Below are 72,089 nucleotides of genomic sequence, written 5' to 3'. Positions count from 1 at the left end.
GCATTTAGATTTTCAGGGTGGTGGGGGGGGTCTACCGCCACCTCAGGCTAGGCTTGGAGGGTTAATCCTCAGAGGTGTGGTTGCTGCTTTTATACATGACGCATGAAAACACACACACACACACAGGTTTGTATGGCTATCCTCATGGGGACCAGAAAATAGAAATTGCATGCTCCCTTGCCCTAATCTTAACCCTAAACCTAACCCATACTCTAACCTAATCCTAATCTAACCCTAACCTCAATAAAGTAACATTTATGGACATTTGGTCCCCATGAGTATAGTTAGACCTAAAACACACACACACACACACACACACACACACACACAGAACTGCCAACAACCACCCATGGAGCTGGTGAGACAAGAGCAGACCTGAGCCAAGGCCTGTCATGGTGACGAGAACCCAGAGACCATTATAATCAGCAAACCTCTGTTATCAAACACATCCCACAAGAACAGCTCCAACAAGCTAACAAACGGTCTCAGTTTATGCTCACAGTCGGCTGTGAGCCGAGAGCACCGAACGGAGGGTCCTTCTGTCCGGGGGGGCGACGGGACAGGACTCGGGATAATTCTGACTAAAGTACTACAATCAGTAGTAATAATAACAATAATAACAGAAGAGTACGGTGTCTTCAGGAAGATGATACTGAGAGGGATGGAGAAAAGAGAGGTTGGCTAAGTGGTGTAGAGTAAGGCGTCGTTATGTAACCAGATCGAGTGGGAGTGGCCAGGGACAAAAGACTCTTGGCGGTCAGTTAGCTGACCCCTCTCTCTCTCTCTCTCTCTCATTAACTTCATCCCTGTGTGACTGGCAAAACGTCCTAATAAAACAGTGCCCCCCGCCCCCTCCCCCCTGCCACTGTGAGTCCATCTGCCAGAGCAGCTCCATCCTCCTTGACAATGTTCAAAAGGAGAACTTGATGTTAGATGGTTCCTCACCCTAAATGCATTCCATGGACATAAACGAACTGTGATCTCTGGCTCGGTTTTCTATTTTTAACAACCATTACCAAATACAACCAGTACTGAGTATTTCAGATATTAAGAAGTGGATGACGGAGAACTTCTTGCTTTTAAACTCAAGAAAAACAGAAATGCTAATTTTAGGACCCAAAAAACAAATAGCGTTGTTAGCAGATCTCACTGTGAACCTCGACGGCTGCATGGTCGTATCCCAAAAAACTGTAAGAAACCTCAGCGTTTCCCTTGACCCTGACCTCTCCTTTGATGAACATGTAAAATATGTCTCAAGAGTTGCTTATTTTCATCTTCGAAACATTGCAATTTTTCTATCAAAAACTGATGCAGAAAAACTGATCCATGCTTTTGTTACTTCTAGACTAGATTACTGCAATGCTCTTCTTTCCGGTTACCCTGAAAAATCTGCTGGCAATACTCGGCCCTCATTCAGGGTGGTTGCGGTTGGTGGGTGTCCCTTTGGTTGATGCTTGGCAATGTGGGTGGATTGATTTCCTGCCTGTTGGGCCCTGTCCGAGGCCTCCCCCAGATAGGGCCACAGTGTCACCGGACCCCCCCTGTCTCAGCCCCAAGGTCTTATGCTGCTTTATTATTGTGCTGGGGGAGTAGGGTCAGTCCTCCTTCTCCACCATAAATCCTTGTAGATATAAGGAATGCATTTTCAAAATTGCAGTACTAAAATACAGTAATACAATACGGAGCGCTGCCAACACCACAGACCCAACCACTCTCCCCGCTGAAATCTGTTAAGCTCTTGATCTAACAAAACCAACAACACTGTCTAATCTAATCTAATCTAATCTTCGACAATCGGGGCAAGACGTTAACATCCTAAACAAAGCTAAACTTAAAGATGTCAAGCCCCAAGTTAGTGTCCAGAAGTAGACGCGGAACGGACCACTGACACATAGCATTGGTGATTCGCTGCAACTCCGTTGCTTTTGTTCCCAACCACCGTACATTTTCACCCCTGAGGACTGCAGCTCAAAAGGTTTCTGCCGGCTTTGCACAATGTCTCGGTCAAACTACTATTTGAAATCTGTTAACCTGGCGTGCTGGCTAAGTGATTTTCACTTTTGTGACTGAACTATGCAAGCGCAGTTAGAAGCGGGCCGATGTGTTTCGAAAGGAAGCCACTCCGAATTGGAACTACGACGGCACATTTGTGGTTCTGCTCTACAGAAGTCCACAGAGTGGACATGGGAAGCGTTTCCCACTCCAACATAAAGACTATTTCTCACAGCCAATATATGTATAACTAGCTGGAAATGTCTTCTTAAAAAGAGTAGCCAGGTCTGTCCACTTCATCTAAACGTGGAACCCATTAAACAGTTGATGAAGTTTGTTTGGCCCTAGCAGGGAATGACATAGGGAAAAGCCTCATTCCTCAGAGATTGTCTGGTCGACGGCAGCTTTGCAACCCTTCTGCATTACTCTATTTCCTGATAAGTAAAAAGTGTAACAGGGCTACAGTGAAGCGATTTCCCTCACATTGGAACCATCATGTTTTTTGCTGAGCGACCTGGAATTTATTTTATTTATTTATGCATGAATTTATGTAGTTCCAACATTTTTAAACTGATACGTACTTCGTCCAAACACATTTCTAGCGCTGGTGTGGGTGCGTGCACTTAGTGTGTTCCATAATTGCTTGTGTGTGTGTGATACAGCAAGTCAGTCAACACACACACACACGCACACGCACACGCACGCACGCACGCACGCACGCACGCACGCACTTAGCAATAAAACAACAAAAGGCACTTCTCGACTTCAAAAATACATTTTCCATGCTTCAGAACACAGCTTTGAGTGGATTGCCCGGTCGAATCGCCTGTAGTCATGATGTCATAAAACCCAATAACTCATCAGCACCAGAGTTGAGAATCCGTCCGACGACTTCCGGACTTCCCGCTCACACACGCCCAGAGACACTAGGCATCCAGTCATGTACTCCCATGAATTGGGCCAATGTTATAACCATTTTGAGTCACATCAGATGCTACACACCCCGGGGGTTTAGGTCGCACGTGTTCCACGTCGCCTTGAAGAGTTGAAGCGTATTCCTGTCTTCCCGTTCTTTGTTAATGTCTCAGATGTCCCGTATAAAGAACCTCTGCCTGCCCTGACCTGATCCTGTCTGCCTGCTTATTGCCATTCGACCGATCGTATACCAAACCTCTACCAGCCCAAAACTTGCTTCTGCCTTTTGACTGCTAAAAGAAACTTTGCCTGAGCTTCCAACTTCTGCCTCCGGATTCTGCATTTGGGTCTCTTGTCTGATCCTGGACAGTAGTGTGAAAACCCAATTTTATTCTGTGATAAGTGTATTTCATTACTTTACAAGCCCCCGAATCAAAGAGTGTTAGGTTAATGACAAAAAAGTTTCCCCAACACGGAAGTATTATATTGACAAATATTTCAAAAACATATTTTCAATGTGTGCCTATATATTTTTTTAAACATATACTAATATATGTATTACTAATCTATTGCCATATGTCATATATATATTTACATATTCAATTTTGGCCATTATGTTTTAATATGTCTTAAATATATTTTCATATTTGTATTGTTTCCTTTCGTGTATATGTTATCTATTTGTTTCTTTGAAGTACTTTTACAGAGAGGAACAGCATTCATGATACTTTTTCTCTGGATTTTCTTTTCTTGAGGGTTAAATTAATTCCATGTTGTGTTGATGAGAATGCTTAAAGTACTGCACATTCATATTTCAAGCCATTTAAGACATTATTTAACGTTATAATATATGACATGCGCCTTTTCGCAATATCATAATACAATGCAAGTTATATATATATATATAAAAAAACATATTCAGGGCACATAAGTAAATATATGCTGAGAAATCCTCTAAATATATGCTTTACATGAGTTTCCTGTGTGGGCCTACTGAGTTCTCTCCAGCTAAGGCCCTTCCACACTTAAATGACGCTGCTGGAGTGAGTAAACAAAAGTAAACCCATCATCAAGAGATTAACCATCATCCTCCAATGTTTCATGCCCCCCCACCCAAACTGAAATCCCTAAAATGATGGCTAGGTTACATGTTGGTGATTCACGCAGGGTTGAACTAAAACCCATAAACCACGCATGATTCACTTTTGCCAAAGAACTGGCATCTTTCAGATACAGTCATAAACAACCTCCCCAGTGGAGTAGTCTTGATCCGGTTTGGTTAACGGTTACAGTAGACTGTGGCACGGATGGAAACACCCCAACATCAACAAGAAAACAAAAAAATGACGATGACCCCACATATACGTAGAAAAGCGCCACTGAAGATTAACAAGCCGCCCCGTCCACCGTTTGCCGCCTGAAACCACCTATAGCAGTAAACCGAGCCGGAACGAATATAGCTTGAAAATAACATTATTTTTAGATTTTATTTGAAATGATGTACCTAACATGGCGACACCACTGTTTTACCCCGTGTGATGATCACTCACTCATTCCAGCTATGAAACAGATTTACGTTCCAGTCGGCCCACTCTTACTGCAGGATTCCACATGCAGACCCATGTGAAACCTGTCTGAGGCTCAGGCTAGTTGATGACCCTTGACCTATGACAAGAGCATGACCTTACTGTGCCTGGCAAAATAGCGCTGCTAAGCTTAAAAAAAAAAAAAAAAAATAATAATAATAATACCCTGACAGGCTTCAGCCAAGAACAGAAAAGTACACCGGACCAAGTTCTTCAGGTCGCGGCCACTTTTGCACGTGAGAAATTGTCGGTAACCAAACAAACCTAAAGTGAAAGCAGATTCGCTTCACAAGATCAGTCACCTGAGGGGGAGGGGCAGCGACCATGGCACTGCCATAAAAAGGCCTCATAAACCTCCATGTAAACCTGTCTGTCGAGTCCCAAACGGCAGTCCATTCCCCTAAGAAGTGCACCACCCACAATAGGGCTTTGGTCCAAAGTAGGGCACTACGAAGACCACAGAGCAACGTTAGCGATGCACCCGGTCTCCCCACGGACCTCTAAGTAGGTCAGGGCAGAATAACACACCAAGGGGGAACCTTGCCAAATATACACAGAGCGGTATGTGATGTGCCGAAGGAACTGGAAATAGACCCTTCACCCCCACGACCTACCAGCGACAGACAAGCCCTGGCCTGTGTCTCCACATGTCCAAAACCACAAGGCTGTAGTCTCAATATTGGTAAGTTAACAGATATAAGGGCAGACAGGAAAAGAGAGAGGGAAAAGAGAGGGGAGAGAGAGACAGACAGAGGGGGGGGGTAGACAGGGCAAAAAGAGCCAGGGGAAAGAGAGAGAGATGAGAGAGCCAGGGGAAAGAGAGAGAGATGAGAGCCAGGGGAAAGAGAGAGAGATGAGAGAGCCAGGGGAAAGAGAGAGAGATGAGAGAGCGAGAGAGAGAGAGAGATGAGAGAGAGAGAGAGAGAGAGAGAGAGAGATGAGAGAGCCAGGGGAAAGAGAGAGATGAGAGAGAGAGAGAGATGAGAGAGCCAGGGGAAAGAGAGAGAGAGATGAGAGAGCCAGGGGAAAGAGAGAGATGAGAGAGAGAGAGAGAGAGAGAGATGAGAGAGCCAGGGGAAAGAGAGAGAGAGATGAGAGAGCCAGGGGAAAGAGAGAGAGAGATGAGAGAGCCAGGGGAAAGAGAGAGAGAGAGATGAGAGAGCCAGGGGAAAGAGAGAGAGAGAGAGAGAGATGAGAGAGCCAGGGGAAAGAGAGAGAGAGAGAGATGAGAGAGCCAGGGGAAAGAGAGAGAGAGAGAGATGAGAGAGCCAGGGGAAAGAGAGAGAGAGAGAGATGAGAGAGCCAGGGGAAAGAGAGAGAGAGAGATGAGAGAGCCAGGGGAAAGAGAGAGAGAGAGATGAGAGAGCCAGGGGAAAGAGAGAGAGAGATGAGAGAGCCAGGGGAAAGAGAGAGAGAGATGAGAGAGCCAGGGGAAAGAGAGAGAGAGATGAGAGAGCCAGGGGAAAAAGAGAGAGATGAGAGAGCCAGGGGAAAGAGAGAGAGATGAGAGAGCCAGGGGAAAGAGAGAGAGATGAGAGAGCCAGGGGAAAGAGAGAGATGAGAGAGCCAGGGGAAAGAGAGAGATGAGAGAGCCAGGGGAAAGAGAGAGATGAGAGAGCCAGGGGAAAGAGAGAGATGAGAGAGCCAGGGGAAAGAGAGAGATGAAAGAGAGAGAGAGATGAGAGAGCAAGCCGCAGGGTTCCTCAAGCATAACTTGACAGAGATAAGGGATTCCAGTAGAGCAAAGATTAACTAACGGGATCCTGGCAGCATTTTGAAAATGCTTAAAATATATAAATAAGGATTCTGCCAGTAGGCACACTACGCGGTTGTTATGCGGGAAGTTCACTCATTCAGGAAAAGAAAACTATTGTCTCCAAAGAAAAAAAGTTATTTCCTCAGGTCTCCATGCCAAGAAACATCAGGCCAAGCCACTGAGATGCGCAGGTACTTCCAATTACACCACACCAGTTACGCACTGCATTGTGGTCCTGACTCAAGGATGGCCACTCAAAGCACAGAGTCACAGAGCAGGAATAAAAACACACGATCAGTCGCAGCCCATTAACGCAAAGCCAAGCCACTGCGCAGCGGCAGGAGATACCCGCTGTTTGAGGGAGACCATCGGACAGTGTTGAGTCAGAACTCGCAACCGCCGACAGAAACTGGCAGTGACATAAAAACACACCACCTACTCCATTCTGCCCCACTACCCCTCCTCCTTCAAATCATACTCCTCCTCCTTCAAATCATACCCGTTGCAATTTCAGCTCCTCACACCTCCTCTCCCCTGCCTGCCTCAAACCACCCCTGGTGCCTCACACAGCACTCGTCCTGTTTGGAAACCTCTCTGCGTTCTACCAACCAAAATGGCCGCCGCTTGACACCACCCAGCTAGCGCGGAGGGGGAGGACAACCGACATTGAACCCGACTGAGGAGGAGTGTCCAGGGCCCCCGGCCAACCACAGTGGCCTGGATTCGACTGCTGCCTTGGCCAAGGACACTACATTATTAATTTGGCGTGTTCTCTCTCGAGTGCCACTGCTGAGTGAAATGGGTCATTATCGCTGCCCAAGTAACGGCAGGAACCCGACAACAGTGTGTCAATAACGGTCTTGAGACCATCTGGTACATACGTAACTCTGGGAAGTGTCATGTTTCAGATGAGTTACATACGTAACTCTGGGCAGTGTCATGTTTCAGATGAGTTACATACGTAACTCTGGGCAGTGTCATGTTTCAGATGAGGTGCATACGTAACTCTGGGCAGTGTCATGTTTCAGATGAGTTACATACGTAACTCTGGGCAGTGTCATGTTTCAGATGAGTTACATACGTAACTCTGGGAAGTGTCATGTTTCAGATGAGTTACATACGTAACTCTGGGCAGTGTCATGTTTCAGATGAGTTACATACGTAACTCTGGGCAGTGTCATGTTTCAGATGAGGTGCATACATAACTCTGGGCAGTGTCAAGCTACGCAGTTTGCCCAGAGTCAAACAGAACATATAAAATATATAGAGATCTGGACGTTCTGCCATGATAACACAGATATACAGAAATCCTGGTTGGAGCATTTGGGATGTTTGGCATTTTCCATTCTCTTTTGCAGAGTATACAAACAGGCCCTTTGTTGCCTTTATGATTGTTTTGTCACAAGGTTCCTTTTTTATTTATTTATAAAAACTCATCTCATGTTTGTATTCGTTGTCTGTTTTAATTTACAGCAAACTGTAAGAAGCAGAAGCAAGTTTGTCCAGGCGGCCGATGACTTGTGGTTGCTGGATGAGACCACAAAGTGCTCTCCCGCTGTAATTTAAAGAACAGGATGGCTGCCATGGCTAGAATTGCCTCCTGACACTCATATGTATCAACCCTTGTTGCCTGCTCTTTGTGGTTTCCAGCTGGGTGTCTGTAAAAGCAATCTGTGACAACTGCTGATGTTAATGGGGTTTTATAAAATACATACGACTGATTGTCCTCAGGAGGACCACTTAAGGTCAGGCTACATTCAATAGGCTTTGCGTGGAGTGATTCATAACTTCCTTCAGGTGGGACGTTAAACAGGCGAACTGACTCTCTGTCCATTGAAGATGCCGTGGCATTTAAAAGTAAGACCAGGGTTGTTCTCCCGCTGTCACGGGCAACATTTTCAGTCTGGCACTCACACCAACATGGTTTCCTTCTTTCATGTGTGGGAAAAGATCAATCATATAGTGACCCAGTTCTTCAACAGGTGCTGAAAAGCTCTGCTAATTCTGGACTTTTTGTATATAATTATGGGGTAGGCCAGCTATGGCACAAAGCCTTACACCACTGAGGGGAGGTAGGGGATGAGAGAGGAAGTTAGTGTGAAGATAGAGGGAGGTGAGAGAGAGAAAGAAAGACATAAATAAAATGGGCAAGGTAGGAGTGCTCATGACCCATAACAGTGTGTAATGAGCTACATTGCTAGATTAACATTTGGGGGGGGGCAAAATACAGAATAATGTATCCACTTTGAAAATGTGCAGTACCTCCTGTAGATCATTTCAGTCACTTAGAGTGCTTTCTCATCCAGAACAGCTAATGTTCTGCCTTTTGTTCCAGCCAAGCTCGGCAAAATAGGCTTAGCTAAATTATTAAACGAGGTCCTGACCACCTACAGTGAATGCCTTCATTATAGTTCTCAAGTGTCTTGTTCAAATAAGCAGGGGAGCCTTTAGCAGACAGGCCTCCGCCTATACTCTGTGTTGAAGCCAAAGAGGCCGGCCTTTCGTCAGTCTTAATGTTCAATATGCAGCTGGGAATGTGCAGAGGTGCTACCAATTGGTTGCTGGAGCCCAGAAATTAGAAACGTAAAATCGAAAACAGTTAAAAAAAAAAAAAAAAAAAACATTTACTCTGTAACTAGGCACGTTGCTGTATCGTGAGCTCGAAAGTTGAAGCAAAGATATGCTGTGGTTGGAAGTGGAGCATGTATTCAGATGGCGTGTGGTGACGTTCAACAGAATTATTTTGTCTGGACAAATGGAAAAAGTTTGTATAGCAACACGATACCGACATTCTGTGGGGAGAAAAAAGGACTACGCAATATGTATGCCTTGAGAAAGACCCCCTTCTTCACATTTTCTATGTTTCCCCATAACATTTAAAAAATTTTATTATTCATTAAAAATAGAAAACTGAAATATCACAACCGGATCAATCACACAGGGTTTTTCCATTTCTTGGCTGTGAACAGGAGCTGTGTGTGTTTTAGGGTGGGGAATTCACCCATCCAGCGATCTGACCCACAACAGTGGGTTCACCTTCTAGGACCAGCAACGGCATTTGAATATTGATGTGTTACACAGCTAGGCTACAGCAACCTAAGACAGACAACACCGAAGGGACCATGCACAGGTATTAGTCGAGCAACGCCAGATTTTTCAATGTCATGGAAATGTGAACTCTGGAGTCTAACGTGGGTCCTGACAGGTGTTCTAAGCCTTGTGCCTACCTGACGCCAGGTTGACCGCCTGGGCATTAACCAACAGATTGGCTTTGGGTAGAGTGATGGAGCATGGCCCCCAGGAGTATACACGGGACTGACCGTGTAATTCACAGACGACGGACACTGACTGACTGTGTAATTCGCCGATGGATGGATTCGTAGATGGATGGATTGACCAGTGAAAAAAAAATGGAAGTTTAAAGACTGTCTATCTAGAGAGAAATTACAAAAAAAATATAAAACTGAACAGCAAATGTTATTGTTTGAAAAGCTGTTGAAAATGTGACATTTTAATTAAAGACAAATTATTTATTTAGCGTGTTGCTGTACCGCCTTTTTCATACAAGATTGCCTTTCCTCATTTGCACTCGATCAACTCCTTCCAGTATGTCAGGGGTCTGCATACTCAGTTAAAGCGCATGGCCTTTGAATGTGGTCTCCTCAAATGCGTAGGCAAGTACTTCCTGGACAAGCGAGCAATGCAATTAGAAACAGAACGGCTTGGTTTTGATGGACATCTTTAAATCTTTGACTTCCCTGAGTCTGCTAGGAGATGTTTTGATGAGTCTAGGTTATAAAAGCGAATATGACTCCACAAACTTGTGATGGGAAAAACCTGCAGGGAAGTCACAGTCACCCTGTCAGCCAGTGTTGAACCAGTGAAGCCTGGTATGTCCTCTGCTTCCTGGATCGTCCAGGACTTTCAGCGTAACTTGGCTGAGGTCTGACAGGACACACTGACATGAAAGCAGCAACGTCATGAATACTTCAGGTTCATTATCACTTTGGCAGCAGGGGAACATTTTTTACTGAGGCGTGGAAGTGCGGATTTGGTGAAGTCGACAGCATACCCACTGTAGAATTGGAACTGAGAACATAATAGGATCGCTGAGGTAAAAACAAGAACGTCCGACCGGCATGCTGAACTGAAGGATATAACCGATGCCTAAAAGCACAGCCTTGAAGGGCCATGCAATGTACTTTCAGCACCATGCGGTTTCTTCTGGTTTCCTCTGCGTAGCCACGCTCGCCCACGCTCACTCACAGAGACCCACAGCAGCTAGCAAGCAGAGGCAGACAGTCTGGTTGGGTTCCTGGCTAAATAAAGAAAGCCTGATTGGGTTCCAGGCTAAATAAAGACAGCTTTCCTGTATCCCTCCTCTCTTACCTCGCTTTCTCCCTTCTAGCGTTGCACTGTTATTCTCTGTCTGAAGAAACAAACACACACATACACACGTCAGCAAAGAAACAAGCTGCAGGTCCCGCTGTTTGTTGGACATGTTTCTTAAGTGTGGGGACAGACTGGTGGAGTATTAAGTGTGGGGACAGACTGGTGGAGTATTAAGAGTGGGGACAGACTGGTGAAATATTAAGTGTGGGGACAGACTGGTGGAGTTATGGGGTTAGGGGTTGGACTGAAGGGACTTAGTTAGTGGCTTGATTTGGGATTATTAAATTACTCTCAGAGTGTGGTGAGGTCTAGAATGGGGGCATTAAGTTAGGCCAAGAGTGGGGGAAGGGCTAAACTGGGGCTATTAATTTAGGCCCAGAGTTGTAGTTCTCTGAGGCATAGGTAGATAGTGCTCTGACTACTGACCAATGCAGGCCTTCACCACAGCTATATCACGGGGGTCACACACAGAATAGATACACTTTTATTGATACCATTCATTTCTGCCTATATTAAGACAAAAAAAATGGAAAAATATGTTGACAAATGTCATGAATATATTTACACGGTTATCAAAATGCAGAACCAGGGTAGGACTAAACAAAGACCTTATTTGAAGTTTATTTAAAATATTTTATGGGATAAATGAATGGTGAAACACCCAAAAAAATTAATACCAAATCTTGTCACCAGGTTTTAAAGGGATTGTGATGCTTTGATTATTCCGTAACATACGATGTCGATGTTTATTTTGTTTGTAAAGGTTTAAATTTTTAGGGCTCCGATTAGATACCCTCAGTTTAGCTACGCTCATCCAGTTATTTATAGGTTATACTCTTATAGAATCATTGGGGCTACATCTTATTAATTAATTGGTTCAAAAAAAGTGCAGAATGTCCTTTTAACATAGCAGCTGATGAGATCAAGAAGAGGTTTGCGATGCTACTTCAACACGATTGTTGTTACGAATTCAGAAAACTGAATTCAATTTTTTATTAGACTTCAATGAACAATGCGAATAGACCACCCTGGGCTATGAGTGGCCAGCTGAGCTGCTGACTCGTCCACTCACAACCAAACCCCACCCACCTACAGACTGATAGGCTTTAGGCTCTCTCCGACCCACTCTCCCATTCACACAATAACAGAGGAAACAGTGTATGAAGTATGTAGCAGCCAGACAAAAGAGTCTAAACAGACTTAGAGACAGAGAGAGAAAGCGCCCTGGCCCCAGAAGAACTTTATTTACTCTCAGCCCAGGTCACGGCTTTGGGCTCTTTAAGCCAGGGGAACACCTGGTGTCCAGTCAACCAATATCACAGCCAAACCAATTAGCCGTATATACATAGGCCTAGCAATCCCTAACACGGAAAGAAAGAAAAACGTTTTTTTATTAACAAACCAACCAGTTAGTCTGGGTACCATCAATGGACAATGTTTCACAAAGTCTGTTGAATAACTTCCTTTCATGCAGATTCCTTGAATTAACAGGGGTTACAGGAAGCAAAAATAAATCTAAGAACTCTCTTCCTTTGAAAAGGGAAGATAGAGCACCAAACTAGTTCAAACATGTTGTTATGGCTAGAATAGACAACAGGGACATTATTAATCACCTTTGTGCCGGTGTACAACAGAACAGCCAAGAGAGGAGTGAGACGTGCCATAAACACACAGCATGGTGGACGAACAGGAAGTATACCTCGGTGCTACTATGTTTGTGTAGTATTGCCAACTCCTACATTGCAGTTCTGACTTGACACAGACTTTAGGGTTTGGGGAAACGGCAAAATAGAAACTGGGTGAGTTAAAACTACCAGAGGTCAACAGTGCAACAGCTTAAGAATTTGGGGGACCATAGGTTGCGCCGCCTTTTAAATTGCTCTTTACTTGTAGCAAGCCGACCGCCACATTCTTTGAGCCTAGACTCTGCAGCTAGCTGACAAGTGGCTGGGAATCACCTGGTCTCATCGCGTGTCCCGCCGGCCAATCAGGGGAATGCAAATTTACCTGAGGTCGTCAGGTGAGAAAGCATGCCCTCATGCCTTCTGGCCCGTGGGACCACCTGGTTGAAAGAAGTGTGGGGCAAAATCTGGGAGGATTTGCAGAACAGATGGCTATGAGGGCAGTTGGGCAAAATGGACAACTCTTTGACATCTCTTGGAAATTGTTGTGGTGGAAAAGTGGTGTGGATCACTCTTGAAGCCCTAAGCCCATCAAGTCTGTAACAAATAGCTGAGGCATTGACCTGAGATGGTGACAGTCAGACCACGGTAGATGACGAAGTTGGATGACGACCTTAATGAGGGACAAGTCTGGAAAACTGCCGGAGTCATTAACCGGCCAATCCTGTTTCATTCTGTCTGGCAGCCAGTTGGATGGATTAGGGCATAGTAGTAGCAAGTTGCCCTCACCTCATAATACACTTTTATCCAGAATGCTGTTATCTTCCCTTGCTCTCGCTCATTTCTGACAAATTATGTTTTTCGTAGACAACAAACACAGACCCGCAGCCAGGTAAAACAAAATATGTCCAGGTGCATTTTGTTCTGGGACAAAAACAGCTAGCCAACAAATGCTATACCCCTGATAGAAGTAATCAAAAGAACTAATCTATATAGTAACCAAAATCTGGAGATGACAGGGTACTTCCTCACCAATGGAATTTGTGGAGATGTATAGAAAAGAAAGAGGGAGCAGCACTGTGAAAGCCTAAATAATTCTGTCTGGAAGAATGTGAGTGGCCTACATTTGAAGCTCTCCAGAGCAAATGACTCTCGTCCCAAATATCTCTGGTTATGAAGTAGGCTAGCCTCTGTGATCCACAAAGGACTTGTTATTCTCACTCAGTGGTCACATGCTGTCACAATCCGGACCAGAGAAGGCCCTTCCAGCTGCAATTTGGACTTGGCTGACATCCACTTAGGGAGTCATTAGTCATATCTTAGAAGTTCTGTTTCTTACAACAACAAAAAAAACTCTAAAGGCTTCATCTGAAATGAATTACTGTGTATACAGATCAAATAAAAAGGTCACATTTCGATAATAACCAATTATTTTCCCATTATGTTATTGATAGCCAAGGACACTTCACCAGACCTAAAAATCAAAGGATAAAAAGATAAGTAAACCACAATTTTATAATCTAATCAAGAACCTATATTAACAGTGTCAACTGAAAAGTATAGATAGACAGCCAATACGCCATATTCCTGCCTACCGACAGGTGTTGCCGTGATACCGTCAACGGCATACTACTATAAACAAGGGATGCACCAATATATCGACCAGGAATCAATATCACCCTACTATAGGCAAAAATGTAATAATCGGTATTTAAATTTGCCCAATACCTCCAACTGATTTGCGCTTTCCAGTGTCTCCACTGCTTTCGTTTAACCACAGTGTTACGCAGTAGCAAAACCATTCGTCGCCACAGCAATAAAAAAATTATGACATTAACATTTTGTTAGACACAGGAACTGCATTTTGATGGAGCACACTGTCCTTGCAGTCGAATCTAGCCAATTAATCCAGCAAACTTTATGCAGGCCAGCCGCGCGGCCAACTTCAGTGTGCACAGTCTCCAACAAAGTGTGCAGTAGGATACGCAAGTTACCAGCGTAGGTCATTGAAAATTTCCCACACTAGATACTTTTCAAGCAAAAATCTCTTGAAGCCAGCAGTTCTGTTTTTTTTCATTATTTTCTTCACATGCTTGATGGTTTTCAGTGTAAATTTGAGTTTAAACTGCAAATGCTAGCAACAACGTTAAATTACCTCAGGAAAGTCAAGTCAGCTAGCGTGTTGCGGCAGACAGACGCACGAACGTGCTGTTGTCTCTGTTACCACGGTAACCTCCTTTCAGGCTGCAGTTGAACGATCTGTGATATTTCCTCTTAGAGTGGACTAAGTACTAAATACTTTTTGTAAATTATGCAGCAATATACCATGTTACTTGTAAAAATCATTACATAGAATACTCGTTCATTTGTGTTTTATGGTGTAAAGGGAACAGATTGGCTGCCAAAATAATGTACAATTGCAAAAACAGAATGCTTATTTATCATATAATTTATACATTTTCCATTATTAGACTTATTTGGAATCTATTGTTATTAAAATACATAGAAATAACTTTTGTATGATATTGGAAGGAAATAATCGGAGGCAGCCTGTTTTATTCAATTTATCCGATGGTACACAAGTACAGAAATGACAAAACATCTGTAACGCCAGACTGTGGTATATGAATATCGGCGCATCCCTACTGTAAACCTCCAGAATGCAGCATACTGCTGTAAAAGGTTTAGTACAAGGGCTTTCTCTCCTAGAGCTTCTGTAAGACACAGACAGATTCATCAAACACTCAACAGTGAGAGCCGAACAACAGCCAGATGGACGGACAAAACGTGGTAAAACAAAGACAGTCACACATCCGACTGATTTTCATCGCATCATGAAATGACCGTTACATTGGAAGTTTAGACAAGGGCCTGTGAAGTACTTCAGCCTGTGGTGGTGGTCGTGATTGGTTACCGTTACCACGGAGCTTATCCCGATGACTGTAAGTAAGATCCCGGAAGCATGCCATCGCAGTGGAATTCATACTTTGGAGGATTGTTATGAGGATTGGCTTTTCATGTCCTTTGAACAATTAAGGAGGAAATATAACCTGCCCAGCAATACTTTCTTTTGTTACCTTCAATTGCGATCCTTTTTGAGGAGCACTTTGAACGAGAGCATGACTCTGCCCAAGCTCACGGAAATGGAGAAATTGATGAAAGAAAGTGGACAATGTAAGCTTATTTCTAAAGTGTACTCTTTGCTGATATCTGAATGTCCTAAACCTGATTTGTATAGGTCTAAGGGGAAGTGGGAATCTGACTTAAATACCACAATTGAAGACCAACTTTGGTCAGAGTTGCGTAAAGACAGTTTATCTGCCACTATTAATGCACGGTCTAAACTTACCCACTATAATTTCCTCCATCAGTTGTATTTAACTCCAGAGAAGAATCATAAGTTCAAACCTGAGCTATCTGATGCATGTTTTCGCTGTACAATAGAGGTGGGCTCCTTCCTACACTGTACTTGGTCGTGTGTAAAAGTACGAGATTTCTGGATTGACTTTTGTAGTGTCTTGACTAAGATTACACAAATTTCATAACCGATTGACCCAGAATGTTGTTTGCTGGGGAACTTCATGGAAATTGATAAAATATTAAACAGGTTTCAGAAACATTTTCTGGACTCTGGCAGTGGCTAGAAAATGCATTGCTGTCTCATGGAAGTCTGTTTCCCCTCTATCTATAACTACGTGGTATTTAGAAATTAATAGATGTGTGCCTTTAGAAAAATTAACATATAGCCTTAGAAAGGGGTACAATACCTTCATTAAAATCTGGCAATCCTATCTAGACCATGTGGATAATGCGATATTAGAATGTGACTGACCTCGAAGTCATTGTTACATTACATATCTACTGTAGAACATTGGAGCACCCTTTTGGGTAGGGGGGTATTTTTCTTTTTCTTATTCTGCTTGTTCTTCGGTCTTTGCTTTCAGTTTTGACATTAAGTCAGCACCTCGTCACTCCTTCATGCCAAACACGGCCAACGGCTTTAGCAAGAGCACAAACAGAGCTGGGAAAGGGGCAAACAATGTCCAACACTACTCCAAATACATCACTAAAACGTAACTCATCACCTAACGAGGATCCTCGGCTGCATGAGAACAGGTCAGACAGCAGCGATATGCCCAATGCATGTGCAGGACATGGTAATGTTATCCCTCGGCGTCTGGAGTGATTTCCCTTTGCCACTGCAGATCTGCATTTGTCAACAAGACGAAGATTTGGTGTTTACTGTATAAATAGCCATCGGCACCTCCTGATCTTCAAATTAACTTCCTGTGGATTGCCGGTACCTAAATCTATCTAGATCTGAAGATTGCTGCGGACTTCCTTGACTCGGCGGGGCAGAAACACAGAACCGTCTGTGAACAAAACTTGATTGACTGATTAAGTTTCTGATATTGTAAATCAACATACGAGGCAGTCAATACTATTACTTCATCGGAGCTGTGTGCGTTTATTCTTTTCATATATCTTACTAGCTGCCTGCCGATAACTCAGTCAGTGATATGAACTGTTACTGGGTCGTTCGGTTGTCTCATTTAGCCATCTTAGAATGTCTCCACTAAGAGCGTCAGGTGAATGCCTAAAATGTTAACATGTGTCAAGGCATTTCTGCAGTGGTATTATAAACTCTGTATAGAATGTCAACTCTTCCTATGGATATTTCCACGATAATGAAAATGACGAGGTGGCGTAAGCCTACAAGAAACACAGAGCTTTTTGAAGCGGATCAAAAAAAATACCCTATGGAAGAAATGAATGGTGTAAGAACAGCGAGAGCTGCTTTTACAGTTGTGCCGCAAGGTTTTCTGGGGATTATGACTCATCAGAGGTGTTCCGTTGTGTTGGGGGAAGGGGGAGACTCATGCATATTGATGTCTCCGTAATTGGGGGTCAACATCTGATGCTGAATGCTATCTCGGATGCAACCAGATGTTCGACAAAGCGAGACATTGTCGGCCTTGTATGTTCAGTTCAGCATGTGTGTACTGCCAGCCCAGCAAACCAGCTAGCGAAAATCTGGGTCAATTATATTGCTCACTTACTTTTTGTATTTTGCTCCAGGCTACACTTTTTTTGGCTTCAGTTAATTACATTGAATTCTAAACGTTACGGATCCATGCATTCGTTCATAAATCATTACTACACATTTTTCGTATTTTTTTGTCGATACAGTAATTAGCTAGCACGCTAGCGAGCTGGATGATAGTGTTTTCAAACAATGCGCAAATCCGCTAACGTTAGCTGACGTTTAGCACTTTTACTCCATATAGTTGGGTGATGAAACACAATCATATTAAAATAAATAAACAATATTTTCTTACCTTATTAACTCCCAGTGCTGCAGACCGGTGATTTTATAAATATTATGCGGTGTGGTGGGAGATTCTTCCATGCAAGGTCTAGCAGATTTGGAAGTGATCGCTTCTGCCTTTCTCTCGCGGACCTCTAATCCGTTCACTGTAGAAATACATTCAGCTTCAGTCTAGACTCCAGCCGTCATGACCGGTATATCTGCGCAGCTTAAATCGAGCATCTTACTCATTTGTAGTGCTTTTGAGTCGATAGTTTACATGTGAGTTAACGAAAGGCAGATTTTCCATCTACTACTATAGGTGCCCAACAGAATCGTGGCAACAATAAAGACTTGTTAAGTGTAATATTAATTAATGAAAATAGGTCAGCATTGCTTCATTGTATCTGTCCAAACAGTATGAGGTCTGTGAGATAATGTGCAGCGCATAGTACATTTTCTTTAACCACTACTTAACTGAGTATGTCTATGAGTTAACAAACAAGAAGTGCGCACACTGCCACTTGACTGTTGTTTGAACAAGTAATATTGATTGGCGATGTACTGCCACCAGCAGTATTATGGAATGTTTTCTCAGTCACAAAACTGGAAAAAATTAAGAGACCACTGCAAAATTATCAGTTTCTCTGGTTTTACTATTCATAGGTATGTGTTTGAGTAAAATGAACAGTTTTGTTCTTATTCTATAAACGAATGACAACATTACTCCCAAATTCCAAATAAAAATATTTAGAGTATTTATTTGTAGAAAATAACAACTGGTCAAAATAACCAAAAACAAAGCATTGTTTTGAGACCTCAAATAATGCAAAGAAAACAAATTCATATTCATTTTTCAATAACAAAATAACAAAACTTAGGAAGAGTTCAGAAATCAATATTTGGTAGAATAACCCAGATTTTTTATCAAAGCTTTCATGTGTCTTGACATGCTGTCCACCAGTCTGTCACATTGCTGTTGGGTGACTTCATGCCACTCCTGGCACAAAAATTCAAGTAGCTCAGCTTTGTTTGATGGTTTGTGACTATCCATCTTCCTCTTGATCAAATTCCAGAGATTTTCAATGGGGTTCAGGTCTGGAGATTGGGCTGGCTATGACAGGGTCTTGATCTGGTGGTTCTCCATCCACACCTTGATTGACCTGGCTGTGTGGCATGGAGCATTGTCCTGCTGGAAAAAACAATTATCTGAGTTGGGGAACATTGTCAGAGCAGAAGGAAGCAGGTGTTCTTCCAGGATAACCTTGTACTTGGCTTGATTCATGCGTCCTTCAAAGAGACAAACCTGCCCGATTCCAGCCTTGCTGAAGCATCCCCAGATCATCACCAATCCTCCACCAAATTTCACAGTGGGTACGAGACACTGTGGCTTGTAGGGCCTCTCCAGGTCTCTGTCTAACCATGACCAGGTGTTGGGAAAAGCAGAACATTTGACTGGTCAGAGAAGATGACCTTACTCCATTCCTCTACGGTCCATTCCTTTATGGTCTTTTGTAAACTTCAGCCTGGCTCTTCTTTGCATCTCATTGATGAAGGGCTTTATTCTAGCTTTGCACGACTTCAGCCCTGCCCCTAGGAGCCTGCACTTCACCCCAGCTGCTGTTTGCCATTCTTTATGTAGGTCACTTGATGTCATCCTACGGTTGTTGAGTGACATTGAATGAGTTGAAGTCATCTCGGTCAGTGGACAGTCGTTTTCACCCTCTGCCAGTCTGTAGCTTTGTTGTCCCCAATGTTTGTTGCTTGACCTTGTTCTTTTGAACCGCCATCTTTGAAATTTTCAGGATGGACACATCCTGACGCTCACTGTATCCCTCTGCCAGTAAAGCCAGAATTGAACCCTTCTTCACTCAAAGCTTTTCTTTTCAACTCTTTTGTCATGCTGAATAGTATTTTCTGTATTCAAATTACCTTTGAGGTACTACTTGCACTCAATTAGGAGTGGTCTCTTAATTTCTTACAGAAATGTTGATATTTATGTCAAGTAACCCCCAATATTGTCAGCGTTAATAGTTGACAAATTTAAAATGGTGAAAGTCCTCAATGTCTTTTTTGTACACTCTAGATTCTATAACGACAAGTCAACTTACACATTCAGAACGTCAATATTGAAAAAATATATTGTTTGGGTGCTACAACTGTCCATAATTCTCTATGAATTTTCTTTAGACCAGTGTGATAACTGATTATTGACCATAGAGGTGGATAGAAGATATGTAGTGGTGGTAACTGGTGAAGGTGCTTTCCAGGCCAGTGTATTGAAAAATACAGTCATGCAATATATAGCCCAATAGGCCCATGTAAATACAACACTACAATACATTATAACAAAGTAGATAATGCATAACAATGTCTGCTTTTCGTGTAGAGAAGTGTTCGGTAGGTAACACAATCCATGAAATGGCAGATCCTGTAAATCCACGGCTATTAAATAGGCTAGTTCATTAGAGACCTCTAACGGTAGCTAGATGAACTGTCTGTAAACAAATCTGTTGGTGAGACGTTTATGTAGTTTACGGTTCAAAGCGTTGCGCCCACAACAACGTGGTAACAACATTGCTCCAATGGTTGCAAAGACAACCCTGTAAACGTCCAATAGCTGGGTACGTTGGGCGGGATCCCACCTTACGGACAGGAAATAGAAATAAATAAATTGACCAGTACAAATAAAATGTAGTCGTGTAATATTAAATATGGATTATCAAGAATTATTTATCCATGGATACAGCGACAAAAACGCTTCTCTCTAAACACATCATCTGGTAGGTTGCTTAGACGTATTGTGATGTTTGCTAGCATTTCTTGTGTTAGTGAGCTAGCATGCTTAAGCAATTCGGAAAATTGTAATTTGCTATTTTTCAATGGAAGCATTGGGTTAACATTCTAGTTAGCTGGTTTGCTACTAGCTTAATACCATTCAAATATGATCAATATTAACGTTTCAATTATGTAAACAAGATGTACGCCGCTAGCTGGACGTGTGTCCAAAATAATGTTCCAGTTTTGAAAGCTGAGATCATACCTGGTCGGAAGAGTTTGTCAGTGATACGTCAGTGTCAACAATAACGTAACAAATGTGTCTTGTCGCATCAAACCAGCAGCTTCCTCTTACCAAATTATACACCGTACCGTTTGTGAGCTTCATTTCTCTGACCATTTTTTCAAGGGCTGTTAACCTTTTTCAGTTTCAGGAATACTGCTAGTGTCCCTTTGGCACCACCCTAGTTGGTCACGATGTCCCTTGCCCAGAGAGTCCTCCTCACCTGGATTTTTACCCTGGTCTTCCTCATCATGCTTGTCCTGAAACTAGACGGCAAGGTCCACTGGAACTGGTTCCTCATCTTCCTCCCTGTGTGGATCTTCGATGGCATCCTCCTCCTCATGCTGCTGGTCAAGATGGCGGCCAGGTGTAAAGCCGGTTATGACCCCCGTAACGGCTCCCAGGACCTGAGGAAGAGGGCATGGTACCTGGTGTCCATGCTGCTGAAGCTGGGCTTCTGTTTGACGCTGTGTGCCCGGCTGGAGAAGCTCACCCACATCAAGCTCACCTTTCTGTTCATCCCTCTGTGGTGTATGCTGCTGGGAGCAATGACGGAGCTGGGCTATAACATCTTCCCGGAGAGAAGGGAGGCGTGAGGGCTGTGAATAAGGAGGTGCGACGGAGATGTGTGGAGAGGACAGAAAGGAGGTGCGACGGAGATGTGTGGAGAGGACAGAAAGGAGGTGCGACGGAGATGTGTGGAGAGGACAGAAAGGAGGTGCGACGGAGATGTGTGGAGAGGAGGATCTCACACACAATTTTTCCTCCGCGTGTGTGTGATTATTTGGCCGTTTATGAAATCTAAAACACACCATCCATTGTCATTAAGGTTCAGCCTTATCGTATGTCCAACCTTTGCTCTCTATACCAACTGGCAGTCTTAGCTCTCACATAACAAATTGAGATTTTGATTCATCTTGACTAAATAACATACATTAGTTGTAAGTACTGTACATGTTTTGGATAATCTACTTGGAAAGTCTGGCAAAGCCTGTTTCACAAGCCAGACATTTTCCTTGATGTCAGCATCTTTTGTGCTGTGTTGGTGTTGATCAAGTTTCTTACTACATGGAATGAGAACGATTCAGTGTTGGAAAGATGGGACTCTCATATGTTAAGTCATTCAGTATTTTATACCATTCCATTTAAATGAAATATTTTGCACCATTAAAGAGTGCATTGTTTTCATGTGCATTTGATATTTATTTTCCTTTTGAGTATTGTGCAAATAAATGTCAACATTGTTTCCAACAGATTCTTCCTAGTTCTATGGTACATTATATAGTTTTGGCACCTGCATCAGAGCAGGTATCAAATCAGGCATGTTTCTGTGTGCTAAGAAACATTAGACAGTAGTTTTATGGTAGGCAGACTCGCAATTACCTATTTGTGTTCATTTCATAGACATCCCATCTTTGTATCCATCTCAAAATGGTGTCCGAGTGAGCCTGGTTTGAACCACGGAGGCATTCTCTTCACATGTGCCATTGTGTTGGCGGATCCCTGCCGATGGCGCATTTGGAGTCACATGATCAAATAGTTTGCAGTGATCAATAACAGAAAAACTGACCTGAAAATAAGCAGCATTGGGATCACATGGGAGCTCAGCAGTTTGTAAGGATACTGAAATCAATTTATTACGATGGCCGGACTTGACAGGTTTGACAGGTTTGGCTTACTTGATGTGACTCATGGAACAGAGCGTATTGGTTGTAATGTCAGGGAAGTTGATTAAACAAATCACAGCAGATTTATGGGTACACTCAGAAACTGCACTCACTTGCATGGGGACAGCTGTTCTATTTGCCCTTTTTCTACAATTCTCCTACCTTCTTCAAGCTCTTGGCTGTGTTTTCAGCAGGCCAGAACTATAGTCTCACATAACCATCTCTGCGGAGCTCACCACATCTGATTGCAGTGTGTGGTTGGCTTGCAATGCGCACACGTTTTCTTTCCATCCTTGTTGCAACCCGACACCTAACCTTTACCCAGAAATCCACATTCCCTGTTCCTTAGAGTTAATCCTAACCCCAGTAGCCTAACTGTTATTCTTAAACCAAACCCCAATGCCTGAAATGAACTGCTATGCAAGTAGTCTCAAGGCCAATTCTAATATTTCTTTCCACTAATCAGCCTTTTGAGCAGATCAGCACTGACAAACAACGTGAACAAATCTAATGTATTTGATGAGAATTATTTCTCATGTATTAGGAGGACTGTGCTTCCAAAGTAATGGCAGCTAAATATTCACGCTTCTCAACTGAGCCCATGGCATTACCGGTTATGAATAATAAATAAGTCTAATAGGCCACAACAAAGGATATCTGATTGGTCCTTGGAGCCAGATACAAACCAAAGGATATCTGACTGGTCCTTGGAGCCAGATACAAACCAATGATCTGTGGATCCAGGTTCCAATGTAGCTCTGTGATCAAACAACATCACTCAGATAACAAACCTTTATTAAGAGGTCCATATTTAGGTATAAATCACACTACAGGCTTTTGTTCTTACAAAACATTATTTACACTACAGTGCTGACAATTAAAATAGAACAAAAATAAAAATTCCTCAATATAAATAAGCCTCTATTAAAAAAAACTAAAAACAAAAACAAACTTGGAGTCATAATTTTTAAAAGAATTTCTGTTTTGTCATCTTACAAAAAATATATATGTTCAAGTCAGCTCTAATAATCATACATCTATTACCTAGAACTTTAGAAATATATTATTTAAGAACCTGTTTGTTGGTTTTGTCAGACCTCGAGTGTACCAATGCTTCAGGCCCTAAGTGCTTTGAAAGTTCACAGTTTTTTAGCCTGAGTCCAATGAATGTTTGTTTGTACTCCCCATAGAGGTGGATAGAGATGGGCCCAAAGACCATGGGCAGTGCCACTAAAAGCTTCTACTGTTTTGATTTATTGAACTGTTTGATAGCTCTAACTGCACTGGCAGATCCCTCCTAGTGACCCTGTTGGAGTCACATCCAAAAGGGTCATCAGGAGAAATCAGTTAGTTGTGAAATATTTCTTCGACTACTTCAAAATGGAGCTTGCTTTAATGACACCAACTGTGCAGTCCCAGACACCTTAAATGGGAACTTTATAGGGATGCTGTCTCTATCACTCTCTATGGTGCCGTCTTGTCAAGCCGACTCCTACTAACCAACCCAAACCAATCAGTGACCAGGCTACACATTAACGGACAGGCACTGAGGAATGTTACAAGCTACATTTGTCTATGCCTTTTTTCCTTGACAGGACAGAGCAAGTGTGTCTGAAATGGCACCTTATTTCCTAAAAAGTGCACTAGAAATAGTGCAGTACTTCGAAACAATCCCTCCTACGGGCCGTGTCTGGAAAAGGGTGTCATTTAAGACACAACCATGTCTGAAGCCTGCCTGCCGAAAGGACATTCACATCTTCCCTCCAACATGTCACCTGCCGTTGGTTAATACCCGCCGGAAAAAAGAAAACGCTTCAGTAAATTAGGTTTACAAAGAGGTTTCCTTTGTGTTGGCAGGCTTCTGTATCATAAACACGGTACTTTCTGCCTTTATCACATTTCTCTTCCTCCTCTTCAGAATATAATAAGACAGAACCCAAATAAAAACATGAGGGGGAAAAAAGAGCCGATTTAAAAACACTATGTACAGACCCAGGTTCAGTATAAAACATCTTTCTGCTGCTCATGCAGGTGGTGCTGGTGGGGACGGGGTGTCGGGCTGGACAACCAAGGGTCCGTGGGGATGGGCGGGGTCTCTGGGTGGAGCCGTGGGTTTTTGTCCTTATGTCTGTCTGGCCTGCGCTGAGGCTGGGCCTGAGGGTTCCCGCTATCCGTGAGACCGGAGGCCGGTCGCAAAGAAGACGGTGGCCGGGGTGCGGTGGCAGGTGTTGAAAAGGGGGCGTGGGTAAGGTTGGGCGACGGGTTGAGGCCGGGCTTGCATGAGGACGAGGGGCTGGGGGTACGGGAGGACGACGGGCTCGGTTTGAAGGAGGAAGAGGAGGACGAGGAAGAGTGGGTAGAAGTGGGGCTAGGTTTGGGAGAGGGAGTACGAGAGGAAGACGGGCTAGGTTTGAGGGATGAAGAGGAGGACGAGGAAGAGTGGGTAGAAGTGGAAGTGGTCCTATGTGATTCAGAGTGATGATGATGATGGTGGTGGTGATGGTGGTGGTGAGGATGAAGGTGGTGTGATTTGGGCTGCGTATCCTTGGAGGATTTAAGGGGCTTGGGAGGCCTTCTTTCAGCAGGTTGAGGCTGAACTTTGACCTCCGGGCGCGCCACGTCTACTTCCCCCTCTCTGTCTTTGGGGGGTGTAGGTTTGGAGTCCGTGATTTGAGCAGGGTTCTCCCCAATCAGGGCCTCCCCAAACTCCTCCTGTTTGACCGGTAGCGATGAACCATCCACCTTCCTCTCCCCTTCGTCACCCCCCTCTTCCTCAGCCGCCGGTTGGAGGTGATACTGTTTTAAGCGGATGTGCCACGCCAGGCTGCAAACGGCTGATACGGTCTTGAACTGGTGCACCACGCCGCGGGGGATGTAGTAGATGTCGTTGTCGTAGAGCTGAATGCGGGCGTAGCGGATGCCCTCGCGCCTCAGCTGGTTCAGCTTGGCATCGTCCACCCACTGCACGCACTGGGGAAGGCAGGGAAGAAGGAGCACAGGTCAGTGGCGTGTCTTATGCCCTGTTTGTTTGGGTGGACTGAGAAAGCACTCAGATTGTTTTAACGACCGCCTGTGTATGTCGGGTTGTCATCCTACTCGTACGTTAAGTTCTGTTAGTGGGGGGGGGGGGGGGGGGGGGGGTGTCTTGGGAGTGAGTGCAAACATTTGTCCGTCCTGGGAGTCAAACCCACAAGCTACACAGCACTGCCAAGTGACAGTGCTCACACAATACAGGTCTTCTCCCTGTGTATTTTCTACATCCGTAAAAACATTTGTAGAGCAAACGTGGCCTGACACTGTGCCATCAGCTATCAGCTCCTCCTAACTCTAAAACAAACAGTGTCTCAGGGGCCACTAACGGAGGAACTGAATCCCTGGTCGGACAGAGCTGGGTGCAGTACCACACCCAGTCACATGAGGTCGGTAGAGTGCCTACGACTGTAGGCTCATCGTGCCATAGAAACGCCGCGGGAAAAAGGTCGGCACAGCATTCTAAGGGGGTCGTGCGTAAGCGCCAATCTGACCGTCACAGCCTAGCTTCAAACCTGAACTGTGTAGCCAGCAGACAAGTGGCCCTGGACACAATAGTGAGTGAGGATAGCGGGGTCAAACAAAGCGTGGGTAAAGAGAGCGGCCAAAGGCCCCACTGACCTGGGAGAGGGGCGGCTCGTGCAGGTCCAGCTGTAGCCGATGCACCACACTGGGGAAGTCCGCGGCGTGGAAACAGATGACGTCTTTGGTAATGCGGGGGGGCACGGCGCTGCGCACACAGAGGGAGGATCGCCGCGTGACGTTAACAGTGATGCCCGCCGTTTCCTTGCAAAGGCGGTTTAATGGGAAGTTGCACATGCTAAACCGGTTAGCTGATTGGCTGAAAGCCTCGCTATATCAGACTGCGCGGTATGAAATGGGAATGACGTCACAACATTTCACTCATCTGTTTGTGTTACGGCCAATATACCAGCGCTAAGCACCGTACGCAGGCACCTAGCTACGTGTCGTGCCTAAGAACAGCTCATAGCCGTGGCATATTGGACAAGCCCCCCCCCCCCCCCCCCCCCCGTAGTGCCTCACTGCTTAATTCTTGCGATATCTCAAGTACACACCAACACAGCAAAAGTTTTAAGTAACTTTACCAAGTGACTTCAGGTCAGAATTTGGGGATGTGTCGGATTTCTTTAAACCCGAGGTTTGTGTCGTGGTGAGCGTACCCCTCTCCGCAGCGCACAGCCTTGAGCACCCCAACGGCCGCGGTCGTCTGCCGCTCGAAGCCCTGGCCGATGTGGTCAGCGTGGGCCCTCGTCCGGTCGTCGAACAGCATCTCACGAGGCTCGCTGGACCGAGGTAGGTACTGCAGGTTCCTGATCTCATTGGTTGACCTGGGGGGGTGAGCAGGTCAGGGCGTTTAGTGTTACTCATTACCATTGGGCCGTGACAGAGGGTCATGGGTCAGGAGGAAACCTGTGGAGGTCATGGAATTCAGAACGCTTGCTCTTAATCTGCAAAATTCAATTAGGCACGATTTTTTCAATTTAATTTAAAAGGAGAAGTGATCACCAGCCACGGGGTCCATCTTTAAAAAGTCATCAATCAGGATTTTGCGTACGGAATATAATGAAACGAATATAAACCTAATTAGTAGAACAGGAGTCCCATTTGAGTTAATTGTCCATGTTCTACTTAATCACATTCAAATCAGAAAATCCAGATCGATCCAGAACATTGGCAAAACTGGGGAATTGTAGGGGAATACAGGATCACAGGCCGGTCTCACAGCAGACCACTCACACCCGATTTGAAATGAGCGGTTAATTATCAAGACACAGGTAAATTGGTAGTGTGTTAGTTCTGAACAGAGGGCGTCACGACTGGATAACAAGATATTTCAGCGGCTCCACACACACACGTCGTTTTACTACACCAGGACACGTACATCCCATCCACCACACTCTAGGCCTCCTGGGAATAAACCCTTTCCGTTGTTCACCACAGAGTCACGGAATGAAAATATCTGAACCGGCTTGACACCGCGGTACCCGACAGAACGCCGCAGAAGCATCTGAAACGAGTTTTAAAAAACACTGTACTTCTATTTCAACCGTCACACATCCACATATGAATACATTTATCCTCCTGGATTTATTTGAAGGCAGGTTAGATGGAGGGCGTGGGGGGGTGGGGGGGTGGGAGGGGGGGCTAGATGGAAGGTGGGGTTCAGGGGGCTCACAAAGGCAGTGTGAGTCCATCCCAGCGTTTAGCATACATTACACTCCCCAGACCACACCATGTTGAGAGAGCGAGAGAGAGAAGATCTCAGGCAGCGAAAAGACGAACAAGGACACAGAGTGTATGCGTCCCGAACGGCGCCACGTAGTGCCCAGGTTTTATGAGGGCACATGCGTCGGTGATCACAAATAGTGCACTACGAAGAGGATAGTGTGCCGTTTGTGACACCACCCTGGAGCTGCTTAGTATGCAGTTGTTGGACAGGGCTGCCTGCGTGCTACGATAAAGGAATAAATGCAAAGCTGAGACTCAAATAAAAGGCTTCGACGGAACACACAGCACTCTGGAGAGTGAAGGGGGAGGGAATTAGAGAGGGAGGGAATTAGAGAGGGAGGGTGACCGCTTTTTTTGTCAAGCCTAGTCAGCTTTCAGACAGTCGCCGTTCAGGTAATGTTCAGGATGAAAGTCAAAAGGTGGAGGAGGTGGCTGATACTCATGACGGGTCAATGAGGAAAGCTGTAGGTGTTTGGGCTCTAATAAAGACCAGAGACTGAGCTGTAGGTTTTTTTTGCTCTAATAAAGACCAGAGACTGAGCTGTAGGAGTTTGGGCTCTAATAAAGACCATAGACTGAGCAATAGGTTTTGGGCTCTAATAAAGACCAGAGACTGAGCAATAGGTTTTGGGCTCTAATAAAGCTGGAATTTTGTTGAATACTTGCTGGATCATCACTCTATTCTGGTGCAGTAAACCAGGGCTCATCTTGTGCATCAGCGTCTTGTTGCTGCTTGCACATTGGGGTTTCAGCCTGGGTGTCTGTAAAAGCACTTTGTGACAACTGCCGAAGTGAAAAAGGGCTTTATAAAATGCATTTGAATGATTGATCTTCAGCCAAGGTCTCCTTGACGCTCTCCTCTGACCAACCACGTGTTGCGGTGTCCTATAAAAGGACACCCAGACTCCCTGAGCCGGGAAGGTTCAAGAACAAATGCATAAATCAGACGTTTTACATGATGCCGCCATAAACAGGTAGCACAAGGTGGACAGGCGATGACGCTGTGTGTGTGTGTGTGTGTGTGTGTGTGTGTGTGTGAGTGCCTAACATCCATACAGATGAGACCCCTCCAGGTAACAACATGGCCCCCTAAATATCACCCCACTCCACATAAAGTGCACATTGATCACCTCAGAAAACTACGCAGCACACGGTGTAAACTGTACTTACTATAAGATAGTGTGTAAAATATGTGTACTATAGGATACTTGTAAACTGTACATACTATAAGATAGTGTGTAAAATATGTGTACTATAGGATACTTGTAAACTGTGTACAATAAGATACTGTGTCTAAACTATGTGTACTATAGGATATTATGTGTACAATAGGATACTGTGTGTAAACTAGGTGTACTCGAAGATACTGTGTGTAAACTAGGTGTACTCTAAGATACTGTAAACTACAATAAAAAGCAAGCCACAGTGGAAAGAAAAAAGTGTGAAATAAATAACACAGCAGTATTAAGGAGCAGCGGGCGTTTGTGTCTGTAGGAATGCTGAGCTGCAGGGATTATTGTCCTGGAGAAAATGAGATGAGTGATGACGAGCTTGTGTGTGTGTGTGTGTGTGTGTGTGTGTGTGTGTGTGTGTGTGTGTATTACGAGGAGAAACGTCTCACGGCGGGAGGGGGAATGCGTCGCCCAGCCTCTGTCACCTGCTGTAACACTGTTCAGTTTTGACGCTCTTCTAATCTAAAAGGTGGGCGGAAACCCTCTCCCCTCGCTCTCCCCTCGCTCTCCCCTCGCTCTCCCCCAGCGACAGCTGTAATGTACAATGGCTTCGTGATGCTAAACTAAATGCAGAGATAATTACCTCATACTTAGAGGCTCTGAGGTGGAGAGCAGAAAAACAAGACTCTTTTCTGTCGCTGAACATCTCATCTGCGTCCTAAATAACACTATTCCCTGCACAGTGCACAACCTAATGGTTAAAAGCAGGCGCACTAAACAGGGAACAGGAGGCCATTTTGGACGCAAGTCTCATGTTTATGGAAAGCAGTATTACAGTCAGGCACTTTGAGGGGAGAGAAGACCGAGTATGAATAAAATAAAAGGGGTAAGCCGCTTGACAGGGGGAACTTCATTCAGCGCAGTTGCAGGGTGTAACATGAGCTTCTACGAACGAACATATAAGCCAATGGCAGCATGAAGACGTTCAGCATAAAGTGGAAAGCGCTTCTTAGCACTGACATCTTAAACTGCTTAGTGGCAACCAGAGGGCTGTTAGCACTGATACCTTTTTTATGGTGTCCGCATATTATTTTTGTTTGGCACTTAGCCAAACAATTTAAAAAGATATATGGGGAAAAAAGTCAAAATGTCAAGATATCTTTGAATAAATATGGATTAATAGAACCCCATCCTACCAGTAGTATTGTTGACAAATCACAACAAGGGATTTTGACTAGCTAAATAAACTCGCCAAAATCATGATGCGCAGCGAATAGTACGCAAATCCAGCAAGGACCCCTGACTGCCATGTGCAATTAGGGGCGAGGATCAATGTGGGTGGAGTCACATTTTGACTCCGCACATATGTGACCCCACCCACCTTTTTATTGTCCATCAGAGTTTTGACAGTCAAACACTGAATACAAACACACACGTTTGTGCAAGGCACATGTTGAAGACAAATGTACTTCATTTTTGAAGATCGTAAGAAATATTATATTAAGTCATACCAGCCAAAGCATATGAGCAGAGAGCTGATAGATATCCCGCTCATCTCTCTGGAGCGAAGGTTATAGGCTCTGCTCCACCGCTTCACGTCTTTTCACGTCTTTCTTCGCTCTGCTCAAAACCGCTATTCGCTCACAGGAAAAATAATTCCCACTACAAATTTGCTCCATACATTTTTTGATTAGTCAAATCTGTCCATTAAGTGATTATACACTGTCGGCCACCAAGAAAATCAGATGCTCTGCATTTTAAACATTTTGCCTGTAGAATTTATAAAAGAAATAAGGACATTTACTTGCTTTGAATTTAATTAAATTGAAACGAGAAAAGTCGTAGGCTATCAGGACACAGCCAAAAAGAAACAGAAAATAATAATTATTTCAATAGGCAATGATATTGCAAATCGCATGCTTTCAAATATTAAGCGCTCAGCATTTAACTAGCGTATATTTTGCGTTTATTGGCTGTACAAACAAAAATCTAAAATTGACTTGAAATTAAATACAACATTTTGCTAAATGTCTGCCTATAGTAACTTGGAAAACACTTAGAGAGACGTGTTTGGCCAGAGTCTGTGGGTTCAGGATGATGTAATGGTGCATGATGCATTTCTTATCATTACTGCACTTCTCTACCGCTCCAACCACTGCTCCTTTTGTGTCCAGCAAAGGACCGTTGCAGCTGTGTAAAGTATGAGCGGTCGCATTTGTCCCTAAACTGGTAACGCACCAGATCATGCGTTATCACCCACTCGGCTTTAAATCTACGCTCCAAGACAGCAGCTGGGACAAGATGCTGATATTGAACCGGGTGTAACGAGTGGAAACATTCTCTTAAAGTGTAGTTTTGCAATAATATTATAGCTAGTGGGACTGGTACCTTCGGGTAAGAAACAAAAATATCCAATAAAAATATAGACAAATACAACCAAAATGAACTAAACATTTCAATCATTGACTACAATGTAGATATGCCACTCTGTCCCCATCTGATAGCATGAACACGTTTTCCATAATTATTCTTTAGTTGTGGTTCACCGCATTCCCTCTCCTGCATGTCCTTGGTTCTCCTCATTTCTGTAAGTTACCTTTATTTTGCCCCAGTGGGTTTCATCAGCTTCTTTATTAAATGATTGTGTAAACATCATGAAAGCTTAGGCAACATGGTTCATATTTGTATGTATATCTATGTAGGATAGGTTCGATTAAGATTTGCTTTTGTTGATATTGATACCTCGGTGAACCTCAGCATGAGTGACCTTTAAGGAGAGGAGAAGGGGTCGGGTTAAACCCGTTTGACTCCACCCACATTGAGCCCGGCCCGGAACTCCACCCTGAAGTCAGGGCCTTCTCAAATCCAGTGCAACCTAAAACATTCTGTCATAGGCCTAACACACGTACAATTTGGATAACATGTTGAATCACGATTTGTGGCTCAATTATTGAAATTCCAATTATGAATTCCCCACACGGGGTTGAGAGACTCACTTAAAAAAAAAATGAGATAATAGAAATCATATCCTACCCAGTGTTTATGTGGTCGTATCTACGCATTCAATGTGATGGCGTTCACTGCGTTTGTGCCGCCACCAGTAGCTACGCACATTTCCTCATGCCTCGGCCACACCAAATGCTTCAATTGCTTGTGTTTGCGTCGTTTTGTTGCAGGTCTTCTGCATATGCTACACGTTATTAGAGACGCTGATATGTGCGGTCGCCGGGTGTCCTGCCCTATACAATTTGACGATATTTGTAGAGAGAAACGCTACAAATAATGCATGGAGGAAGATTTCATCTGATATTCGGCTACCAGGTCAGTAACTTTAACTTGTTTACTGTACAGAATTTCCAGACCTTTTGTTATGCTAGCAACTGCACGTTTGTCAGCTTGTTTGTCTGCCACTTAGGGATAACTGGCTAGCTACATACAAACTCTGTTCTAGCTACAGAAGCTGTGTAGGTAGTTTGAGAGTGTATAGAGCAGTGTATTTGGAAGCTTTTTGTTTGTTTTCATCATTAAATGTACAATTACGTAGGCCATACTTTTTACAAAAATATTCAATTTACAAATATATTCACTCAATTCTGTTCTGGCAATTGTTTTTGGATGAGATTAGATGCATAACTAATTTATAAATTGTCAGTTTTCGGTTTTATAAGCACTCACGTTTTGGCGCACGAGTAGGAAAAGTCAACACCCCGAACGTAATGCATCCGCAAAGGCGGTTCTCATAATACTGTATTTCTTTGCATCGAAACGCACTTGTTCCCTGGAAATGACTGGTTACGCATATGCAGTGGTGCAATTGGTGTGGCCGAGGCGTCGGACCTTTAGCGATATTTTCTCCCTTATCAAGTGTCAGCAGGCAACCACCTCGAACATGAAACTATGAATGATATGCTGCTGTGTATCCGGGACAAGCTTGAAAACAGACGTCTCCACTAGTAGTTGAAAAACCCCATCGACCATTTGAACAAAGCAATGTAAAGAGGCAAAAAAATATAAAGACTAAGTCTCCAAAAAAAATATACAGCTCCGGAAAAAAATTAAGAGACCACTGCGCCTTTTTCTTTCTTATACAAAAAAGTTGAAAAGGGAAGTTGGTCTTTTTGATTTTTTTTCTTGAGCAGAATCTTTTCAAGTGGCCCATTACAGCCTATCTACCACTTTGTCGTTGCGTCCAATTAACAGATTAGCCCAGGTAGGCTATTAAACTAAACTACAAAATAAACTACAAAACTGCCAACTCTGCCTTTTCGTTTGCTATTAATGGAATTACAATGAGCCTTGTGTCCGTGTGACCAGTTGGGACAGAGCACAGCAGTCACACTGGTCCAAGGAAATGACTTGTTTGGTAAAGCATTAAGGCCAGACGGGGCCACAGACAGCCATGCCGCCGGGGAATTCCGTCCCGCAACAGAGAAAATGCGCCATTTTTGGCCACTAAACAGTCAGCATGCGTCTGTCATGAAGAGGCCTCTCCCTGCTTGCAGAGCGTGAATTGAGTCCAGCACATTTCATTGGAAGATATAATGTAGTTTAGTATCTGCTGTTTTAACAGTGTCATAGAATAGGGAAAACCCCGGGCGGCAATTTAGAAACTTAACGGCTGTACATATTAACGCCCGTTTCCTGTTGGATTATTTCCCCCGCCTTGAGAGTCAGAGGTCCAAGCGTAATTCGGCCCTCACCTTCTCCTTTTGTAGGGGGACTTTGGCATGTCGGCGACGGGTATCATCTGTTCCCCGGGTCGCACCCACATAATGGGCCCGTCGTCACTCTCCGTCGGACACTTCAGCTTCAGGCTGGAAAACGTTCCCCATGGCAACGTCCTCTGGATGGGTGAGGGTGAAGGGGGAGAAAAGAGATGGGAAGGAGAGAACATGAATACAGCAGACTGACCCACATACTCCCATCAGCCACTAGAGGGCATTTTCGTATAGTGGCAAGTGACAGGATTGTTCTATTGGTAGGGTTAGACTTCCTACAGACTATCATTTAGTGAGATCACACGTCACCTGTAGCTCGCCATCTACAACCCTCAAACTCAACTCTCTTCCTTCATTGTAGCCCTCTAATCCGAGATCGATTCAGACCTGGGACGCCAAGTGGGTGACGTTAATAGAGTGGAACGGAAAACCATCTGGCTCTGGCCCTGGAAGGGTAAGAGTTCCACACCCCTGGTCTAGAACCTGCGTTTCATTTACCCCAGTAGTTACCTCTAGGAAAGGCGACTCCTCCAGCATGGAGAGGAACTCCGGGAAGTAGTCCCCCACTTCCTCGTCCACGGCCCCCACCAGACTGATCTGCCTCATGGCCCCGGCTCGATACGTGCCGTGGCTGTACGTTCTCTTTACCTAGAACAGAGAACCACACTGAGGTTACCGAACCACTCCTAACACAGCTCTGCCAAAGACGCTGTTTTTCTCAGAGCGGGAGCCTCGTGGAACCTGGTGGTCAGGTGTGGCCCCCGGGGACTACCACGTGAGAGGTAATTGGCCGTTCTGCCCGAGAAAGAAGGTAGATCCTGATTGGTCACCTCTTCCACTAAGGGTTAAAAGCGGAATTTATAATATGGTTTGGACCTTCGTGTGCAACTGACAGCTGAAATAAGTGACTGAGTCAGTGATGATTTCGACGTGTCTTCATTGGATTAGGGTCGCTACAGGATGGCGATGCACGACGAGGGAAGAATGAACACACATTTGATTTGCGTTTATTGACCGGTCGACTGGTTTAATGCCAGTGCCTTTTTACCCGTCTGGGATTGTGAGTGAGTGACTGACTGACTGATTGGGCTAAATGTCAAAACCATCCATACACAACAGGACTAAATGCCAGGCCGGAGAAAGGCCATCAGGAGACTGAGATTCCACACCAGCACAAGACCTGCTGCTGTACTCGAGTTGCCTCTTGACCGCTTGTTTATAAATCAATTCTGACGCTTGCAGACAGACAAGGCAGCACGGCAGCCATTTAAAAACCCTTCGTTATACTACTTCAATATCTTGAATACGTAAACCAGCCACTTGCCCCCCCCCACCTGGGTCTGGTTATGCTGAAGGAGATGTGGTGGGTTTAGAGACAGAAATGTTTCTGAACTGTCCCTCCCCCTTAGCATTCTTCTCCAATCGGCTTTAGGATCTTCCCTTTAACCATGGTTTCAGTTCCCGAAACAAGCTACTCTCCGTCGTGGGGGGGGGGGGGGGGGGGGGGGGATACGATACCCCCTGGAGGATCAGCTTTATGTAGTTAACTCTCTTTCAAGGTCCCCTGGGATGAACCATAACAGTCAGTCACGTTACAAAACACACTGAACTGGTGGTGAAGCGTGGAGTTGGAAGTGGCATATAGTCCTTCTGTTCCGCAGATGTGATCCCTCCTTCAAGCGTCTGTCCTCCACACCGCCTTTTGGACGTGGAAGATGAGAGGCTAATCTGTCCTATAATAGTTTGTTACTTCAGGGCCCCCGACCTCAGGCAGTTCAGAGCAGTTATCCCAAACCGAAGACAGATCCACGAAGGGCTGAGGCCACTTAACCAGATGTTGGAGGCAACTTCCAGAGGATTTCTGTGTGTTCTGTTTGGTGTGTCTGTTCTGTGTTGCGTGTCTGTTCTGTGTTGAGTGTCGTCTGTGTGTCTGCTGCTGTTCTTCCCAGGGATCAGGCCACCCGTCTGAGTGAACACTGAGCCAGACTGTCCTCTTCTTTCTGCTGATGCGTCCATCTGTGTATCAGGCTCCTTGTTCCATTCACGGAGGAGCCAGCAAATGGTGAGCCAGGGACGTCTGAGGTCCAGCGGGAGGGAAGTGAGGCAGTCTGTCCCAGAAAGAGAAGAGACCTGGGGGGATGTAAAGGGGGGGGAAAGGCAAGCTGCCTGGCTCAGGGACAGGCCACCATGGCTTACATTTTTTTTGGGAAGGGGGATTCGAACCCAGGACCATTCAGAGCCTAACCACTAGGCCAACTTGCCTTCCACAGAAAGTTTTCTCTCTGTGTTTATTTCACTAGTATTGTACATATAATGAACAGATATGCCTGCACATTTGGAGGTATTGTTATACTCTTAATATTATTGTTCTATGGTTGTCTGCTGAGGACGCTCTACCAGGTTTGTGTCACAGCCATAGAGATGGAAAGAGGACTTGTCTCTTTACAATTTGCGGACAGATCGGTCATCTGTAATCAGTGCCAGTTTCATTACTTAGCAGCCATTTAACACGGGAGGACAATCTGCATGTGATTGGTCAACGACTGGCACACAATCCTCCATTCATTGACCAGTGTGATCCATTATCTCCTCCTTTCAATAGTACATGTGGTATAATTAATTGGTTGATCCAACAAATTAATCGGGAGGGCTAAGCCAATTACCAACCAGGCTATTAGGAATGAGCAGCCAATGAATTTAAAATTGTTCTGTCTAAATTCAGATGGATGCCTTCCATGTCCATGCTGGAACATGTTCTCACAGCTATGTTTTCTATGCATCTCTAGTTCACCCGCAACCCTGTGGCTGGCTGTGTGTGTATTAAATGGAATGGGCAGGCTGATGAAGTCATTTGCCTGCCGCTGGCTGAAACTAGGAAACCCACCAAGACATTCTGCCTTTTTCATGGAGATGTCCTAAGTGATGACGCCCACACTGGATGCTATAAAGGCACTGATATACAAAATGAGACCTCTGTCAATCTACGTGGCCTGGACATCTCCAGAAAACCTACTTCCTGTTAATGTCACCACATGGACATCTCCAGAAAACCTACTTCCTGTTAGTGTCACCACATGGACATCTCCAGAAAACCTACTTCCTGTTAGTGTCACCACGTGGTCTTTTCTGAAATGTCATTGGAGAAAATGAGTGTTTACTCGTTTATTAAAACCATTGAGGGGGTGTGTTTACCCCGATTCTGATGGTCTACTCTGCCTCTGCTCTTCCCCTGGGGACCGACATCCCCTTTTTCTACGGGACTCATCACCACTATCATGAGGTTGAGTCCTACGGCTCTGCTATGATTCCTTATCAGATACGATCCCTTATCAGAGCTGACAGAACCTTAATTTGAACCGTTATGGATTAAGACAGCGGACTGAGAGTTAAATGTTGGGTCTGCTCTGTGTGACTGAAGGCGCAGTAAGGCAATGCAGAAGGTGCCCACTGTGTTGACCAAGCAAAGGCCAATGGGGCTGATGCTAAACGACCAAGGGAGAAATGGCAAAGCCTGGCTACAGGGGTTGATGTCTCCCTTCCTCACGATCTCACACCTTGTCCGCCGTTCTCTTCATCTTCCTCACACCAAAGGCTACCTCCTCAGCCCTCTCCCTCTTCATCCAACGCCTCACCTCTTTCTTTCCTCAACCCGGTTTCATTATAGAGTGCCTGTGTTTGTGTACTTTGCATTTAGTCAGAATCCATAACGTAGGGTTACGGACACACCCACTAACACTTTGGCTCACTGTTCTTAAAGCCCGTACAGGAGGCTTGTGTTTGGGGTGGGATTTGTTCCAAGCGGTAGATTTTGAAACGAGAGTCCTGTGTGTGACAAACATGGCTATTCAATGAAAACAGGGTGTCTGTTTTCACACATTTTAATGTTAATCTAATCAAAGTTTTTCAAATGTATCTGATTTATATTTGGGCAATTGGCTGTTATTACTTGTAGAATTAATTTGATTGGACATATACATTACTTAAATTGGGAGGCCTGTTCTGTTCAATATATCTTTATGCATTTAATCCCATTCAACTGCCAAAATCCAATATTTTTTTGAATAACAAGACAATACAATCGCCTCAAAAGGAGCCTTTATCTGTGTTCCAGAATAAAAAGCATTACTACCTAAATGTACTCACATACACATTAAATACTGGCGACACAAATGCATCCCCAACCAGGCTCCTCATTCTAGTCAGATGTGACTGAATGAGGAGACACTGATCAACCATCTTCTGTGAATAGCTACAGCACAGTGATACGGCATTCAGGAGGAGAGGGCTGGAAAATACAAAGAGGCAGAGAGAGGGAGAGAAAGTGAGATACAACAGACACACAAGAAGAGTGAAAGGGAGCAGACACTGAAAGTGAAACCGGTCTCGTTATTCAGCTCACCTGGGTCAGAGGTGGCGTGTACCGAGCCTGTTAAACCAGACGGACGCGTTCCACACCAGTTGGCTTGTCAAGGTTGGAGATGACCTGTTTCTCCCCGTTTCCATCCCGGCATCTCTCCCCCTCTCTCCCCCTCTCTCCCCCTGTCAGTACCTTGGGAGGAGTGTGTGCCTACTGCCTCAGTACTGTAGCCACCTCCTCCCGAACCCCTCCGCCAATTCCTCATCCCTTGTATGCCACAGCTGTATTTTCTAAAGTAATCTGATGAATGTTACAATTTGTTTTCCGAACTGAGCATTTTAACTGGTCGTCTGGAAAGGGTTCATGATTTGGCAATCTTATCTGATCTTTTGGCAATTTAAGTATTTGTCCAACTCATACTACTTTCCTATTCTGCATTCCTACAAACTTTCCAAATATGCCTTACTCTACCATGGAGCATCAGCTTAAAAGCAATTAAGCACTAATAAAGGCTCTTCTATTTGGAAAAGTTACCTTCATTAATGTAGTTTAAGGTGTAGTACCTCAGCCTTACCAGTAGATGGCAAGCTGTAGTATCACAACCTCCTAGGTTGATATGATGCCTCCCTCCAATTAATCTATTTTTCTCTACACCCACATGATCTCTTCATCTGATCAATCTCTCCTTTTTCCTACGACCAATCTCTCTCTCTTGCTGAGAGGATCCGTGAATGAGCCCAGCGAAGATGAGATGGCCAATGATGACAAAGAGTGACACGAAACATCTGCTTGAGTCATCATCTCACAAACTATTCTTCCCACCATTTCCATTTTATCTTTTCTGCCCCCGGGTCTCTCTCCTCATCTTCCTCTCCTCCACTTTTTCCTTCATCTCCTCTTGTTCACCACCTCCCTCCTTGCTTCGGGCGGGACAGCAGCAGCGCCAGTCTCTGCATTCTAAACCGCCACTGTGCTTAAGGTTACGAGGCGAGGTCGCTGACGTGAAGGCGTGACGTAAATGAGATTACCCGCGGAGTCAATTAGCTGGATATTAGGAGGCACAGCGTCTGAGCACGGCTGTTTGCTGTGTGTCTGTGGCCAACAGCTGTTCTGTTTGGCTCACGGTGACTTCACACCTGACTGCCACTCCCCGGGGAAATGCAGCGGGCAACACATCGAGGCAAGAATGAGAAAAAAAGCGTACGAACAGGTATTAGGGATGAAGGGGAAATTATTTATTTTCGGGGGGTGGGGAGATGAAGGCCACATGAGGCATTAAGAATTTGGAGCTGCACCCCCTCAGGTGAAATCTGTTCTGTTTTCTAAACCTCTTTTTTTTTTGTATGGCCACAGCTGTTCTGTGTTCTCAGACTAAACGAGGGTGGGAGGCAGGTTAGCTTGGGTAACAGGAAAGTAAATACATGTAAACAGGCAATCCAGGGTTACAAAAATCTGAAAACTTCTACCAGATCCCTGCATTTTCATGACTTACTTCTTGGAGTTTACCTTTGAGTTCCTGTCTAACCCCCAGTGATTCCGGTAATGTTCCAATTGGGATTTAAAGACATTTCTCTGTAAATCCAGCGGACACGCAACCAACAGGAAAGCACTCTTTAGAGATTACACCGACTGACCAGAACCTGTAGCGGAAACAGAATCAACCAAGGCATGGGTAAAGAGGAGATAACATTTTCCCTAGAGGTTATCTATCAATCAAATGTATTTATAAAGCCCTTTTTACAACAGCAGTTGTCACAAAGTGCTTTACAGAGACCCCTTTGGGGTAAAACCTCAAGCTACAGCGTTGTGACAGCGGGTACCAGAGACACCCGTGGCGTGAGAGGACACTGCCTGACACCCAACCTGACCAAACCCCCGTCAAGGCTGCCAGGGACTCGTCCAATCAGCACGACGGAACCCTTCCGATCCACAGCCAATCCACAGCCTTCAGAAACCCTAACTGTTCATTTCATCTTTTTCACGCAAGTCAATTTATTGAGTGAAGGTTATAAGATACCATAGCTGGGCGATGAGAGAGAGAAAGGCGCACCTGAAACACCTTAAAATTACATGAAAGGGAATGAATACCTCCACTACCCCCGCCTCTGCAGCTGTTCTGATGATCTTCAAGTAGGGGAGCCAACTGGGAACATTAACGCCCCCTCAAAAACAAACGCTATTTTACAGAAGCACTCCAGCCAGGGCCATCGCGATCCCTCCAGCCCCTGAGTGATGTCATCTTATCCGAGTCCACACAGCCCATATAAGGAACACCAGACCCAGATGACTGTCTGAGGAGGTCCCACTTCGGCTTTTCCTGTTGGGCCTCTCTGGCTTCAGGGTGAGCTCGGGACAGGTTCACTCACGGCAAGGACCTCAGGGCACTCTGTGTGTGTGTGTGTCTCCCCCCCGTGCATGTTAGAGATGAAGAGAGAGCAAGAAGAGCGGCACGCAAATACGAGGTCACTGTAAAAACTCTCACGAGAGTCACTATGGTAACAGCCACAAAGAGCTTAACACGAAGGGAGAAGGGAGAGGGATGAGAGTGGGGAGGGAGAAGGGAGAGGGATGGGAGAAGGGAGAGGGATGGGAAAAGGGATGGGAGAAGGGAGAGGGATGGGAAAAGGGATGGGAGAAGGGAGAGGGATGGGAGAAGGGAAGGGAGAGGGATGGGAGAGGGATGGGAGAGGGAGAGGGATGGGAGAGGGAGAAGGGAGAGGGATGAGAGAGGGGAGGGAGAAGGGAGAGGGATGAGAGAGGGGAGGGAGAAGGGAGAGGGATGGGAGAGGGATGGGAGAAGGGAGAGGGATGGGAGAGGGATGGGAGAGGGAGAAGGGAGAGGGATGGGAGAGGGAGAAGGGAGAGGGGAGGGAGAAGGGAGAGGGATGAGAGAGGGGAGGGAGAAGGGAGAGGGATGAGAGAGGGGAGGGAGAAGGGAGAGGGATGGGAGAGGGGAGGGAGAAGGGAGAGGGAGAAGGGAGAGGGATGGGAGAGGGAGAAGGGAGAGGGATGAGAGAGGGGAGGGAGAAGGGAGAGGGATGGGAGAGGGGAGGGAGAGGGGAGGGAGAAGGGAGAGGGATGGGAGAGGGGGAGAGGGATGGGAGAGGGGGAGGGATGAGATGGGGTGGGGGTATAGTTCACAGCCTCTGACATGAAAACTGAAGAATTCTTATTTCCAGCATCAGAGCCCACAGGGGTAAAAACTGTAGAACCAGGAGAAAACCTGGCACCTCCTCACTTTAGGCCTCCCGTTTCGTTCTGTTGCACTCTCACTCCCTCAACGGTTTTCTGGAGCAGCCTGGAAAATGGTGTTTGCGCAGACCGTGAGGAATTTCCTAATCTCCCGCAAGAGAGGACAGCCATCACATGGAGGTAGCAGCCCGTTTTTGCTTGGGGGCAAAAGGGGGGCGGGGGGGGGGAGTTGGGGGGGGGGCTCAGAACAAGAGAAGCTGTTGCGTTTTACCCTTATTGACAACAGAGAGGTGACAAGAATGATCAGAAAGAGCAGAGTGAGAATCAGAGGGAGGGAAAGAGGGAGGGAGGGAGGGAGAGAGGGAGGATAACAGTAGCGTTGTTGTTAAGGGTTTATCTGACTAGGGAGGGATGTGATTTGCAGCCTACTAACAACCTACAGCAGCACGATCACACAGATACGTGCAGCACAATGAATGGACCAGGACCTCATGGTCACATCTAACACACAGAGAGAGGAGAGAAATGACAGGAAGTGGGACGGAGGTTAGGAGAAGACCCGGCGCGTTTGAATGTTCCACGTGCGTGTCACGTTCACTTCGTTTTCATTCTCCCCATTTATTCCAGCTTACTTTCCATTTTAGGGAAATGTTTCCCATGCCGACAAAGTCAATTAAATTGCAGAGAGAGAACCAGTTGAGGACCATCAACCTAACCAGCAGTCCCTGGGTTTGGTTTCCTTTGTCAGGCTTACTCACAACTATCTGCACATTTTCACTACTGTGCATAGCGCATAATATAAACCTCAAACCTTACTTGCTTTGGCAATATAAACAAATGTTTCTCATGGCAATAAAGCTCTTCAAATTGAATTGACACAGAGGGGCTGGGAAGGGTAGAGCGTTAGTAGAGCTTGGTGCTTGCAACCCCAGGTTGTGGGTTGTTTTCCCGTGGGGGAACAGCATGAATAAAGTGTGAAAACCGTCTGGTTCTTCAAAGTGCAACTGCTGCCAGACAGTGAGATGTGAGCGGAGCTGGCCAGTGTCCCTGGCCTCCCCAAGCTGAACAGGCATCGTCAGAGTCCACGGTCACAGGCTCTCAACTAGGACACGGCCCAAAGCTCAGCAGGACACCACTATAAATCAGTAGAAACCTTGACTGAAATACTTGACTGAAACATTAACACTGCTATAAATCAGCACAACACAAACTGAAACACTAACACAGCTATAAATCAGCACAACACAAACTGAAACACTAACACAGCTATAAATCAGCACAACACAAACTGAAACACTAACACAGTTATTAGCAACAGAACACAGACTGAAACACCAAAGCCATCGAGTGTCTGACGTTGCCATCAGCATTCAGCCATTAAGGATTGGCTTCTAAAATTCCTTACAAATAAAAGACAGCTGCTGTACAACTTGCGTTGCATCACGTCGCATTCCAATGGCAGCGTCCAAGGATCACGTAATGCATATTTTCAATTCTCGATGGCTGACGCGCACGTTCATTCGGTCTTGTGAGGGAACGTTTAGTGTATCTGGTTGTGTTAGCATCAATATTACTCCAGACTAAAACACTGAAGACTTCTGGACCGGGGATATTGTCTTCTCTCCCCAGACGGCCGGACAGTCAGTCTCTGACCCTCGCTCAGCCTCTTTATCTCTCTGTCTCGCAGTTTGTCTCTCTTTGGTTGTTCTGTCCAGGGCAGAGGGCTACAATCCCCCTCAGGTCTGGATGTGGAGCTGTGCCGGCTGGATGGAGAGGAGGACCGGAGGCTGTGAGGAGAGGGTGTGTTGAAGGAAGACAGGAGGCCGTGAGGACAGGGTGTGTTGAAGGAAGACAGGAGGCCGTGAGGAGAGGGTGTGTTGAAGGAGGACAGAAGGCCGTGAGGAGAGGGTGTGTTGAAGGAAGACAGGAGGCTGTGAGGAGAGGGTGTGTTGAAGGAAGACAGGAGGCCGTGAGGAGAGGGTGTGTTGAAGGAAGACAGGAGGCCGTGAGGAGAGGGTGTGTTGAAGGAAGACAGGAGGCCGTGAGGACAGGGTGTGTTGAAGGAAGACAGGAGGCCGTGAGGACAGGGTGTGTTGAAGGAAGACAGGAGGCCGTGAGGAGAGGGTGTGTTGAAGGAAGACAGGAGGCCGTGAGGAGAGGGTGTGTTGAAGGAAGACAGGAGGCCGTGAGGAGAGGGTGTGTTGAAGGAAGACAGGAGGCCGTGAGGAGAGGGTGTGTTGAAGGAAGACAGGAGGCCGTGAGGAGAGGGTGTGTTGAAGGAAGACAGGAGGCCGTGAGGAGAGGGTGTGTTGAAGGAAGACAGGAGGCCGTGAGGAGAGGGTGTGTTGAAGGAAGACAGGAGGCCGTGAGGAGAGGGGTGTGTTGAAGGAAGACAGGAGGCTGTGAGGACAGGGTGTGTTGAAGGAAGACAGGAGGCTGTGAGGAGACGTTGGGCCAAGGCTGGAGTGGGAGGGTATTTGCCTTGGCATGTCAAGCGATGGGAAAAAAGGGACAATTGAATTTACTTTGTAGTTGTGCTGGATTTCCAAAAACTGCTTTGGTCCCGAACCATTTGCATCGCTCTCACTGAGATGCTCAATGAGCTCTCTGCCACTGATTCACGTGGTGTGTGATCATCATTTATAACGCTGTAGAGCAAATTGTTTGGCTTTGATTGTTAGGGTTTTTAAATACCCAATCGCATTTATAGACACAAATCCGGACACCCCTTAAAAGAAAAAAGATTAAGAAAAGGGTATTTGGAAACCAATTTACGGAATATAAAAGACACAAACTATTTAATTTTTTACTTTTTTCAATCTTGGAATTGTGAAAAAATAAAGATCTTTGGCACACTGGACTGGCTGTCCATTTAGGGGCGGTCATACTGGTCCTGCTGTTTTATTAGTTTTTTTTCAACCTGTTAGTATTTTAATTGTTTGGTTTATTTCTTAGGAATGAAATCTGTCATACTTTTGGTCGATGTCATTGCGATGTTCCCTCTACCAGTGTTCAATAGTTATCTGAAACACAAGTTTACAAATTGTAATTAGAAAATAAAGACAAAATTAGTAGCTATAACTTGGTCGCACAGCCCTTTTGCCAATAAACACACCAACAACAACTTCTTAAAGCTTGTTGCAACTTTTAACCCACAAAATGGCCACAATTTAGGAGTAAACTGCTCAAATTGAGATGGGCCCTCCACCAGCTGCTGTTTTCATTTCTCACCATTTGACTAGTTTTGAAAGTGACTCAGATCTCTCTTCAATGGACTCTCCATAACAGCCTAATCGGTCTCTCTCAACCATTCCTGGATGTCTTATTCTTCCTCTGTCTTTAGGTCTCTCCTGTAAGGACTACAACCGTTACAACATTATTTGGACATGCTTTCCGGTCAAACACCTTGATTATCTACACTTTTCACAATGTCTTCCATTCACTGACCGTCGGCCCGACAGGGTCGGCATTGAAGCGTAGGGTCTCACTCCAAGAGGCTCGAAGAGCGTTTCTATTTGGAGGCCATCAGACTGTGTAGCGCCTGGTCTGACCACGCATGTAGACCCCCAGTGGGAGCAAACACGGACACTTATGTACACACTAATCCATACTCATTTTAAACATGTTGTTTTGCTTTTTGTTATAATTATTACTGTTACTATTAGTATAATTAGTAGTAAAAAAATTATAATAATAATAATAACAATATCATCATACATTTTTTTGTTGTTTCTAGCGTCGTTGGGCAAAATACCTGTAAGTAAGAATTGTGTTGTTTATGTTGCCTCGTGTATCCTATGCATATGCCCATTACAAACGTAAGACCTGAAACACGACAAAATGATTGTACCAGCACCATCACAAATAGCAAGCAGGGTGTTCTTCTTTTTGAAAAATGTTGATGTGTTTTTTAAACAAACGCAAATTCCACTTCTGAGGGAGACACAAGAAAGCATAAGTATCCCAAGTCCACCTAAACAAGCCTAAACACAGAGGAGACAATGTTCAAGAGCTAATTAAGTTAAATTTTATCTCTTTGGCAGCCTAAAATCATCGGTATGTTTACTAACAACCAAATGTGGTATTCACAGAAAATTACAACATCCTCAAGGATGGCAAAGTAAAGAGAATGCAGTTAAAATAAAATGGATAAACTGCCTAACCAAAGGGATTCATATATAGTTTTTTATTCACATTTAAATGTTAGTCATTGATAGACATTCTCATCCAGATTGACCTGCGGCTAGTGTATTAGTCTTAAAAAAGATAGGTGGAAGAGGACTAGCAGTATTCTCAGCTGTAGTAGTAATAGCTAAAGTAATACTAGCTGTAGTAGTAGTAGCTGTAGTAATACCTATAGTAGTACTAGCTGTAGTGGTAGTAGCTGTAGTAATACTAGCTGTAGTAGTAGTAGCTGTAGTAAAAGCTATAGTAATACTAGCTTTAGTGGTAGTAGCTGTAGTTATACTAGCTGTAGTAGTAGTAGCTGTAGTAATAGTAGTATCAGGAAACAGAGGGGTGTGGATTTATTTGATATAGTCTTTATGAAAACATAGGGCTTCAGGAGTTCTTGAAAAATGGGCGGGGACTCTGCAGTCCTATAATCAAGGAGAAGCTGGTTCCACCAATGGGGTGCAGTGCTATATTCAAGCGAAAACTGGTTCCACCAATGGGCTGCAAGGACAGAGAAGAGCTTTGACTGGAGATTATTTTCATGCTTGCTGTGTTTTTTTTTTGGTTGGCTTAATGTATTTCTTGTTACCTGGTTGGTAATAAAAGTTGGCTGGTGTATACCGTTACATGGTAACGCATAAAACCCCATCCTTTCCAATCTGGTCCCCCGACACTAAGCCAAAGCACCTCGGCTCCACCACATCCCTGACCTCATCAGCGTGATTACAGGAACACTGGGATGTGAGAACACAGCATATTAAAAACATTAGTCAAATGATCCATCGCCACACAGCACAAAATGCTGATTACAGGCTAATGTGACTTCATTTTATACATGTACGTTTCTTTTCTTTCTCCTCTGTGTGGTCCAAAGGCTACTTTTTCAAAAAGGAGAGAAACTGCAGTTTCTGACCAGTTTCATCTTGCTTCACAGTCAGTGTAAGCACTTTGGGAATCCCCCCCAAAAAAACGAAAATCTTATCTTGTTGTCAAAAAATATCCAACCCACCAGCCAACCCAGAAGTGATCCATGGTAGTACCCATCTGTGTTTAATGACATGTTCCTGTCAACAGCATTATACCTGCCTGCAGGTCTGTCTTTCTGGCAGTAGATGGGGTGTCTACAGGAGAGTCAAATCAATATCATAACAGCAGCACATGTACAATTCCTCAGGGCGCATGGAAATACCTCTCTGTTAAACTGAACCTGCTGTTGTAGAGCCAAGCTCCTCTCCTGCCCTGTACATGGGTAGCTGTCATTCCACAGGACTCCTGGTTATTTACTACCATGACGATTACCGTCCAGCCAAATGCAGAACTGGCAAGGCCAAGGGTCTGAGAGAGGTAATGTGGTATTTATTATTCCCGTTTACCGTTCCCACACCATGGCCACTTTTCCCCTAACCCTGAGACAGGCCAAATAACCTTGTGGGAACCTATTTTTCAAGTTGTTTTTTTTATCTTTGTGGGGACATCTGGTCCATATAAACATGGATCACACACCACACCCACACGTTGTTTACGACCAGCAGCCTTTTTACACCAAGTGTAATTCAGGATGTGTGTGTAAATGCATGTAGCTAATAAAGAATATTGTAATTCCGAAATTGTGACTGACACCGACAGGGAAAATAATTCACCACGAAAACCAGGGAGAAACATTTCTCCAAAAGGTCAACGGGAGATAATGACAAGGCATGTTTCTCCTAACAGGACATGGCATCATCATCTGCAGTCAGTGCCCCCCCCCCCCCCCCCCCCCCCAACCCCACCCCCACAAAAGTCTTTCCTTTTTTCATAACACTCTTTCAGGGATAAAAAACGCTTGTTGCTAGGGAACTCAGGGAACGTCATAGAACACAGGCTCAAGTGAAAGGGAATGGCAACATAAGGAGAGAGAGCAACAGTAATCCTGGGAGACATCGTTTCCAGTGATGAGTAACACCTACTACACGCCTCGCTCACCATCCCTCGGCCATTAGAAAAGCCTCACAGCCACTGACACGGTTAAAGCCTCACTGCGCACGTCTACAGAGCTCACTCTATGGGTCAACTACAGTTCCTGAAGCAGGGTGAGATGTCAGTGGCGTCAGATTCCTATCGTACCATTTAGCGGTAAAGAGCGTTGGTTCTAACACCCCCAGTCCCAAGGTGAAAATCACGGTTATTCTGCCACGGTGAGGAACGGTTAACCCCAGCTGCTTCCAGTTCGGGTTTTTCTAAAATATGTTGTTAGCATACTTACCTGGTGTAATAACGGTTGCTAGCAATGTCCTACGTATTTCTAATAATAGCAGTTTCAAGGCGATGTCAAACATAAGCCAGCTGGTTACCCAAGCTAACTACGCTTTCACATTTGACAACTACCCAAAAATGTTACAGCTTGCAGATGGCTCGCCAACACAGGCCCCACCACGTCCTGGAACATATGGTCAAACTAGCAACAGGGGAGTACGGTCCTTGCATTATGGCGGCAGTGCAACAAACGCACGTTCAATCGTCAAAATATGCTGCAAGGCCGTGTATTTCTCAAAACATCAAATGAGGTAGTTATAACCTTTCATTATGGGGTTATGGCAGTCCAGCGGGCACTTTAACAGGACTTGGAACCGGTTTTGCGTTTCAAATTCCAAAATCCCAAATGTCCTGGGTGTCTAATTTATTTGGTTTCTTGTCCTCATATAACTGCCAGACCAAAAGTTTAACTTTATACTCAATTAATTTGTTTAAAAAAAAAAAAAAGTATCCATCCCAATCTAGTCATATGTTGCTAGCTTTGGCCAGCAGCTTTGCGAAAAGTTAGCTTAGCAAACTACTCCCGAAGTTTACAGCCACACAGCTATGCTTTCCTTCATTCCAGTACAGAGTATATTTTCCTACGTTAAGAGCATATTGCTTTCCTCTGTAATTAGATGCTGCAGATGTTAATCTTGTCCAATTTCTCTTTCTGCCATAATGACAGTGACTGTGAGTGAATGTACTGCTTGCTTTTTGGCACCAGCTAGGCTATACTTTGTAGAGAGCAAACTTAATTGAATACACAGTGAACTAGTCCTTCATTTCAACACCCCAAGGTGCTCCTTTAACAAAAGTAATGTGATGAACTTGCCAGTATCTCATTAGTGCAACCCTCGCACACAAGACAACCAACTGATATGAACATTGTTGAATGTAGATTTAAAGGGAGGGTTCAGCCCAGATTCATATTTGTGTAAAAGTCAACTTACCCTGAGCCGTTCCTGAAGGCACAGAGTAATTTTTCTAAGCAATCCATTATTCAGCTCTGTCCAGTCTGTAATTAGCATTATCGTCATTGTCCAAATTCATGAATGGAAACCGTGCGTCTCGTTTGACAAAAGCTGCTTTGCACGCGGAAAACTACTCCAAAACACTCCAAATTAAGACTAATGGCGTTGTTCACCTCAAAGAACCTGACAATGTTATATTCCTCAAAATAACATTTTATTTTTCCAATTTAATCTCATTTTCAAATAAACTGATACAATGGTGAACAAAACTGACTGTAAACACAAAGTACCCATCTTTTATTGATCTTTTGGCAAGCGCAAGTGTACACTTCACAATTGGTCACAGTAAACAAGTTAGCATTCGTTACCTAGAAAGCAAGTTACCCATTGTGTCGTAGATATTCACCCCCAACAGTGATACTTTATTTGCTTGATATGTATGTCTGACTGAATACGACCAGGAAGAACACTTTTGGGGGGATAGAGCCTTGCTTGTTCGAACCAGAATACACAGAGGATGAATTGACCGAACTAGAGGCTTGGACAGCAGCTGAGGGGGGTGATGGTGAACAAGTTAATCCCCAACCCTAGGCCAGAATATCTGGAGAATGGTGGTGTAGTTGTGGATCATGCAATCTAATGCCAACTGAAATGGAATGCTTTTTTTGCAACAAGTGCAAACTATTGATGCCAATGTTAGAGAACATGAATGACACAGTCCCTGAAGGCATACTAAAAACAAACAAAATTTAACAAAGTGTATGTTCAAGTTAGCAAGACAACTGCCTAGATATTAGCTAACCCAATTCAAATTGGAAGTCACCAAATTCCACCACCTATTTTGTCAGTACACAGTTAAATTTTTCTTTTAACCAAAACCATATCTTCACGTGGGGTGTTGGGTCCCATTTGTGACAGGGAGGACCCAACGTGGAGATAAACAGTAGGTCGGACACATGGTGGATGGTCAGGAGGCTGCAGTGGTTCATGGTCCTGGCAGTATGTGTCCACCACCAGATGAAGCTGCTTCAGCGGTTTTGAGCGTATGTCTTGAACTCTACCAAGTCCAGCCAAGGAAGCTAGTTCCACGTCCTTGGTTTTACCAATGTAAATGTAATTTTGCGGTCAGGCTACTGCGTTGCCACGCCGACACCGCCCCCACAGCGAAACAGTTTGGAGCCTGTGAGCTCACGCCAGGTTGCGCAGCCAAATACCCGACCCCCACAGCTGCAGTTATAAAAGAAAAGAAAATATATTTACAATCACAAGTTGGCCTCTGCCCCTAACCCCCTATGGTCTGCATGGTGTGTGTGCGCGCGCTCATACCAACCGTCTGAGTGTGTGTGTAGAGGGAGACCTTGACAGCTGGGTGAGCAGCAGAGAACTGATGGGACATTGATCTGCGAGAGCTTCAGGCTGACGGGAACAGACAGACACACCTACTGTGCTGAACGAAGGAGATGTGTGACCTGACCGAATAGTTACGATGGAGCCCGGTTCACTTGCAACCCCAGGAATGGAGAGGCTCTGGGCATCTGTCTGTTTAAAGGCTAAACTGGAAGCCTCTGGAGTCATATCCCAAGTGTCTCTGAGTGGGAGATTTTGACATGGATCATAATGAATATTACATAGACGGCAGGACATTATCCTTGATCAGCGCTTTGACTCGGAGACGCTTTATGAATATTAAGGAACGACTTGGGGGAAAACCGTTGAACTCCGTGTCTTTCTGAATTTGAAAACAGACAAGTGTGCCTTTGGTGGTTCATCAATGATGTTGCTAAGTTACTCCGACTCGTCGGCATCCTGCTGTGGTGTCCAGGGTCGGCTGTCTCTGCTTCCCACCCACTCCTTCAGCATGTCAGTTTACAATATTTTTTGTGTTCAACAGACCAGTAGAAAGGGCAGTGGAATAACCTTAACCATTTATATATATTTTAGTATTCAAAAAAAGCAAACAGAGGAGAAATGAACATTTCATTATCAGTGTATGAAAAAGACCTGCCGAATACCCAATCGAACAGGCAGGGATAACTTCTGAAATAAGTTGGCAGCGAAGTGAAATAAAATGTTTTTATGTCTCGTTTCGTTGATGTACTTTCATGTCCCGTTTCATTGATTCGGTCGCCCCTAAAGGTTTAGCCCAGTGTTGCTACAGTAGCCCATTGCTCTAACGGAGAAGTGCGGGGTGCAGACAGCTCATTTAGCGAGTGACAGCTGTCTGAGGAGAGAAGTAGCTGTGTTTGACAATTCCCATTTTAAACCAGAGGAGCTTAAGAGGGAACAGTTGGCAAACACAGCCAGGAACAGAGCCAAGGAATTTCCAGCTGAACCTTGAGGACACTTGAGAGTGCTTTTCCGCAATGTCTGTTGGTATTCAACTAACCATATACTCCTTCACACTGTATATCCAGCAGAAACCCAAACTAGTTGACAAGGTAAGCGTTACAACACGTTCAGCTAGCCGATTACATTAGGGCCTGTTTCTAGCAGCAGCACGTTAGCGAGTTATTTGTTGACAGTTCCATCACATAATAACATCAGAAATCACTCTAGAAAATACAAAGGGGGAAAAACTGATTCTGTTTTGACCTGTTCATTGACCTATGGGTGTAGACTACATTATAATTAATCTAACACAGCCATGCCCCCACCTAGATTTCCCTTACAGAAATTAACTAAACTTTCCAGTTTTCCACTGAGGTTTATGGTCTGCTTGGGAGGCTACCACTATCAAACACACAGCAGGACACACCCTTTTTCTAACATATGTGATGAACCTGGTAGTTTGGATCCTGAATGCTGATGGCCTGAAAGTTATAGTAGTTATAGGTAGTATATGGGTAATATACCGTAGGTACGCTGTTCTTAAGCACAACAATACTGGAACATACTTCACACCAGAAATGACTAATGTTAATTATATTAAATCATTAAGACACTGAATGGGCCTCTCGTGTGTGTGTGTGTGTGTGTGTGTGTGTGTGTGTGTGTGAATCAGGCCAGGAGATAATCACTCTTCTTATGGTGACACTATTCAGTATGTGTACATTAAGGTCAACAGCTGGATGGGTGAGAGTTCGGGCTCCTGTGATGTACCAGCCCGTTTAAACTACTCGCTTTGGGGCCCAGCGGTTCCTTACCGTGCCGTGACATACCCGGTCAGGGTTCTCTCTGGGGTTCAGTGAGGGGACCCAGGGTAGCATGCTGAAGGCTCTAGAGCTTCTGATGGATCTTCTTGACAACATCATTGTCTGACAGCTCTGTCAGTCACAGAGCTGCCCTTACCCTCCCTCCCAACAACAGAATGGACTGTGAGACTGTGTTCAGAGGAGGCTGACAATTAGTCAAGGCTGTTCTCAACACTTAGTGGAATCTTTTCAAGGATTCACCCACCGACATGACTGACTTCATCACTGTCACCGCAAAGTGCTTTGAGAGGCTTGTTTTAACCCACATCAAAAGACTGATTGTCAGGGGCACCATCTTGTGGAAATGGACATTTCGATGTGCAGACTTCAGGCTGTGAGGCAACAACACCCCCTCCATGACTGTTAACACTGGAGTTCCCCAGGGGTGTGACCTCAGTCCTCTGCTTTACTTCCTGACTTTTAACACAGGGGTCCCCCAGGGGTGTGTCCTCAGTCCTCTGCTTTACTCCCTGACTTTTAACTCCGGGGTCCCCCAGGGGTGTGTCCTCAGTCCTCTGTTTTACTCTCAGTTTACATGTCAGTTGAAGGTCTGACAAACATCAACACCTAACGGAGTCAGCCTTTAGGGAGGAGCTATGGAACCTGGCATGATGGTACCGGGACAGCAATCTTTCCATGAACGTCAGCAAAGCAACAATGTTTCCTTTAGGCAGCAGAGAGGGAAATATCAGAATCTGCAGAGCAACAGTAGAGTCGACTGTTTTGAGAACATCATACACATACCCGTGGACACGTGATGGACCAACAACACTAATGATGTTGTCAAGAGGACCCATCAGAAGCTCTAGAGCCTTCAGCATGCTACCCTGGGTCCCCTCACTGAACCCCAGAGAGAACCCTGACCGGGTATGTCACGGCACGGTAAGGAACCGCAGGGCCCCAAAGCGAGTAGTTTAAATGGGCCGGTACATCACAGGAGCCCGAACTCTCACCCACCCAGGACATCTAAAATGCCATGTGACCAAGCCCTGCAGCGCTTACATGGAACACAAAAAACCGAGCCACACGCTGTATATCTGCTTACCGGTGGACACAAGGGGTCTGTGTCAGAGCACGGTATCCCGTGACGCGCAGAGACAGCTTCTCTACGCTGGCCATTAGACCGGTCGCCGCTCAAACTGGCCAGACTGGCTGCAGATCACACACCCACACACCTCACTATTCATTGATGTCAGACCCTGTCACTATTTAATAATGAAACCTTCAGTCAGAGAAATTAACATATTGAGATAAAAAGAATATGTTTGCAGATTTATAGCATTAGAATAATCACAGACGTGATTTCCCACAGTAGAATAATTCATCTTTTTAGCTATGACATTTTGGTTATTATATTGATTTACACTGAATAGAGACACAAGAGGCAGAAAAATGCTAAATCCTGCTTTCTGTGTTTTGGTATTATTCCACACACTGGCTGTTCTGTAATGCCCCTTCCCCCAAACGGCCCAGCTTCCAAACTAGACCAATTTCCATCTGTTTGACCTGAAATGAAGGCCTCTGTTTATTTCCAAATTGCAGTATTCTCTCTCTTGCACACAAGGGCAACTAGATGCGAGTGAACGTGCACATGCACACACACATACATGCGCGCGCACACACACACCCACCCCATCTCCCTCTTTTCCATTATAGAAGCTGTCTTGACTTCATAAAAACAAGAGTGAAGCTAATTAAGTGGGTCACCGTTCTGATACTGTACACTGTGCGTCCATTTGGAACTTAGTACTGTCATTTTCAATTGCATCTTTCAGTTATTTGTCAGTCTCCTAATAACTGGACACGCTTCCAGAATGAATTCAGTCTAGAACTGCATGGATGACGATCTGACAGAACGTCAATAAGGACAATCTACACGAACTGATTTACATGGAATCCCTTTTTCCTCTTGTCGTTCTAAAAGAAAACTGACAAAATGTCAGCATAACCGTCGAGTAAAATAAAAATAAAATAAAAGTAAAAATGTATATTTTTGGATCCCTGAAATAGAAACAACAATGTAATTGTTTGCACCCTTTCATCATTATGATACAGTCCATCTTAAGGGACTGATGGACGCTCAGGATGTCACGTTTAACGGTACACATTACGGGTCGGTTTGTAGCGGTGGAAGCGCTAATCTGTGTTACCAGAATGCAACAGGAGCAATGTAAACTACAGACAATCAGAACATAATGATGTGAGGACAATGATGCAGTTGCCTTGCCTGAAGCACAGAGTGTGTGTGCTTGTACGCACACATACACGCACACACGTGCGATTAGTCCACCTTGTTTCTAGCACATCATCAGCTGCAGAACGATCGTTACCAGGGCAAGAATAGGAGGAGGCAGTGGGCTTCCTGCGTGCTTACCCGGAGACAGGAAGTCTCGTAACGCCACTGTACTAACTCAGGGGTTGAGCTTGGGAAAGGTTATGATTAAATCCCAAATAACAGCTCAGCTCTACCCCCAAACCACGCTGAAGCCAGGATGACAGAGCGGGTGGGTGAGGATCATGCCAAAATATAACCGGACCCAGTATCCCGTGTTCTGTGCCTCCGCTGCCAAGTTTCGGATTACATTACATTTAGTGTATTACATCACGGGGCTCCAAATGTCAAGAGAAGGAAGCATTACTTCAGAGTTCTAGAATCAGGCTTTGTTCCATGTTGGCGAGCATTATAAGTGAGAGCGAGAGGGGTCTGAGAAGAGACTGCGATTTGATTAGATCTCCTCGAGTCACATCCCAAGCGATGCCCTATTCCCTATCCAGGGCGCCACATTCCACCAGGGTAAATACATCCACGCAGGATGCAGGGGGCCATTTGGGCCGAAGCCCTTGAGAGCCCTTGTTAAAGGGCCCCATATTGGATTTTGGAGAAGAGGAAGAAGAAAAATGATCTGTTCATTGCCACTTGCAGCCTGGCGGAGGGGAAGGATTTCCCTGATAGCAGCCTGATGATGAGAGGCTGTGTGTAACGCTGCATTTCAATCATACGCACAGAACAAAACCCTTCAAATGGGCCTGGAGGACGTCAGCTTACAGCCCTCTCAACATTACAAGAGCTATTCCTAAGATATCCCTAAGTGGATTTCATTTCACACATGAGCCTTTTCGTTAGCCTTTTCCTGAGCCCTGCACATCCGGGGAAAACCAAGGACATGTTATAAAAGCGTGCCTCCTACACCAGTTTTACACACAAAGGTTTACTGCTGGTTGTTCATTCAGCTACACCCATCTACCTAGAAATCCATACGTCCTTTACTCAACGTTAAACAGATCAGTAAGCAGATGTTCTTAGCGGTGAACGTGTAGGTTTTTTTCTTCCTGGCCCTCGACGAGTGTGGAACCCACCACGCTGCTGCTTTAAGCCCCAAGCTCTACAAACTGAGACCTGCACAAAATAAGGCTGGCATTTCATCAACCAGGAAGAGTGTGATTGTCACACACACAGAAAAACACACAAACAGAAAAACACACAAACACAAGGCCAGTGAAGTAGCTACAGTAGCAAGATCCTAAAACAAGACTGACCCGGTCAGATCATCGAACGGACCAGGTCAGATGATAAACGGACCAGGTCAGATGATAAACGGACCAGGTCAGATGATAAACGGACCAGGTCAGATGATAAACGGACCAGGTCAGATGATAAACGGACCAGGCCAGATGATAAACGGACCAGGCCAGCATCCTCACCTGATTGTGGAAGTTGAGCATGGTGGTGGTCTCTATGTCCTTCTTCCCCAGGATCTCCATCTTGACCGGCGACGAGGGGAATTTCCAGGAGAAGTAGTCCAGGAAGTCGGGCAGGTAGGAGGCTGCCCCGTGAATGATGCCCATCACGTAGTGAGCCGCCTGGGTGGACGGGTTCTCACTGAAGGCCAGGGTCACAAACTCCTGGGCAAACCTCTGCATCTCCGCCGGAGACAGGGCCGAGAGCTCGCCGCAGTAGGCATGGGCCACCAGAGCGCCGCCGTTGGGCTGTTCCTCGACGTGGACAAACTGTGCAAACTCCAGGTTCTCAAAGCCCGGGTGGGGGCGCCGTGGCTGCAACCCGGGGGTCTGAGGAGCGGACTTCAGAGGGCAGACCGTGTCCAAGCTGCCGAGGCCGCTCCACAGAGACCTGGAGAGGGTCGGGGAGAGACTGCCGGAGGTCCTCTCCTGCTTGATAGCGGCGGAGGTGTGATGGTGGTGGACGGGCAGCGGGGGTTTGAACTCGGTGTGATGGTGCTGTTTGGAGAGAAGGCCGGCGTGGAGCTCAGACAGGGGACCTGCACTCGTGGTCTGGCTGGACCGGCTGTACATCCTAGGGCCTCTCCACCGCTCCTTCTCCCGCTCGCCTTCTTTGTGTTTCTTCTTCTTTTTCTTCTTCACCTTTTTGATCTGCAGCTCCTCAGAGTTTATTTGGGGTTTTTCCTTGTCACCTTTTGAGAAAAAGAGAGAAAGAGCGAGAGCGCGAGAGAGAGAGAAAGGGAGAAAGATTGTTTATAACAATGATGACCGATGCGTAGACTCATTACTACCCAGGACACGTCTATAACCTGGAGAATCAATATAGAGGCCCTGCGGAAACAAGGACAAGACTCTCTGGTTGACCTGTTACACTAGTCCAGAGCCCAGGGGAGTAGTTATGGCCGTCAATACATCCATTAGCATAACAGATGTTCTCATTGGTAGCAGGTGTATACTGGCAACAAGGCATTCTGGGGGTTTGTGACATATTACTAATATACTACAGTTAAATGCTGTATCCAGGCACTCCTCAATGAATCAGGCCAAAGAACAGCTTTAAGTCATGGCATATTGGCCATGTATCACCCCCCCCCCCCCGCCCCCCCCCCCAAAAAAAAAGAAAATATATATACCAAGGCTTTTAGCCAATCAGCATTCAAACCACCCGGTTTAGGACTGTCTCATTCAGGGTTTAGGGACGGGGAAGAGCACCACTCAGCCGTTGCGGCACGCACACCGCACACTCAGAGCGGGTCCCAAACAGCACCCTATTCCTCATTTAGTGCACTGCTTTTGACCAGGACACACAAAGGGATTGAGGAGGCTACTGGCCTGCTAAAGGTGCCATTTGGGGCCGAGACGTCTATTTGAGAGACAGGGCTGCAGTAAGTGGGCCGTTTGGCATCTGATCAGAACCAGGACAGCATCCAACGTTGGCAGATGAGCTAGTGTTGGGTTACCTGCTGTTGCCTGTGAGCAGCAACTTTTCTACGGGTGGAACATATCGTCTCTATTTGTGCTCTCCTCTCTGGACACAGGACATTCCTATATGAATGCAAGTTATGACTGGAATATTGAAAAAGACCAGCACAGAAGGAAAAACCAACTCAGTTTAAAAAAAATAATAATACATGGCTCCATTATGTTTTGTACATACTGCATTTAGTGTAAAGATCCAATAAATATGAGTCATTTTCCTGAGTGACAGCAACAATTTGGAACGTACAGGGAGAAACAATAACGCTTCATCATTCACTACAAAGTGACTATCCAGCCCCCCCCTACATTCATTATGACCTGAAGCACACACTGATCCTAGATCAGCCGTTTTACTCTCACACAGGTTGTGACTGTAAGGCCAGAACACTCAAGTATTCACAAACGGGGGGAAAAGCAGATAATGAATGTGTTGGTTGTGGGTGAAATGACTCAGGGTTTACCAGAACCAAACCTCACAAGCATAACAAGCGAAAATACCCTCCAAGGTACTCACACCCAAAGGGTGCCAGACATCGTTTACATTTGGAGTATTTTCCTGTTTGCCCAGAGTGAGACTCTGGGCAAAAAGTTGAGCCATAGGATATTGTTAGCTTAGCGCAATTGCTAGTTGTCAATGCGCAGGTACTGGCCAGCCAATCTCAAAAGCTTACGTAGGGGGGAAAAAAATCTCAAAAGCCAAATGTATCCCTTTAAGTCTGATGGCCTCCTCCCGGTCACAAACACCCTGCATACCAAGGCTGAGGAAACGAGGAAGTACATTTAACTACCACAACTAAGGAGATGAGGTAGTACATTTAACTACCACAACTAAGGAGATGAGGTAGTACATTTAACTACCACAAATAAGGAGATGAGGTAGTACATTTAACTACCACAACTGAGACGACGATGTAGTACATTTAACTACCACAACTGAGGAGACGAGGAAGTACAGTATCTCACAAAAGTGAGTACACCCCTCACATTTTTGCAAATATTTGTTTATATCTTTTCATGTGACAACACTGAATAAATGACACTTTGCTGCAATGTAAAGTAGTGAGTGTACAGCTTGTATAGCCATTAATGTCTAAACCGCTGGCAACAAAAGTGAGTACATGGCTGAGGAGACGAGGTAGTACATTTAACTACCTCAACTAAGGAGACGAGGAACTAAATGTAACTACCACGGCTGGTAGTGTTATCATTAATATAATAATAATAATAATAATTAATACTTGGGACATCTTCCCCAGGGAGCCCCGGCCCCCTTGTTGAATACCTCATTTTTTGCAACAGACTGTTTGCAGCCTGAACAAGCCACTGTCCAATCTGCAACAACTGTGCAATGAATCAGCACTGACCAACATCTCTGTGCGACGTTTCTGACACCTTGTAGAACCTGTGCCCTGAGGAATTCAGGCTGTTCTGGAGGCAAAGCGGTCTGATCCGGTACTAGGTGGGCGTGTCTAATATACTGGTAGACATGCATAAACAGGAAACGGTAGAGACAAGAAGAGGCCCGTGTTTATTTTGGTGTCTGTGTTGCCAGCGTGTGACACACCTCGCTGTGTGCTTGTAGCTGGGAGCACATGTCTGTCAGAGCAGGGAGGCGTGACGCCGTGACATGGCCTGGTTCTGGGGAGACACAGCAGCCTTCATACAACACCAACGAGGCACACACGTGCACACACACACACACACACACACCAGCCTAAGAACACAAAGCACATTCCCTATGAGTAGCATACAGAGAATGAGAGAGAAAGAGAGAGACACAGAACGAAAGACAGAGGGAGCAGGAGAGCGAGAACAAGAGGGCGACTGAAGGAAAGAGGGGGAACCAGAGAGAGACCCAGCGAGCTGTGTACTAAAATGTCATGGGCGCTAATCCTCTTACCACGCCAGCTCTCCCCTCCCCCCACTAACACCAGCCACACCTCCCTACCACGCTACAGTAGGACAGCGAGCCAGACAGCCATTTAAACCGCGATAGCCATGGGACACAGAGGTCAGACGTGATCTGTGGCAGAGACGACAGTAACGAGTTCCACTACACGCACACAACATGCTCTAAGAAATGCACACGCGTGTGTGTGCGTGTATTGGCGACTGTACCATTAGTCCCTGAGCATTGTCATGCTAATGTTATTCACATCGTCTGTGTGTTTGTTTATTGTTTGTTATTGGTGTCATGGGCTGAGTATGGATAGAATTAATTAAGGCAAAAAGGCAAGGGCAAAAAAAGCGCTACAGAGACAGAAATAAATCCAACAAGAGCATAGAATGGAGAGCTTGCGGAGAGAGAATGAGTTATTCTTTGAAAGAAAAAAAGAGGTTTTTCACAATTCTGAAATTGGTTCTCTAATTAGTAAATGTAGTTAGTTTTTTTCATCTGAGAAGAATGTAGCTGATACTTGCGTACCTGATGGTTAAAACACAAGAGATTTTACACAAGCGCGAACACTGCTTAAAACCAGGTGTATATTAAAAAATTGAGCAGAATTATTAACATATTAACACATCGCCCATGTGTGATTTTCTTTCATTCTTATTAGAAAGGTTAGGTGCCACCACTTCCATCACTACACTGTGAAGGCTGCAATTTCTGAGGCAATGCAAGGACATTGTACGGGCAGGAGAAGTCATTCCACTTGGTGACTTTGCATGAAAACAACATCTTAGTAATCCAGAGGAAGGATGTGGCTGGAGCCCGCCATAATGTACTTGAATAAGCGTACTTGAAATGTCTGTGGAAAACCTTCAATATTAAGTCAGGAAGATGCTGCTGCAAATTCCGGTGAATTTCTTACAATGTTGGAAAGAAAGCAGGCTCACCCAGTCACCAGTGAGCGCTGTTCTGAAGTGGTGCAGAGTGCGGAAATTACATCGTCCCTTGATCCGAAAACCGCAGCCGCACTCAGGTAAGCCACGTGATTCTGAAAGCTCTGGACTCCGGAGAAATAACACGACATCCCTGGATAATATGATCTGCTTAACGTGACGGACTTGAATGCAGGTCAACAACCCAACCTGTGCTATGACATGTAGTTCACGCAGTCCAATGGCAGGCTTTCAGTGTGAAATGAAAAGCAACTGCGGAAGTCCAGGAATAACAATAAATGCTTCTTTTGAGTTATTTGTGATATCTCAATTCTGTGCGCTCTCAAACCATCAGACAAGCTCAGAGGAGCGGCTTCTTACATGGAAACCAATTTCAGAACAATCTGAGATGTCGGGTGTAATGGCTGGCTGAAATGAAATGGAACGACAAACAGAGACAGACAGAGAGAGATAGATGTATGTGTGTGTGTATTTGTATGTATGTATGTATGTGTATACACACACACAGATCAGCCATAACATTATGACCACCTGCCTAATATTGTGTAGGTCCCCCTTTTGCTGCCATAACAGCACTGACCCGTCGAGGCATGGACTCCACCTGACCTATGAAGGTGTGCTGTGGAACCTGGCACCGAGACGTTAGCAGCAGATCCTTTAAATCCTGTAAGATGCCATGTGGGGTCTCCATGGATTGGACCTGTTTGTCCAGCACATCCCACAGATGCTCGATTAGGGGAATTTGGAGGCCAAGTCAACGCCTTGAACTTGTTGTTGTGTTCCTCAAACCATTCCTAAACCATTTTTGCTTTGTGGCAGGGCGCATTATCCTGCTGAAAGAGGTTTCCCAGCAGAACATTTCCCAAAGCATCACACTGCCGCCGCCGGCTTGCCTCCTTCCATGACCCTGTCGCTGGTTCACCGCTTTTCCTTCCTTGGAACACTTTTGATAGGTACTGACCACTGCAGACTGGGAACACCCCACAAGGGCTGCAGTTTTGGAGAGATGCTCTGACCCAGTCGTCTAGCCATCACAGTTTGGCCCTTGTCAAAGTCACTCAGATCCTTACACTTGCCCATTTTTCCTGCTTCTAACACATCAACTTTGAGGACAGAATGTTCACTTGCTGCCTAATAAATCCCACCCACTGACAGGTGCCATGATAACGAGATGATCAGTGTTATTCACTTCAGCTGTCAGTGGTCATAATGTTATGGCTGATCGGTGTATATTTACCCTGTTTAGCTTGATAATATAAATGTTCTTTATTATCAGTCACAATAATAATAATAATAATAATAATAATAAATAATAATGTATCTTTACAGTGGTTATTGTTATTCTGTTCTTTAATGTTGTATTGCTTTGGCAACACTTGAAAATATTCTTGTCATGCCAATAATGCTTTGGAAACTGAACTGAATCGAAAGAAAGAGTAAAAAGACAGAGAGGGGAAAAAGACAGATAGAAAGAGAGAGAAAGAGACAGGGCTACTATACGACTAATGACTAGACAGGCTGAAATCAGCCTCTGGATTTACTTCCAGCTTTAAATTGAGTCTGCCTAACACACCACCTCTCCAGCTAACTCCTTGCTACCAGGCAGCTATATAACTCATCCCACATTACACACGACACAGCATGTTGCTAAAGAGGGCTAGAGCGCCTGATGAAGAGACTGAGTAGTAAAGACTGAGACAGTCATGCATACAAACAAACATCCATCTCACACATACAGAGGCCTTATCTAGACCAATCTGCTGGCCCCCTAAAACCACAACTAAACACAGTGACAAAAAGAGAGGCCGAGATGAACAGAGCAAAAGACAGAGGGAGTGAAAAAGGCATAGAGAGAGTTTGAAAGAAAGAGTGAGAGTCAAGCAGATAAGGAGGTAAAGACAGATGCAGAAAGAGGGAGCATGCACTTTGGAAATGCATACAGGAAGTTGCATTTTGTATGAATGCAAAGTAAACACATGCTAAATATTTGCTTAAGGAGTACAACTCTCTCTCTGTTCAAACAATTCATTCCTGAGGAGAGGAATGACATTGAGAAAACAGTTTGACTGCACAAAGCCAAACAGATTCTCCCTCTATAAACTGAACCCATAATTAGAAAGAGCAGTCTGAATGTATTTTACGGCAATCGCAAACTGTCATCATTTATGAAAAACCAACAGAGACATTAATAACATTTATTGTGTGTGTGTGTGTGTGTGTGTGGGTGTGTGCCTGCGCATGTGTGCGTTTCAGCACACACCAAATCCACAAGCTCATATTGAATGAAACTAAAACAGCCTGGTGTCCAGAATGTGTTTTACGTATTCATTTCCATTGTCTTTGCCCAATAATTCTGAAGTTCAGCTACGCCACCAGCGCTGTCCCGGTTCTCTTTCTATAACATTCACCATGCACACCAGCAGAATCAGCATCATCTGGTAGGTACCAGGAAGACACCTGGACTGACAGGAAGATGGCCTTAGCTGGCCCAGCTGGGATAAACTGGCAGAGAGCGAGGTGGACACCACACGTTGTCCCGGAGGGCCAGATCCCTCCAGGGCAACATGTGGTTTATACTCCTGGTGCCTTGAGATCTGACTTTAACCTGACCCTTGTTATGGAAATTTTGAACTGATGTATTCTTGGTCTTATACATGTATGAATGAGTTACTAGTTAAAGAAGCCGAGAGGGGTCTGGTGTTTGTCCTAGGGGGACATCCTTGACCAGCATCCTTGACCGGCACAGGTGGATTAGAGGGGTACTCGTAAATCTGTATAACCCTTTAGTGTCTCTGTTGATTAACCAGACATTGTGTCTACTCAGGAATTGAGAAGGATAAGGGGGGGGGGGCAGCCCGCCCATTGGGTAAATGTTACACAAGACAGATGGGCAACAACTTACCACACCCCTTTTTCTATGTGATATATACTGTTGAATGACCTGTATGGAGTTAGAGACTCCTCGGATGATTATGTTTGTAAGCGTTTGACGCGTCTCTCATATTTGCAAATATTAATAAAACTGTTAGAATGTGCCAATAATCACACACTATCAAACACTCAAACCCTATATTTCCTATGTCTTTCCACTTCCCCTGTCCAAACAGACCAGAACAGCTGCAATCAGTAACAGTATCGTTAAAACATTAACATTTCTGGTGCTTCTGTTTTGCCAGTGCAGCAAAATAACTCCACTCTTTTCTATAGTTGGTTTAACAACCAACAAAAACAACAGAAGAACACAATTTCTCATTTCCCTTTACTGTTTCAATTACTAATCAGTTAAGATAGTTTGCTTACATTGAAGTATCACTCTCAAAGAGTAGTTCATGGACAATTCTCAGTTAACGCCAAGAGTATTTCGTCTCTGTACTTCCTTATTAATGAGTTCGATGAAATTACCATCACACCCTAAATCTATCCTGTATTCTAAACCTAAATTGAACCTCAATAACACAGGATTTCCCTAACTGGTAGTGCTTAAACCTAAAAGTTACTCTAATTTTTACACTATGAACAAACATCTGGTTTCCCCTAAACTTAACCCCTAAGGCAGAAAAAACTGCCAAAAAACCTTGCCGGGGCCGATGTTACAGGCATCACACCCCTTCTACTCATCAGATTTCTATGTGATACATTCCAAGGCAGTTGCCAACAAACCGTACCTGGTTGAGGCAGCCAAAGCCTGGGCCAGAGCGTCAGGCCTCCGTCTCACTGGGACTGGGAGTCTGACTCTAACCAGGCAACATACAGGAAGGAAGGCCAGACTGCTCCGTTTCCCTTCCTGAAGCAGAGAGACGCCGAGACCACCGATGACTCACAGCTCTGTCTGAGGGCAACCACACTACACTGCCACACTGCAGTGGAATTCCAGTCACCACACTTCTACAACAGCAGTCACCACACCAGGAATATAATACTGACTACTTCTACAACAGCAGTCACCACACCAGGAATATAATACTGACTACTTCTACAACAGCAGTCACCACACCAGGAATATAATACTGACTACTTCTACAACAGCAGTCACCACACCAGGAATATAATACTGACTACTTCTACAACAGCAGTCACCACACCAGGAATATAATACTGACTACTTCTACAACAGCAGTCACCACACCAGGAATATAATACTGACTACTTCTACAACAGCAGTCACCACACCAGGAATATAATACTGACTACTTCTACAACAGCAGTCACCACACCAGGAATATAATACTGACTACTTCTATAACAGCAGTCACCACACCAGGAATATAATACTGACTACTTCTATAACAGCAGTCACCACACCAGGAATATAATACTGACTACTTCTACAACAGCAGTCACCACACCAGGAATATAATACTGACTACTTCTATAACAGCAGTCACCACACCAGGAATATAATACTGACTACTTCTATAACAGCAGTCACCACACCAGGAATATAATACTGACTACTTCTATAACAGCAGTCACCACACCAGGAATATAATACTGACTACTTCTATAACAGCAGTCATAGTAAGCAAATACAGTAAATGTGGTGCTATAACATGATAATCAAAAACTAAAATTCATAGAAGTGAGGGCATTCTGCAAAACCTTATAATGAAAGGGGTGTGTCTTTCTGAAGTCTCAACATGGCAAACCACAAATGGTTTCTGCTAACACACACACACATTCACAATTTGTTGACTTTGAATGTGCATACAATGTAGTTTGTGTGCATACTGGGCTGGTGGTATGTCTGAAGGACAAGCAGATATAAATAGCAGCAGAGTAAACCAACAGCAGTCCACTCTCTCAGTCTCACGTCACGTTTACATAACACTGACTGGGAAAGCTTGCCTGATGTCCCTTTAACTCCAACACTGGCTGGCTGGCTGACTTGACTGGAGGACTAGAAAAAGAAAGTGTCAAATATTTTATTTTATGTGAAACACAATTGTAATATATGCTAGTCCATTAATAGTACAATTCGTACGCTGAATCTAGAAGATCACTGAGCTCTGTGTGCAGTATACGTCAACGCTCAGTGGGTGTGTGACAGCGTCTCGTGGATCCCTGAGTTACTGCTGTCACTCACTGCTTAACGTCACTGTGGTGAAAAAAGTCGAGGCGCCCGTCCGTTGAGTCTACATTAACGGCGGAGTTTCCGTGTTCGAGTTCATGATTTTGTTGCGTTGTGTGCGGCGCGTCACAGATAAATGCCCACGCACTGCAGGCACTGGAGCGGGCAGCCAGAAACCGCGAACTCGCACCGACAGGTATACCTGGCTACTAGTGACGCGCTGGTTGACTCACATCATAGCCCCGTCCCCGCGGTTATATTCACGATGCAGGCGAGTCTTGGGTCATGAAATATTGTGTGGGTATAGAGCGGGTTGAATCTCTTCACTAGGCCTAACCTATTTTTATTTTATTCTTGTCAATATGCCTCTCGAAGTAAGCTACATTTCTGCAGCTAGGCTGCGCCTCAGCGTATCTCCAACAGCGGACTAGTACAGCAACATATTCCGTTAGTGGGTTTAGGGTCGGGTGTGGGTTTCAGAGGTCTACTTCATCCATGCAGTCTGTCTGTTGCCCATGGTTTATTTGGAGCTTACGGGTCTGAGAGCGCGGGAAAAAAGAAAACAGTTGAGGCGTGCTCTGCGGCCTAGACGGTTTACACGGTGGTGTGATATTGAAAAAGGAATAACAAAAAAATATCATGGTTATCAAGGAATTGGCGGGGGGGGGTGGGGTCTATAAAACGGAATTAGAATTCGGATTGACTGGCTGGCTGCCTGAATCACCTCACTGGCATTACCCCATTACTCTTTGTGAGAGTTCAGGCAAACGCCAGGGACAGGGTTATCCCCATTGCACCAGTCATTTTTAACCCATTTATTAAGAGGTTGGGGGGGGATTGCTGGTTAGAAACCACAGCTGTAGATACCACAGCAAAAATAGCACAGTTACATGATCACCTCTGTTACACAATGACATATGCTTTTGGCAGTGCTTAGGTCAGTCTGTCACAGATATATAGGACAACATCCGATATTAATAGCTTAGGCTGGCATGCACAAAGTGGGCCAAATGTGTCCAGATCTTAAATCGATTCATAGAGAGAGAAATAAAGAGAGAGAGAAATAAAGAGAGAAATTAAGCTGTGTCACAGAGTGGGGTATGACATCCACTGCAACCCTAAGGGATGAAAAACTGCACTGTAGTAAACATTATTATTTCTTGTTTCTTAGGGGGGGGGGGGGTAAAAAGGTACAGTCTCCTATTGTGACAGCGTTCTCGATGAAACCAGTCAATGTTTTTTACGTCACGAACAATTTTGATTGACTCGTGTTATGTGACGTCCCAGCACCAACGTGACATGGTAATATCGTACGGTGCAGTGCTGGATAAACCTCCATCAGGCCTGGGGAAGGCACCGCAGCCAAACAATGGCAACAAACCATATGTTGCCAGAACACGAAGCTTCACATTATCAGCTTTAGAGAGCAGCTTTAAAGTCAGGGGGGCTCCCCTGCTGGACTTGGTCAAAAGCAGTGCAGCAAAAACAGTTTGGAGAATATGGCGGCGTGTGAAAACACAGGGCAGGGCCCACGCGGAGCCACGTACCTTTCAGAAGCATCTGCACCACTCCGTTTTCCCTCTTAATCTCTTTCATCACTTTGTGTTTCTTCTTCTCTCTCTCCTTCTTCTTCTCCTTCTCTTTCTTCTTCTTCTCTCTCTCCTTGGGTTTGTCTTTGCTGTTTTGGTCTGAAAAATGGAGGGGGGGGGGGGGGAGGCCATGTCATTTTTTTCAGCAGCTTGGTAGAGGTGGTTGCTGGAGTAGATAAGCTCAAGGATGCAGGTGTCATTTTTCTTTGTGTGTTCAGTCCACCGGACAGAGAGATCTGCAGCTCATCGATGTCCCTGTATGGGTTTATTCTCTACTCACACCCTCTGTTCTACTCCAGAGGAGGAGGCTAGTCTGATACCCATTTAAATAAAGACCCAAAGCTGAATAAATGTCTCCAAGACCACCACAATCATTGTAGTCTTCATAACTGATGAGTCACCTTAACAACCTCTGGGGCAGACCACCTGATTTCCACAGCGACACGGTCTGTTGAGTTTTGGCCATGAGTGAGAATTCCCTGTTTTGTCTTAGTAATATTATGGTATGATATCAATCAGTTCCTTTACAGTAAGAATATTTACTTTTCTTTACCAGGTTAGTATAATAACAAGAGATTCTTATTCACAACACTGACCTGGGAGCAGTTAGGGTAAACGGTAGTGCCACGGGACAGAACCACAGGGTTCTTTGCCTTGTCGTCTGGGGATTAGAACCAGGGACCTTTCGTTTACTGGCACGACCCTTTTGATGACTGGGCTGCCCTGCCGCCCCAGGGTATCTGTGCCGTGTAGACTTTCCAGATTACTTTATTAACTGAGCACCATTCGCCAGAGTAACCCGAATAGGCCAGGGAATAAACACACAGGCTGAAATGGGTCTTTAAATGGACAGCTTTGAGGAGCTTCGGATATCTCGGTGCAGCAGTCTGGGGACAGAAACCTACAGCGACGGATCGGCAGCCACTCTGCAATGGGAAACAGACTCCTTTTGTACAGCGTGTCCCCAAACCAGCAGCGTCTTCCCCATCCACTACCATGCCACTGACCCTCCCCATCCACTACCATGCTACTGACCCTCCCCATCCACTACCATGCTACTGACCCTCCCAATCCACTACCATGCTACTGACCCTCCCCATCCACTACCATGCTACTGACCCTCCCCATCCACTACCATGCCACTGACCCCCCCCATCCGCTACCATGCCACTGACCCCCCCCCATCCGCTACCATGCCACTGACCCTCCCCATCCGCTACCATGCCACTGACCCTCCCCATCCGCTACCATGCCACTGACCCTCCCCATCCGCTACCATGCCACTGACCCTCCCCATCCGCTACCATGCTACTGACCCTCCCCATCCACTACCATGCTACTGACCCGGGCCCAGTTGGGATGCACAGGGAATAGCCATTTAGAACTTGTTCAGCTTCACTCTCTAAATCACTGGTTGCACATTGTGCCCAGCCCACAGTTTTTCACAAAGACAGACACACACACACACACACACACACACACACACATATATATAAATACATATTTTCTTACAAAATAAGCTACCGCAGACATTTGAGGGAAGCAATTTAGGGGGTACCACTGAATTGTAAAGTTAATTTAATGCTGTAATACACACAGGACAGTGTAATTACTGGTTTCACCGAGGTGACCACTTGTTTCATAGCTAACATGATTATGCAGCTGGGACCTGATAATGTATTCTATGCATTATTTCATCCAGGCTGTTGGACAGTTTCCCAACTGGCAGGTAGGAAACTAATCGTTTAGGTCATGACGATTTAGAGAGACAGAGACAGGTTTTTCAATGCTACACAGCACTGAACACTACAAAACTGGCATTAAAAAAAAGTATAATACACAAGAAATCTTGCCATGTACGAAATAGTAGCCACCCATTATTAGCAAGTCTTATAAAAATGTTTTCATCAGAATGCTTGCCAGTACTACCCAAAACATGAGACAACCACTCATATTGTAGCCATCACTGGCCTTATAATGTACCAAGCGACATGCATGCCAGTAAAATATCTGAATGCTGACAGAAGTCAGCACTTCAGCAGCTCTCATCAGGAGCTGTCAGATAAAAAGGTGAAGGCCAGGCTATTCCGTCGTTCAGTGTTGAAGCTGCGATCCATAAAGCCTGAAATACATAACTGCCACGTCTGTTTGTGATATTACAACAGCAGAGAGTTTGCTTCAGACATGAAACTCTGGCCGACCCCCCAAACATCCTTTCACGTGCGATTCTACAGCAGAGACTGAGGCACACAGTTTATATACCATTACGCGCTCATTTCTCAAAAAATTTAAATAGTAAAAAAATAAACAAGTGCGCCCCTCTACTTCAGAATTCAGCTTTGACTGAGGCCGACTAGTGGGAACAAACATCACGTTTGAAAATGTCCGAACAGCAGAGAACTGTTAACAATGGGCCAACTATGTGTCCCACGACCAGTACGCCTGTGGGCTAGAAACTAAAATGTCTAATGGCCTCATTGATTTGCTACGGGCCAAAACCGAGAACTACCAGCGTTGACCCGTTCAGAGTTTGTTCAGCAACGGCACAACACACCAATGGAGGTGTTCAGCCACTTAAAAAACGAATTATTTATAACAAAACAATAAGGGGGTTCATCATTGCCCAGCACCGATTTAATCAACGGAAGAAACAAACTCCTAAAAAAAAAAAGAAAAACCCTGAGATCACTGAGAAAATCTGAGACTACTTGAAAGACTTAGTAGATATTACCTGCCACCTGTTGGTCTCATGTGACTCTCTTAGAAGAACACACCAGTTGGGAGTCAATCTGGATATGTCAAATTACTAAAAATGAAATAAGGAATTCCACCAGGCTCATAACTGTTCTACAAGTGTTTGCATTTAATCTCTATTCTATCAACTAGTCTGGTGCGTGTGAATAGTCTATAACACTACAGTAAAGGTCCCCTTCCTGTCTTTTGCCTGAACACCTGCTTATCTCAATCTTGCCAAAGCCTGTCTGAACTTGTAATAAAACTGTCTGTGTCTTAATGTTGAATATTAATATCTCATGGAAAGGTTCAGTATGGTACAAACCTTCACAAGGTAATTTTACTTTGCGGATTGTACTTCCAGATTACCAGAATACAAACTGCACACTCATAGTTGTCACAAATTGAATACAATTCGAATGCTGGAAAATATGTTCAAGTGGACCTGGAATTGTCCAGGAATAAATATAATAAAATCGATGGGAACAATGTCTTTTGTATATGGAATCAGGTAGGAAAGAATATTTTTAGGCCTTTTCCCGCTTTCAAGTGGTATTAGGAAGATCTGCCACCTCCCACAACCATCTAGAGCCAGTCACAAGGTAGCACGCCCTGGGGGTCAGTGGGCACTGAGCTGGCGACAGACGTGGCCGCTGCCTGTCCTTTGCCCCTGACAAAACAGGTCTCTCTGTGTTACAATATTTACTGTCCTAATTCATCTCACATGGCTAATATGTACAAATTCAGGAGCCATACAGCATAACAGTCCCAACAGCATGAATCACATGCTTTGTGTTGTAATAACTTTAGACAGATCTGATCATGTGGCTGATTGTGGCACGCAGGAGGCAAGAAATCATTTTCTTGACTTCACGGCTCTGATTTTATTTGGGGGGCGTGGCGGCCGTACAAAAACAACAGTTAATGGCGGGCAATTGCTCATTAAACCGTAATGAAAGCTTGTAATTTCAACACATCCATAAACCAACCAACTACAATTACCATAAATGGACCACTTGTGTTATAATGCGTCGATGTTTTGCCAACCCGTTTCCAACTCTCGCTTTAAACATCAGCCTATCGCTGAGGTCACAGTTGTTTACAAGCACTCCAATTTGTTCCGCCGTGGTTGATCGGTTATATTTTCCCCCGTTAACAACTGGCGCGTGTTGGTAAATCACACAACGTTTACCACCACGGCTTGACAGCCGGAAGGCTACAACGTAACTGTTTGCAGAACAAGAACCCCGGATACTTCTCAACATTCGAACGTGTTAACAGGGCACACTCTTAGGCTACGATGCAGAGCGGGCGAAACCGCAGCCATTAGCCAAACATGCGAGAAGAGCAGCTTAACTCAAACAACTGTCGTTATTCCACATATAGAACCGTTCGTACAATGGGGAATGAACACAGTTCCTTCTAGAAAACCGCCAAAACGTATTATAAACAACACGCGACAACAGCCGCAGTTCTGGACTGGACACATTGACATACTGTACAGTACACACCGCGGGCCCCACATGCTTCCTTAGTCCTTACCAACGACAGCAACTAGCACTAAAAAGCTATGTGGCTAATGGACACTGGCGTTGTCTTTCTACAGAGAATAATTGGCAGCAAAACTTTCTATTGACGTAGGCTATATACCATGTCAACAGTTTAGTGCGTAAAAGTGCACATTCCTATAAAATACCTTTCTGCACCAACTTCATCTCCCCGTTCTCCTTCTTAATTCCAGAAGTAACGTTACTCAGACCGCTGCTTATATTATTTCCAGGAGTACCAGGGATCGGTTTATGTTTCTTCTTTTCTTTGAAATCCGCCTCTTTTTCTCGTTTATCCTTAGTCTTTTTGGATAGTGGTGGTTTGGGAGGAGAAGCGAGGAAAGCGTTCTGCTTGAACACTTTGTGAATGGGAGGTTGGAGAGGCGCAGAGGGGTTGCTGCCAGCCTTGACGGGGCTGAAGCTCCATGTTGTTGGATGGCCATAACTCTGCTTCTGGTGTTGCTTCTCCACTGCGCCGCCACTTCCCGCTCCGCCACCGTCCCCGTTTAGTTTCTTGGGTTTAAGGCTCTTTTCGTCGTTTCGTACGCGCTTCGCCGGCGGCGGATGATGGTCTCGGGCAGAGGGCGGTCGGGTGTCAGACTCTCCTTTCGGTTCCTTCGGTTGCGCGAGCGGGCTTTTGGCCGCTGCACCAAAGTGAATGAAGCTCAGTGACTCCGCCATCTTGGGGCTTTCTCTATTTACTCTCCCGACCGCTACACCGAGCTATAGACCGCTACTGCTGTTTGTGCGAGCCAGGCTGTCTGGGGGCGGAGCCAGGCAGTTTAACTGACTGGAAGGCATGGCAGATGGGAGGTGAGGTCTGGACCTACGTGTACGGATTGGTGGGACCAGAAATTAGACTCTTGGCATGTCGCATTATTACGCGGGAAACTGCAGAACAACCTATGATGTAGTCAGTGGTGGTAGATTTATCAAGTTGCCATATTATATGAATCACAACAGATTACACACACGGGGCTTTCTACTAATCATAACATTATAAAATAACCTGAGGTCATTAACAGAATTATTTTAATTGTAATAGTGACAGTCCTTTAACAGTTACATAAGATGACTGCATTAAAAAGACAACTCGTGAAGGCCCATCACATAAGCCGCTTTAAACATATGTTGTACAATTATAACCTATAAGCCAGGCATGCACATGGCTCCTAAGGCTAGTTTGCCTTGTGGAAGGAAAGTGTTTTGGCCGTTGAGCTTGTCTTTAGGACATCATCCTCCAGGTCCTCCCCGCTCTGCCTGGCCGTGTGAGTGTTCGTGCGACAGAGTGAATGGATGAAAATGAATTAGCCTGGCCTATGAGAGCAGAGCACCACCTCGACCCTAGATAACCTCTGAGCTTGCTGACGGAGCACTTTCAGTGGTGCGGAGAAAGAAGACGGGTTAAATGGAACGCATAGAACAATCCACGACTACTCATCTCACACCAGAATCCCATTG

At 45.0% G+C, this 72,089-nt stretch overlaps 3 protein-coding genes and 1 long non-coding RNA gene across 9 annotated transcripts in view; 1 reads left to right on the top strand and 3 right to left on the bottom strand.

The window, feature by feature from the left end:
- Positions 1 to 17,728, bottom strand: part of LOC105024893 (putative homeodomain transcription factor 2) — a 49,072-nt gene extending 31,344 nt beyond the window's left edge. For all 6 annotated transcript variants that reach the window (XM_010895173.5, XM_010895175.5, XM_010895176.5 and 3 more), the window contains exon 1: positions 17,603 to 17,728. The gene's annotated coding sequence lies outside the window, so the exon portion shown is untranslated. The remainder of the gene's footprint in view (positions 1 to 17,602) is intronic.
- Positions 17,729 to 20,251: 2,523 nt separating this feature from the next.
- On the top strand, positions 20,252 to 21,823 carry LOC105024891 (transmembrane protein 60). The gene is given in 3 exon segments (NM_001303934.1): positions 20,252 to 20,354; positions 20,778 to 21,245; positions 21,281 to 21,823. A coding segment is annotated over 1 exon segment (402 nt). The 5' UTR covers positions 20,252 to 20,354; positions 20,778 to 20,826; the 3' UTR covers positions 21,229 to 21,245; positions 21,281 to 21,823.
- A 2,326-nt stretch (positions 21,824 to 24,149) lies between these two features.
- Positions 24,150 to 71,494, bottom strand: LOC105024890 (lysine-specific demethylase RSBN1L). The gene is made up of 8 exons (XM_010895163.5): positions 70,778 to 71,494; positions 66,307 to 66,447; positions 55,333 to 56,060; positions 33,980 to 34,117; positions 33,452 to 33,594; positions 26,511 to 26,678; positions 25,951 to 26,059; positions 24,150 to 25,269 (listed from the first exon to the last, which is right to left on the bottom strand). The coding sequence occupies exons 1-8, from the start codon at positions 71,307 to 71,309 to the stop codon at positions 24,298 to 24,300; spliced, it is 2,931 nt and encodes a 976-aa protein (XP_010893465.2). The 5' UTR covers positions 71,310 to 71,494; the 3' UTR covers positions 24,150 to 24,297.
- Positions 48,710 to 51,539, bottom strand: LOC117593293. The gene is made up of 2 exons (XR_004574733.1): positions 49,770 to 51,539; positions 48,710 to 49,666 (listed from the first exon to the last, which is right to left on the bottom strand). It is a non-coding gene; the product is annotated as an uncharacterized LOC117593293 (long non-coding RNA).
- Positions 71,495 to 72,089: the final 595 nt, after the last annotated feature.

This window comes from Esox lucius, chromosome 18 (genome assembly GCF_011004845.1).
Source record: "Esox lucius isolate fEsoLuc1 chromosome 18, fEsoLuc1.pri, whole genome shotgun sequence".
In the NCBI taxonomy this organism is placed as follows: Eukaryota; Metazoa; Chordata; class Actinopteri; order Esociformes; family Esocidae; genus Esox; species Esox lucius.
This window is presented reverse-complemented; position numbering and strand designations above follow the sequence as displayed.

Excerpts from the sequence above, each read along its gene's own strand:
- LOC105024890 (XM_010895163.5), bottom strand. The coding sequence starts at position 71,309 with ATGGCGGAGTCACTGAGCTTCATTCACTTTGGTGCAGCGGCCAAAAGC. Across the intron at positions 33,595-33,979 it reads AGGAGTCGCCTTTCCTAGAG|AGGACGTTGCCATGGGGAAC; the intron begins GTAACTACTGGG and ends TCACCCATCCAG. Across the intron at positions 26,679-33,451 it reads TCCCCCTACAAAAGGAGAAG|GTCAACCAATGAGATCAGGA; the intron begins GTGAGGGCCGAA and ends TCACCCCCCCAG.